Raw genomic sequence first — 55,832 nt, 5'->3', positions numbered from 1 at the left:
GCTGGGCTAGCAAGGGGCTGAGGGTTGGGAGTGAGGGGCACTGGCCGAGCTAGGGGGGAACCCCAGGCGAGGAAACAGGGGGCTGCGGGTCCAGAGTGAGTGGTCAGAGCTGTGGGAAGCCGCTCAGTCTCCAGGAGAGCCCGGGGATGGGGGGCAGTTGGGTGTGGGGGGAGCGTGGAGCTGGGTCAGGCCCTGGAGGAGCCGGAGGAAGGTGGGGCAGGGGGGACGTGTCTGGATGTGCTGGAGTGGGGGCATTCCCAGGCTGATGGGATATGTGGGTCAATCCAGTGCTGGGGCGGAGGGTCTGGTCATCCTCTGAGCCAGGGCAGGGAGACACGCCCCCCCAGGCTGTCCTTGCTGTGAGGTCCCCCAGGCCTGGGGCAGGGCACGTTCAGCTCTTGGCTGCTCTGCTGGGCTAGTGGCAAAGGGGCCAGTGCGCACTGAGGCTGATCCCTGCTGGGAACAGGGCTGAGACCTGGCAAACTCCATTCAGGAGGTGAGTGAGCTGCTCTGTGGGAGAAGGGCTGCAGGTGCAATCTGTGGGTGTGGAAAGTGTGTACTGTGTGTCAGGTGCGCACAGTGTGGGCTGTGTGTGTTTGAGGATTTCACCTCCTTGCAGGTGTCCGGGAGCATGTGTGCAAAGTGCGAGTGTGATTGGGGGTGCATACAGGTAGGGAGGTGCAAGGGATGCAAGGTGTGTTTGAATGTGCAGGGCATGCACAGGGGGCGGGGCGTGCAAGGTTATGTGGTTGCAGGTAAAGGGGGTGAGTGTGCAAGGCCAGGTGTGCAGAGGGGAACAGGTGAGCGAGTCCCAGGGCGTCTCTGCAACTTGATCCAGCCCTTGCTGGGGGGCAGAGAGGGGTCGGTGCCCAGGGGATCCCTCCCCCAGGTGGTGGGGCTGGGCGTAGGAGATACAAGAAAGTGTGTGTTCCCCAGCGTGCGTGTGGTTGTGTCACAGGGTCTCTGCTGGGCCCTGGGAGCCCCGCCGTGCAGGAATGGTGTATGTCTGCATCTGGCTGCGTGGGGGGGCAGTGAGGGAAAGGGTTGCACAGCTGTTGTGGCGCGTGTCCATTCATCTAGACATAGTGTGTGATGTTGTGTCTCTCCATGTCCAGGTGTGAGTGTAGTGGCCGTGTGTGTGTGTGTGCCTGTGTGTGTGTCCATATTTGTGTGTCTATACACTCTGTTGTTGCTTGTGGCTCCATGTCTGTGTTGCGTGTCTGTGTGTAGCATGTCCACGTGCACATGTGTGTAGTCTGGCCATGTGTCACAGAATCAGAGACCTGGAGAAGTCACTGCATCCAGGCCCCTGATCTATGGCGGGACCAAGTAACCCTAGACCTGTCCGTCCATGCATTGCGTGTCTGTCCATGTGTCCATGTCCGTGTGTGTCTCGTGTGTCCTTCCATGTGTGTGTCCGTGTCTCTGTGTGTGTGTGTGTACAGTGTTTCCATGTGTCCATCTGTGTGTCCTTCCATGGGTCTGTCTGTGTCCGTGTATCCATATCTGTGTGTACAGTGTTTCCGTATGTCTGTCCATCCATGTGTGTGTGACCATGTCTGTGTGTGTGGTGTTTCTTTTTGTTTATGTCCATCTGTGTGTCTGTCTGTGTATGTGTCGTGTGTCCATCCACATGCGTTCGTGTGTCTGTCCATGTCTGTGTAGTGTTGCTTTGTGTCTGTCTGTCTGTGTGCACCGTGTGTGTCATGTGTGTCCACCTGTGTAAGTCATGTTTCCATGTTTCTGTCTGTGTGTGTGCATCATGTGTGTCCATGTGTCCATCCGTGTGTGTGTCACGTGACCATGTCTGTGTGTGTGTCTCCCCTGGGCCCCTCCCCCCAGCTCTGGGCCACGTGTGGCCCGGGGGTGTAATTATAAAGGTGTTTGTTTTCGATTGCCTCATTTAGACACAAGTGGCTTTTGTTTGGTGTGTGCACGTGTGTGTGTGTCTGATGCAACCACGCACCACATGGAGAGCAGGAAACTTTCCCCTTTGCATGGGGGGGGCACAGCCCTGACCCCACAGCCAGGCGTCGGGGGGTCAGGGGGCTCAGGCCCTCCATAGGGGCCCTCATGCTGCAGGGAGTGGAGGGGGGCAGATTCAGGTCTGTAAATCAGGTGCTGGGTGGGAGGGGGGGCGGAGGGGGCGGGGAGAGAACCTGCTCTGAGTCCTAATGAAGAGACACAATCACAGTTAATTGGGCCGTTACCCAGGCCTGAGCCAGCTGCCATGGGAATTTCTACATGTGCGTGCAAGCTACAGAGGAGCGTGCGAAAGCAGAGGGGGTACATGAGCAGGTGTGCGAGAGAAGGGGGATCCATGTGAGTGGGTATGCAAAGAGGGTGAGTGTGCATCCGAGGGGGGATCTGTGTGTGTGCGTGTGAAAGGAGGGGTCTGTATGAGTGGGCGTGAAAAGGGGGTGAGCGTATGCGAGGGGATGTGTGGGTGGGTGTGCAAAGGGGGGGTGAGTGGGCGTGCGACGGGAGAGAGGGTGTGGGACCAGCCGTGGAATGTGCATGTGCAATGAGGTGTGATGGCCTGAGTGTGTTGCCCCCCGTTGCACGCTTGGGTGTGCCCCAAAGCCCCCCCCCTTACCTTGCCTTCTCCAGGCCGCTCCATCGTGTCGGCTCTGCAGGGAGGGGCACCTGCAGTACATGCGTCAGCCGGGCGGGAGGGGTACTGGCGGGACAGGAGGGGGCAGTTACAACATGCAGGAGACCCGGGGGCAACTCTCCCCCAGAAGATCCCTCTGCTGCCCTCCCCCCCAAAAATCCCCCCGGCAACGACGCTAACCCAGCTCGTACCCCGCCCCCCACTGCGCCCCCTGCTGGGAGAGGCTGGAAGAGCCGGGGGACCCCTGTGTTGCCAGCGCTCCAGGGGAGCGCCCCCTACCAGGCAGACGCTCCCACCCTGGGCTGCCCTTGTGCCTGGCGGGGGGAGGGGCGTGGCGCGGCGCAGCGGGCCAGGGCTGGTGCCGCCGGTTCTGGCCCCGGGTAGATAGAAATAGCTCCCTTTATAAATAATGCAGCGTTAGTCTCGCTATAATTATCGGCTGGGAAGCTTGTGGCCAGGCGGATGCATTAGGCGCAGTGCCCCTCCCCTCCCCCCATGCCCCGAACACCCCCTGCGGCCTCCCCCCAGCAAAAGGAGCTGGCAAATTGGCAAACCAGAGCCCTGGTACCTGGTAACCACACCGCCCCCCAGCCTCCAAAACTGCACAGGCACTGCTGAGGGGAAGCTCGCAGCACTGGATCGCCGGCGAGGCATGGCCACGAGAAGGCTCCAGAGTCCCTTTTTCTTTCTAAGATTAGACTGCATGTGATTTGCTAATTGTTACTGCCCCCCACCCCCACGCGGGCAGCGCAGGGCATTTCACAGCCTGAGGAACGTCAGTGCCTTGTCCGCATTTGATAGGTGGGGAAACTAAGGCATGGGGTGGCGAATAGACTTGCCTTATCTGATGCACTGAGTCAGTATCAAAGAACCCAGGAGTCCGGGCTCTCAGTCCTCCAGCTCTAACCGCTAGACCCCGCTCCGCTCCCAGAGCTGGGGACAGAACCCAGGAGTCCTAGCTCCCAGCCCCCCCAAATGCCCAATAGCAGGAAAGTCACTTACAGAGCGAACGAGGAAGAGGATGAATGTGGCAGGCATGTGAAGGAGGGACCGGAGAGGGTGGCGCTTTCGATGCCGCCCTGTCCCGCAGGGAGGAACAACGCCTGGCCGGGTGCAGCAGGGGTTATTCGGCTCCAGGAGGGGTTTCCTAGGAGGGAGGGAATGACAGCGTGGTAAGGGGGAGGGCGGGGCAGGGGGCACATGAGGTGGGGAGGGTGCGGCTGGCGCTGGAGGGTGGGCGGCTGGGGTGGGCGCCGGCGGCAGAAATAGCTGTGGGAGGCAAAAGGAAAAGTTTGTTCCTGCCGCTGAATTCGCAAGGGCTAAAAACAACTACTGTGAAATGTGGGCCCGTCCCCAGCCCTGGGTGGCTGCCAGCTGGCACGGCCCTGGCCCAGCCCTGCCCTGCCCCAGCTGCCAGGCTGTGGGCAAGGCAGAGTCCTCGCACGGGCTCGCACCAGCCTTCTCACGCACAAGGGAGAGGCACGCGTTTCCAGGGTCTCACACGGGCCCAGGGTTTGCCTGGCATCCGGTGCTCTGGTGACCTCTTGCACAAGCAGAGGCATGCATTGGTGTCCTTTTGCACACTCACCCACACAAGCAAGTATGTGCAGTGAGTGTCCTGTTGCACACTCAGCTGTGCAAGTAGGTGTATGCACAGGTTTCCTCCTGCATACTGGCTGGCACAAGGAGGTGCCCCACAGGTATCTTGTTGCACACTCACTGACACAATCAGACAGTCTCTCACGCTCATTCGAACAAGCAGACATGCAGACAGGCATCCTCTCGCACACTCGCTCGTACACACTGCTACTCAGACAGTCAGGCTCACCTAACCAGAAACAAACTTGTCTTCTGTTTAGTGAGATGGGCACTAGCAGGGCACTGCTGTGGGAAAGTTCACAGCGCAAGGGGCCCCATCTTGGGCTGCAGGGGTAGGAGAAGAGAACTAGGGGTAGGGATGGAAGAGGGCGGGGCTCAGAGGAAACGAAATTGGGGGCAGCAGAGGAGAGGAAGGAGGGGGAAGGGCACCCAGGGAGGTTGGGCCAGACATGGGACCCCCACCCTTTGGAATGCACTAGCTTCAGTTTCAACTCATCCATCCCCCACCTGGGCTGATAAGAGAGCAGTCAGGACAGGTTCTTAAAGGGCCAGCCAGCACACTCATGGAGTCCAGCCCTATACGGTAGCCACCCCAAGGGGCAGAATGCATCCTGGGTACTACAGCGCCCTCTCCTGGGGGAGGCGGGGCCTGTTTTTCATCCCTCAGTGAGGCTGGGAATGTGAAGTGAACGGCCCCACTACCGGTACTGGGGGAGGCGGCGTTATCAGGACATGGGGGGGGGGGCTGCATTGCATTCTATTGGTTGCCCCAGAATGGGTGGGTTGATGTGCATTGCATTGCTTGCACTAACTGGTGTATGTACACGTGTGTGCATGCATGTGTGTGGCAGGTTGCATTGTATTAACTGTGGTGTGGTGAAGCTGCACATGCTAATATGAGGCAGGAGGAGATTTTGTAGTTGACATTGCATTTGTCATTGTGTGTGTATGTGTGTGTGGGGGAATGTAACTTGCATTGCAGCATGGGAAAGGAGTTACATTGCAACCAGCCATGCCCTATGGATGAGCAATTGCATCCACTCTGGAGTGGAGAGTCGCCTCACATTCATCAGTATCTATGTGTGCATGGAGAATTGTGTTGCATTCACTGCGTGGCTGGGGGAAGGTTCCATTTCCTGCACTGTGTGGAGGTGCTTTGCATGCACCAGCATCTCTGTGAGGGGGGCTGCATGGGTGGGTGGGGAGGGGGCTACACTGCATTCAGTCTGCATGGGTGTGCACATGACATATATAATTTTCCCTGTGTTTGGGTGGGGAGCCATTGCATTCATTGGGGCAGGAGGCAGTTGCATTTCATGTGCCGGTTTCTCTGCATACGTGGAGTCACATGTTGTGCACTGGTTTCTGTATGTAGGAGGTTTGCAATTACATGCCCTGGTGGTTGAAGTTTCGTTGCATGAATTGGTGTATATGCATTGGTGGGGGAGGTGCATCCTGTGTAGGGGATATGTAGGAAGTACCCATGTCTGTTGCATTCCATGCATCAGTGTTTCTGTACAAAGGTGGTTGCAGTGCATGAACAAGGGGATGGACACTGCATTGCATGCACTAGTGTTTCTACCTGTGTGTAGGTTACATTGCATGGACTGTAGTTCATGCACCAGTGTCTGTAGGGGGGAAGGCTCCACTGGGTGTGCCTCTGTCAATTCATGCTAGCGTCATTGCATTGCATGCACCAGTGTCTGTGTGGGTGTTTATTTGCATTTCCTGCACTAATGTTTGAGCACAGAAAGTTGCATTGCATGCACCTGTGTCTGTGATGAGGCAGGTTGTATTGCATTCCCAGGTGTCTGTCTGGGGAGGGATTTGCATTGCATGCTACTGTAGCTGTGCAGGGTGGCATGGTTGCATTCTATCCACTGGTGTCTGGGGGGGTTGCATTGTTTGCATGGGCATGTGCAGCATTTTTTGGCAATGCATGGATGGGTGTGTGCATGCAAGCATTGGATTTCATGCACTGTTGGGCATGCAAAGGATTGCACTGTAAGCACTGGCTTGTGTGAGTTGCATCACACGCACCAGTGTGTGAGCGCAGGGGTTACATTGCAGGCACCACTGTATGCCTGGGACTGCATCACATACACTGGTGTTTGAAGGGGTTACACTGCATGCACTAGTGTGTGTGCACAACAGGAATTGCAAAGCACAGACCAGTGTTCGCAGGCGGGTTGCATCGCATGCGCTACTTTACACACACCGGTGTGTGTGTGTGTGTGTGTGGGGGGGGGGGGGGTTATATTGCAGGCACAGGCACGTGCGCGGGGGTGGTGTGGTGCTTGCACAGTTACACTGCATGCACTGGTGTGTGCGGGGTGTGGGGACTGCATGCACTCCACCTCCGGACGCCCGGGGGTGGGGGATACCACCGGCGCTGGCTCCCAGGCTCCCTCACACACACCCGTCCGCGCGCGGCCTGGCCGCTCCCCGCCCCTCTTCCTGGCCCAGTCAGAGCGGCCGGCCGTAGGCGGCTCCTGATTGGATAAGGGGTCTGCCGCCCCTAGCCAATGGGAGTGCAGTGTGGTTACCTCATCCCTCGGCCGCCCCAGGCACGGATTTGCTGTACTCGGCCACGCCCCCCGAACCCCACGTGGGGCGTGTGTGTGTGTGTGTGTGTGTGTGTGTGTGGGGGCGGGGGGGGGGGTTCCCGGTCCGGGCGCTGATTGGCCGCGGTGCTGTCGGCGGCGGCTCCGCTGTTGCTGAGGGAAAGCGCGAGGGGCCCGGACGGGGTACGACGGGACCGGGAGCGGCCGCCGGGTGAGCACATGAATATGCTAATGAGATGCAAATAAAATGCAAATTAGCCTCCCAGGAGGGCGCCCGGAGGGGGCGCCTATCCCCCACCCCTCAGAGTTTCGCTCCCCGGGTTTGCGGGGGCCGGCCGGGATGAGGCGGAACCGCCGCGGCGAATGATGGGAGTTGTAGTCTTTCCGCGGGGGAGGGGGGGCGCCCAGGCAACCCAATGGGGCGAGCCAATACGCGGACTACAGCTCCCAGCAGGCCCCGCGAAGCGGGAAGCGGCCTTTGTGCATGCCGGGAGCCGTAGTGGTGCCGCCGGTGCTCGTGCCGGGTTGCGGACTGCAACTCCCGTGAGGCGCCGCGTGGCCTCGCGCTTCCTCCTCGCTCAGCGGCAGGTAAACAAGTTTGGGCCTGGCTCCGCCCCGCCCCGTCACTGCTATTGGCTACTGTACCTCTCTCCCCGCCCTCTTCTGCCCGGTATCGGCCTGTCATTGGCTACTGTAAATGTCTCTCGCAAGGAAGGGGCGGAATGAGCCGGGGATAGTACCCGCCTCTCTTCAGCTCTGATTGGCCACTGACAATGCTACTCTTGGGGGGCGGGCCGGGCGTAGGTCATGCTTCATGCCCGTTGGTCGCCGCAGCTGCCAGTCAGGAGGTTGTGAGCGTTCATTGGCCGGTGGCTCCAGCTGGTTCAGATTCATTCACCATTTTGTCTGTTGGAGTAAAAGGGGCTCGGAGGAGCTGAGAGGGGCTCGGGCTGGACCATCCCGTGGGGCGGGGGGAGCCGGGCTGTACCAACCCCTGGACAGGGGTCCTGGATGTACCAGGATCCCCCCACGGACAGGGGGGCACACAGGTAAGGGCCCCCCCGGGCGGTGCCAACCGGCCCCCCCCCTCGGGAAATGGGGGAGCCCCCGGGCGATACCAACCAGCCCCCCCCTCGGGAAATGGGGGAGCCCCCGGGTGGTACCAACCTGCCCCCCCCTTGAAACGTGGGCAGCCCCCCCGGCCGTATCAGCCGACAACCCCTGGAAATGGGGAGCCCCATGGCGGTGCCAGCCCCCCAGTAATGTGGTGGTAAAGGGCTGCTCTGTGTTTTGGGGGGTGGGCAAGGGAGTTGCTGCTATTATGGGATGGGGACTCCCAGGTGACCCCCCCCCCGGTAGTATTATGGGCTGGAGAGTGGCAAGCTGCGTGGGGGGGCGAAGGGGGCACTCTGGGCCTGACAGAAAATAGGGGCGAGGGGCGTGGGCGTTGGCCTTGGGGAGGCCCAGGGTGTGAGGGGGCCTGGAGGTGTGGGTGGATCGGGGTGTCTTGGGGGGCTGGGCCAAGGCTAGGCAGTCAGTGCTGGGGGCGGGGAGAAGGCTGGAGCTGGGGGGAGACAAGCCTGGGGCGGGGGGGCGGGGAAGGCAGAGGGGCCTGGGGCGGGGGGGTGGGGGGCTGGCGTCAGGACTGGAGTTCCCTGGGGTTGGCCGTGGTGGCTCTGGCCCCGTTTCCTCGTGGGGGGCCGTGGCCCTGCTGGGCCGAGCGGTCCAGGACTCCAGAACCAGGCAGGCGGGGAGGGGTGGCGATGCCTGGGGCTCTGCCTGAGTCAGGGCCTGCCCAGTCCTGGGGGTGTCTCAGCAGCTGGGAGTTCCCCCCATGTAGAGAACTGCCCCCACCACCTGGGTTAACCCCTTCCTGCTTGAGGCGGGCTGGGCCAGGCCAGGAGTCAGGGCAAACGGGGATGTCGGGGCAAATATAGCTGTATGCCCAGGGCAGGGGGCATAAGGGGACGTCCCTCTTCCACACAGGGACCTGCCAGCCCCCCTTTAGGATCTGGCTCCCCTCTATTCCCCAGGCATGGTGGGCATGAGCTCCCAGTACTCCCTCTGCCCCGGGACCAGCCGTGTGTGTAAGCTCCTCTGCGTGTCGGGTTGTGGGGGGAGCCCAGGGTTGGGCTAGCAGGGGGCTGCGGGTTGTGGTTGAAGGGCATTGGCGGAGCTGGTGGGAGAGCCCAGGCCTCACCCCTTGACCTGGTCTCCCTTCTGCACCCCCAGGTCCTGTGTCTCTGCCTGCCCTGGAGGCTACAAGATGAAACCTGCGAGGAAGGCTGCCAGTGCCAGCTCCTCCTCTTCCTCCTCATCCAGCAGCAGCAGCAGCAGCAGCAGCCGCTCTCCCCCGTCCACCCGGGCCAAGACCCAGAAGCGCAGGACGGTTGAGGGGGGGCCCAAGCCAGCAGGGGAAGAAGAGGGGGGTGGGGAGGAAAGCCCCACCCAGCCCCTGTCCTTGGTGGGCCCCCGTCTCATGCCAGTGAAGATGAACTCCGGCTCACGGGAGCTTCCCGGGCAGCAGAGCAACCCCTACGAGCCGCCTGAGGGAGAGCTGGGGTGTGAGCACCCCCCGGGGGAGCCCCCCCTGAGCCGTAAGACAGCCACCTTCAAATCCCGAGCACCCCGCAAGAACCCGGCGGCTGGGGAGGAGTGGAGTGGGTCCGAGGCCTCGGGGGCGCCGGGCGAGGAGGGCACCGGGCACTGCCCCTCCTCCAGCACTGACACAGCCAGCGAGCACTCGGCCGACGAGGAGGCCAAGGGAGTCGTGGGGGGGGTGTGGGGCCCGGCCCCCGGCTCCAGCGAGTATGACCTGCGCCAGCTGCGCTCACAGCGGGTCCTGGCCCGGCGCCAGGGCATCTTCCAGCCAGCCGTGGTCAAGCATGTCCGGCGCGGCCAGGACCTGGGAGTTCAGTTCGCTGGCGACCGAGCTGTCACCTACTACGAGGGGGCTCTGGGTTCGGGGGCGTTGGATGTGGTCCTGGATGCCACGCCCCCTGCGGGCGCCGTGGCAGTAGGGGCCCGCGTCTGCGTCTGCGTGGCCCCAGAGGAGACGGCGTACCACGAGGCCACGGTGCTGGAGGTGAGCCTCAAGCCGGCGTCCTACAAGGTGCGTTTCGCTGGCCCCAGCCCCGCCCCCCGCAAGGACATGGTGTGGGTGCCCCGCTCTGGCCTCCGGCTCCTGCGCCCGCCCTGGAGCTGTGCCGCCATGCCCCAGAAACCAGAGGAGGAGGGGCAGGGGGTCGAAGAGCCCCCTTGTCCAGAGCCCAAGCAGCCGGAGGATGCTGAGGTATCCAACATCAGCGCCGGGGCACGGGGGGCTGGGGAGGAGAAGCCCCTGGCTGCCCCCCCGCAGCTGCTGTCGCCCCCCAAGTCCCCGGCCTTCGCCCGCCTGCCGGAGCAGGCCTCCCCGCTGCTGAGCGCAGAGGCGGGGGGCAGCCGCAGCAGCAGCGTGGCGTCGGTGGAGAAGTGCAGCACGCCGGGCTCGGCGCGCTCCCGCACGCCCCTGACGGCCGCCCAGCAGAAGTACAAGAAGGGGGACGTGGTCTGCACCCCCAACGGCATCCGCAAGAAGTTCAACGGCAAGCAGTGGCGCCGGCTGTGCTCCCGTGAGGGCTGCATGAAGGAGTCGCAGCGGCGCGGCTACTGCTCCCGCCACCTCTCCATGCGCACCAAGGAGCTGGAGAGCCTGTCGGAGGGGCGGGCCAGCGGGCTGCGGGAGGGCAGCGCCGAGTTTGACTGGGATGAGACGTCCCGTGACAGCGAGGCCAGCAGCGCCCGCGGCGACTCCCGCCCCCGCCTGGTGGCGCCGGCCGACCTGTCCCGCTTCGAGTTCGACGAGTGCGAGGCGGCCGTCATGCTGGTGTCGCTGGGCAGCTCGCGGTCGGGCACCCCCTCCTTCTCGCCCGTCTCCACCCAGTCGCCCTTCTCGCCCGCCCCCTCCCCGTCCCCCTCGCCTCTCTTTGGTTTCCGGCCCGCCAACTTCAGCCCCATCAACGCCTCGCCCGTCATCCAGCGGGCGGCCGCCCGCAGCCGCCACGTCAGCGCCAGCACGCCCAAGGGGGCGGGGGGCACGGTGCTGAGCCCGGAGATGCTGCACCACGCCCCACACCGGGAGCGGCACTCCTCGGGCATCCCGCCCACCTTCCAGACCAGCCTGACCTTCACGGTGCCCATGAGCCCCAGCAAGCGCAAGGCCGAGGCGCCCCACGGCGGGCTGGGCGGGGGGGCCGACTTCCACAAGAGTGACAGCCTGGACTCGGGAGTGGAGTCGGTCTCCCACACCCCCACCCCCTCCACGCCCGCTGGCTTCCGGGCCGTCTCACCCGCTGGCCCCGGGCCCTTCTCCCGCTCCCAGCAGGCCTCGCCCCTGCTGCTGCTCTCCCCCCCTGCCGGGCTGACCTCCGACCCCAGCCCCACGGTGCGCCGGGTGCCAGCCGTTCAGCGCGACTCCCCCGTCATCGTCCGCAACCCCGACGTGCCACTGCCCTCCAAGTTCACGGAGAAGCCGCTGGAGGGGCGGGTGGGCAGCCCCCAGCTGGGCAAAGCGGGCACCAAAGAACAGCTGCAGGTGCCGGTGCCCATCAACGTGGGGCGGGCGCTGCCCTCCAGCCAGCCCAGCTCCGTCCCCACCCTGGAGCAGGCGCCCCCCATCTTCAGCGTCTCCTCACCCTTCCAGCCGGTTGCCTTCCACCCCTCCCCGGCCGCCCTGCTGCCCGTCATCGTGCCCAGTGATTATCCCGGGCCTCCGGCTCCCAAGAAGGAGATCATCATGGGCCGGCCAGGCACAGGTAAGGGAGGTTTATGCTCTGGGGGGCGAGGCGGGGGCTCTCCCTGGGCTGTCAGGGCTGGCCGCAGCGTGGTGCTGTGCTGCAGGGAGCAGGGTGTGGGCTCAATAGGGGGCGTTTTCTCCTTTGATATGCCTTGCTCCTGAACTGCGGCCGCATCTGTCCCCATATAAACGGCTCCGCCCCAGAGGTGGCTGCATCTCAGCGCTGGGCGAGGGGTCCCCGTATAAACAGCCCCCACGCCCTGTCCCAGAGGTGGCTTCGTGTCTGTGCCGGGCAAGGGGCGCTAGGATGTGGTTGTGTCTTTGTTGTTGGGTTTGAATACTAGTTTGTGGGCCAGATTCACCACTCAACATCCGTCTCGCTTGGGGGGGGGGGGGGACTGAAGTTCAAGCTAAAAGGCGCCCCCTCCAGCTGAAGTGAGGGTGTCAGGCCTCCCCCAGCAGCTGCAGCTCAGTGGGTGTCTGAGGACGGTGGGTAGGTGGGATGGGAGTATGGCAGCTGCGTGTGACACTGTGTGTGCACGGCATAGTGTATGTGTGCGAGAGACACGAGTGCCATGAAGGGGATGCTGTGCGCATCACTGCTTTTGAGTGTGCGCGTGTGTGTCTGACACTGACTGGCCCCGGCGGTTCGGTCTCTCCCCTCCAGTGCCCCACATGCTTGTCACCAAATCCATAAGTGTGAGTCCTGCCAGCGCCGCCCACATTGCCTGGTGTGTGGTGCTGGCTGCTCACACTCGTCTGTGCCCGGCTGAGTGTGGGGCACTTGACGATTCTGCGTGGGGCTTTTTTTTTTTGCACATTTGTTCTCCCCCAGGCCTGGGATCTCTGGCACCGGGCTTGCACATTGGACTCGCATGCTCAGTTTTGCACCTTCTGGGGCTCTTGGTGTAGCATTTGCACATGGGTTTGTGCACACGCCTTTCACTACATGCTTGCTTTTGCATGGTCTGGGGTTCCTAGTGCAGGGTTTGCATGGGACTTGGACACTCACCCTCTTTCGCATGCTCATTGTGCACAGGTCTGGGGTTTCCAGTGCAGGGTTTACACATTCTTGTCGCACGGAGCTGGCTGGGGAATCCCTGGGGCATGGGGCCCAGCTCCCTGCCCCGGGATGTGGACGTGAGTGGGCGACCCCTGCATGCTCCTCTCCTGTCCCCATCCTGCAGCATCGGGAATGTAGTTTGCCGTCTCCTGGCAACCCGTAACCAGAGCAACCGTTTTTCTGTGCTCCCAGCTCCATCTCTATTTATATTGGAGCGGGGCGGGTGTGTGCGCGTGTGGGTGTGTGACAGGGTTGAACGAGGTCAGGGGGCATGACAGAGCTGGCCTCTCCACACCTCCATTGTGGGTAATGTGCATACTCCTGCAGTGCGTGTGTGGCTGGCACGTGTTGTGTGCAAATGAAGTTGCACACATGACACACTTACATGGAACACATGCACAAACACAAGCATGTTACGCCTGGTTCACGTGTCACTTGTACACACAGTGTGTGCCACGGGCCCTCCCCACCTTAGTTACAGCCACACAGTGCACACCTGGCTCTCACACACCTAATGCCCCCCAGACTTGGCACAAAATACTCAGACCTCGCCTGCTGCCCTTGCACACTTGTGCACACCCCTGCTCTGGCAGCTTCGCCCCACGCGGTCACACATGCACAGCACATACATGCCTTCCCACTCCACCCCCAGACACGAGTATGTTACACACCGATGCTGGGTGTGGGTAGAGCACCCAGACACACCAGCGTGTTAGACACATCTAGGTCCCCCCAGCGGCGGGGCTGGGGTTTCGCCTGGAAATCTGGCCCTGGGAGAGTGGGGTGCAGGCTCGGACCAGCCGTCAGCTGCAGTGCCACACTTGCTGGGCCGGAGCAGCACGCCAATTCGCACGCACAGGGCCAGCGGGGCCGGGTCTCTCTGGTGCAGACAGGCCAGGGCAGATTTCACATGTGTGGTTTCCTGACGCGGGTGTTGCACGCTCATCTGCCATCTTGCAGTCAGTCTCTTGCATCCCTTTGCAAACCCTCTGTCCTTCCCTTGCACTCTTGTCTGCCTCTCGCACATGCACGCTTGCCCCCCTGGGCCTATCGCACACTCATGCTGGCGTTGCGGGGTTGGTACTTGGGCTCTGGATCTCCCTGGAGATCCTGAGGAGACCTTGACAACAGCTGCTGCTTCCTGGAGGGTGGGAGGGTCCTGTCTGAAAGTTGTCATGCAGAACGTATCCTTCCTGGGTGGGGTGGGATTAATTGCCCCAGGGTGGAGGAGGGGGTGAGGCTGCCCCAGAGCTCCTTTCATGCTCTCATGGTTGCCAGTATTGGGGTGCCCAGCTGAGACATGGGGTGAGGCCCCCCCGACATGGCCTGGCTGGGTGATGCCTCCCCCCCACCAGAACACCCCATGGCCATCCCCTATCACTGACCTCCAGAATTGCAGTTGAAAGGGGAGCAGGACCCCAAACCTGTTGGGGGGGGGAGAGATCATAAGGTTGCTGGCCCCTAAGCCTCTGTGTGTCCCTGCGTCCCCTGCTGGAAGGGCTGATCCCTGCTCTGTGTGTGTGTGTGTGTGTGTGTGTGTGTGTGTTTCTCGCTTTGTCTCCTTTCTGTTGTTGTGTGTAGTGTCTCTTGTTGGCTGTGTGGTGTGTGTTTTCTGTGGGGTTTTTCTTACTCTCTGGGTGTGTTGCTGTGTTGGTAACTGTGTCTTGCTTGCCTTGTGTCTCTTGCTCTGTGTGTCCCAGTGAGTGTGTTATGCTGTGTGCATCTGCAGCTGTGCATAATGTGATGTTACACTGTGTTGGGATGCGTGTCTCATACTTGGTGTGTGTGTCTCCTGCAGTATGTGCATGTGTCTCTCACTGTGTTTATCTCCTGCTGTGTGCGTGCTGTGGGAGGTTGTGTCTCTCTCACGGTGTGTGTGCATCTCTTGCTCTGTGTGTGCTTTGAGGGGGTGTTTGGGCGGGTGTGTCTGTGTCTCTGGCTTGCAGCATGTCTCTTGCTGTGTGTGTTTGGGGGTGGGGCAGTGTGTGGGGGGACATGTTGTGTGCTCGCCCCCCCATGGGTCCAGAGTGGGGGAGTGCGGGGTGGGTTTGCTGGGGCCCCTGCCCCATTGGCCTGACAGGTGGAACCACTTGCCTCTTGGCCGTGGGCAGAGGCCTCCTTGATTCAGGCTGCTGGGGCTGGTATGGGGCGGGGAGCAGGACTCTCAGGCCCAGGGGGGGCAGGTCCCCGGGCCTCCCTAGACACAGTTGGTTCCTCCCCCGTCCCTAGGGCTGGGCGTGAGGAGAGATTATCCCAGGAATGCAGCTGTGCCATAAACCCTGCAATCCAGGCCTGCCGGAGGGGCAGCCAGCACGGAGCCAGCCCCTCAGCAGCTTGGGGTGGGTGTGGGAGCTGGAGTCAGGGTGTATGGGATAGTGTGTGTGTGTGTGTGTGTGTGTGTGTGTGTGTGTGTGTGTGTGTGTGTCAGTGTCAGCATGTGTGTGAGCACGTGTCTCAGTGAGTCCGGGTGTGAGCATGTCAGCATGGCTGGGAGTATGTCAGAGGGGTCAAAGCAAGCGTATGTCTCAGCATGCCCTAGGGCATGTTTGTGAATCTGTGTGTGAGTGTATCTGCATGCCCAACTGTGTGTGTGGATTATGACTGGAGAGCGTGTGTGTGTGTGTGTGAGTGTGTGTGTGTGTGTGTGTGTGTGTGTGTGTGTACAGTTCTGTGGGAGGGAGTGTGCACCACTGTCTGTGTGAAAACATGCTAGTATACACCTTTCTGTGCATGCGTTAGTGTCTGTGTGTAGAAGCACGTAAACACAGTATTTGTGTGAACACGTGAGTGTTTCATGTTCACAAGTGGCCCTGAGTGGGCTGCCTGGGTGTAAACTTGTTCAAAGCGTGTGGAAGCCGGTTAGTGTGTGCAAGCCAAGCGTGACCGTGTTAGTGCGTGTGTCGTTTGTATGAACGTATTTGAAGCATGGGCGAGTGTGGCTGTGGGCGTGCATGTGGCTGCTGTGAGCGTGTCAGCCTGTGTGTGTTTGGAATGTGTGCAGGCATGTTAGCTGAACAGGACAGAGTTGACGTGTGTGTGTGTGTGTGTTAGAAGTGCACACAAGCCCGAATCCGGCGTGTGTGCAGATGTGTTTGCTGGGGTGGAGGGTGTCCGCAGGTGCATGCGCAGGCATGTTAGAAGCATGCATGAGCGTGTGGCTGGTGCGCAAGCGTGTCCAAAGTGGAATCAGGCCTGTTAGAAGTGCCCACGAGCGTGTGGGTGCAGTGTGTGTGGGCGTGTTAGAAGTGCACAGTAGTGTGGTGCTGGCGGCAGCACGTACGTGCAGATGGATGGAGTGCATTCGGGCCTGTTGAAGGAGCGCACAAGCAGGTGGCTGGCGTGTGTTACGTGCACGAATGCGTGGCCGGGGCGTGTGCGGGCATATTAGTTGTACGAATGGGTGGCCAGGGCACGCGCAAGTATGCGTCCTGATTGTGCACGGGTGTGCTAGTTGCACGAGGGGGTAGCCGGGGCGTGCACAAGCGGGTGTCCTGGTTGTGCACGGGTGTGCTAGTCGCACGAGCGGGTGGCCGAGCCGGAACTGCTCCGTGACCCGCGGGACCCCGCCCAAGGCGCCCCGATGCCCGGGTGAGGGGCGCGGCGCAGGCAGCAGGGAGGGGCGGAGCGGAGCCCCCTCCTCCGGGGCCCCGGCCCCCCCGCCCTGGCTGGCGGTGTCTGTGAGGGGGCAGCCAATGGCGGCTCCGCCGCCCCCCGCCTGGCCCAGCCAATGGGAAGCCGAGGCGCCCCTTCGCCTGGGAGTGACGCGGGGGCGGCGGCCAATTGGCGGGCGGTGTGTGTGACCGCTCCTCATTTGCATGTCAATGACGCGAGGCGCCGGCAGCCAATGGGGTGGCGGGGCCGAGGGAGCATGCGTGACGCGGGGAGCGCGCGGGGGGGCCTCGTTCGCAGGCCGGGCGGGCCGCGAATGGGGTCGGCGACACCCCGCGGCAGCGCCCGGCAAGCGGCGCCCGGCGGCCCCGGGCTTGGCACAGGCGGGCCCACCGCGCGCGCCCCCGCCGCGCGCCCGCGCGCCCTCCTCGGCCCCGCGCGCGCCCCCGTGGCCCGGCCTCGCATGGGGGCGCCCCCGAGCGCCCGGGGGTGACGTGCCCCCAGGGGAGCCCCGCCCCCGTCTCCCTCCCCCCGGCGGGCAGGGGGCGGGAAGGCGCCGGGGTCCCCGGCCCCGCCATGTTCTCCACGGAGCGACCGCCGGCGGCGCTGCCCCCCCCCGCGCCGCGTCGGGGGCTCGGCATGTTCGGTCAGTGCGGGGGGCGGGGGGGCGGCGGTGACCTTTGACCCCTGGCACGGCGGGACCCCGGGCGGAGCCGCCTTAGCCCGCGCGGGAGTCACGGGGCAGGGGCGGGAGGTGGGGCCTGCCCCGCTAGGGGGCGCCAGCCCCTGTCCGGGTCCGTGGGGGGCACTGGCTGGCTCGGGCAATGGGGCGGGGGCGGGGAGTGGGGCCTGGCCCCGCTGGGGGGGGGGTCAGCTACCATCCGGCTCTGTGGGGGGACCGGCTGGCTTGGGGGTATGGGGCCAAGCCCCCCTGTGGAGCACCAGCTCCTGCTTGGGTCCGTGGGGGGGTCCGACTGGCTTTAGGGGGGCAGGGATGGAGTGTGGGGCCAGGCCCCTTTCGGGGATGCTGTTGGCCCCAGTCTGGCTCCGTGGCAGTGACTGAATGTTTGGGTCGCAGCCCCACAGAATGACTGAGGACTGCACGGGCTGGGCCGCTCCCTCTTTCCCTCCACGCACGGGATCTATTGACAATGGGGCGCGCTGGGCTCCCCATGGAAGTCGGGCTGTGGGGGCAGCTGAGCCGGTGCTGTTCCCAGTCTGTGAATTAACTGCCTGTCTCTGGCCAGGTGCAACGCCGGTCGCCTGGGTTCTATCTCCAGCACTGGGAGGGGAGTGGGCCCTAGTGGGATAGAGTAGGGGGGCTGGGAGACAGGACTCCTGGGTTCTCTGCCTGGCTTTGGGAGGGGAGTGAGATTAGTGGGTGAGAGTTGGGGGGCTGGGTGCCAGGACTCCTGGGTTCTCTGTCCAGCTCAGGGAAGGGCACGGAGTCTAGTGGGTCAGAGGGGGGAGGGGGGCTTGGAGCCAGGACTCCTGGGTTCTTTCACTGGCTTGCTGTGTGACCTTGGCCAGTTCCTTCCCATCTCTGCACCTCAGGTTTGTTGCCTGCCCCTGCTGCGCAGCACTGCGTGGCCCTGACGCGTTTTGGGGGTGTGCGTCTGTGCCCCTCTCAGCCCTGCAGACCCCGTCTGTGGGCTGAGTTCAGCCTCGTTGGGGAAGGGGCGTAGTGATATGACCCTTGGGGCTGGGGGCTGCGGCGACACCCCACCCGCTGCAATCTTCTCCCATCCTGTCTCCCCCCGCGGGGGATGTGGTCACCGGCCAGAGAACAGGAAGGCAGAGTCGGCTTCCTGGCAGCGCCTGCCGCCAGCCACTTAAGGGCTTTAATAATTGAGTTAGCCGCGCACACGCCCCGCTCCCAGGGTGGGGCGCACGACCTGCAGGCACGGGGGCTGGGCAGATCCACGGGCGCGGACAGAAGGGTTGCTGAGGGAGTCGGGGGACCCCCAGAGGCCACCAGGGGTCTGGCAGAGGGCAGGTCACGTTCGGGGCAGGGGTTGGAGGTTAGTTTGGTGCCGTGGCAGGTGGCTGGGGCTATGATGCCGCTCCTCAGCGTCCCTGGCGTTGCGGGCTGGCACTCACGGGGTCGTGGCTGTGGCACGCAGCCCCGTTGCCTCTGGGGTAGCTCCCTGCCATGGCACATGCAGCCGTGGGTTGGGCCCTGGTTGCTGGGTTGCCCTGCTGTCATCGCACTCGGCGCCCCCACGGCTGGCTGTGGGTGCTGCGCTGGGGCTGACGGGGGCCGTGCTCTCGTGAGGTGGGTGGGCCAGGGTCTCCCTGGTGGGGCGCAGAGATTGTTGTGTTGGGGTGTCTGTTGGCACTTTGAGTGATGTGGGTTGTGCAGGAATTGTGTTGCCGTGCTCTATTACAGGGTGTCGGGTATATTTGTGTTTATAGCACAGGGTTGCAGTGCAGGATGGTGTGTATGTAGTGTTGTGTGATGTTGCCTGGCTGTCTAGTGTTGCTCTGTGTATGTGTGTGTGGAATGTGTTGTGTTGTGCGTGACAGGATGTTATGTTGCATTGTATTGGCTGTTGTATGACTGTTGTGTTGCTGTGTGTGTATGTTGCATGATATTTTATAGCTGGGTTTATTGGATGGCCCGGTTGCATTGTGTTGGTGTGCATGTGTATGTGTGAAGGCTGTGTTGCATGGCTTTGGGGTGTTGCTGTGTGTATTGCATGGCCAAGTTGCATTGTGCTGGAATTTGTGTGTCAGGACCGCACTGTGTAGCTGGGTGTGTGTTGCAGAGCTGCAGGTGCTGTGTGTGGGGTTGTGTCCTTGGCTCCCCTCCAGCCTGAGAGCAGGAAGGGGGGAGGGGATCAGCTGGGGCTGCTGGGAGAGGTGGGGGATGGACCTGGGGGAGGAGATGGGGGGGGGGGGGGAACCAATGGCAGCGGGTCCTGCAGGGCCTCGGGGAGACTCCGTGCTCCAGGTTTCCTGTGCCCTGGGTGGGCTCCCCACTCTAGAGGATGGTTCCCTTGCCCCCAGGTCAGTGCTGGGGGGGCTCCTTCCCCCGCTTCCACCCCGCTGAGAGCGAGGGCTGGGCGGAAGCCTGGTGTGAAGGAAAGCTCCAGAGTCCTTCCCCATTGCGGGGGGCATGGGGGCTGTCTGAGCATGGGGGAAGGCCAGGGTATGGTACAGGGGAGAGAACCCAGGAGTCCTGGCTCCCAGCCCCCCCACTCAGACCCATGAAACCCCACTTCCCTCCCAGAGTGGGGAGAGAACCCAGATGTCTTGGCTGCATCTTTAACCCTTTGCCTGCCCTCTCCCTTCCAGTCTGGACCAATGTGGAGCCGCGCTCTGTGGCCGTGTTCCCGTGGCACTCCCTCGTGCCCTTCCTGGCCCCCAGCCAGCCGGACTCCTCCGTCCAGCCCAGCGAGGGCCAGCAGCCTGTCAATCACCCTGTGGTGTCCAGTCAGAACAAAGGTGAGGGCGGGGCAGCCCAGTGTGGGGGCTGATGTTGGGGAGGGCAAGGAATCGGTGAGCCTAGCTGCTGGCTTTTGTGTGTGACCCACCAAAATGGTGCCCGCGCAGTAAGCAAAGAGTGCAGCCAGCAGGGGGAGCCCGTGCACTTGCATTTTGGTGTGACCCTCAGAAATGTTCTCCACTTTGCTGATGGCAGTGGGGGATGGGCAGCTTGTGCGTTTCAGTGTGACACACAAAAATGGCTTCTCTCTGCTTGGACATTCTCATGGGTTGCCGCCCTTGATCTTTGCCCTTGTCAGAGCCTCCGGAATCAGCGGCTGTTGCCCATGACCTCCCGGGAGCATCGTCGGGGGCTGAGCCAGGGAAGCTGGGGGCTTCCCGCCCTGAGAGCCCAGCTTCAGCCACCCAGGCCACGAGGGCAGCCTCTGGAGGGGGAGGGGGCCCCTCCCAGCTCGAGGACGAGGCCCCGGGGCCCCCCCGGCTGGACAGTGAGACGGAGAGCGACCACGATGACGCGTGAGTGGGGGATGTGGGGCTGTTTGGGGCACATGGAGATGTTGTGGGGACGGGGTCATGGGCAGGGGCAGAGGGAGCACAGCGGGTGGAAGGGGCAGGGATCCAGGTTGGGGAGGCGGGGGATTGAGGGGCAGCCGGGTTACAGGAGTGACGTCTGCCCCATCCCGTGCAGGTTCCTGTCGATCGTGTCCCCTGAGATCCAGCTCCCGCTGCAGCCCGGGAAGCGCCGGACCCAGTCGCTGAGCGCCTTGCCGAAGGAGCGGGACTCCTCCTCTGAGAAGGACGGGCGCAGCCCCAACAAGGTGAGAGAGCCTGTCCCCCCCCATGCTGTGTGCATGGAATGGTCCAGAGACCCCCCCATACCATGTGAATGGAATAGTCCAGAGAAATCAGCTCCACCCCCCACGCCCATGCATGGAATGGTCCAGAGAGACCACCCCCGCCCCTGCACTGTGTGCATGGAACAAGTCAGTGAGACCAGCTATCCCCCCCAGCACTGCGCATAGAACGGTCCAGAGACAAGCCCCCTCCGCCCTGCAGTGTTGGGTGCATAGAACATTCATGCAGCCTCCTCCCCAAGGCCAAGTGTGTTATCCCCTACATGGTACGCTCCCAGAGAATTCACCCCCCCTTTATCTCCCACATGGAACGCTCCATGACAACTCACCATCTCCCCTTATCCCCGAAATGGAATGCTCCATGAGACCCCCTCATGGACCCTCTGGGGAAGTGATGTGATTGGCTATGGCTGTGTTGCTAGTTTGCATACTGACCCCTCCCCTTTCTTCAGGGACCCTTCATCACCCTGGGGGAGGGATTTGATTGGGTGCGGGCCATTGTTCATTTGCATACTGACCCCTCCCCCCTGCAGCGGGAGAAGGACCACATCCGGCGGCCCATGAACGCCTTTATGATCTTCAGCAAGCGGCACCGGGCCCTGGTGCACCAGCGCCACCCCAACCAGGACAACCGCACCGTCAGCAAGATCCTGGGCGAGTGGTGGTACGCGCTGGGGCCCAAGGAGAAGCAGAAGTACCACGACCTGGCCTTCCAGGTGCGGCCCCTGGGGGCGCTTTGCCGGGCAGCCCGCCCTGCTCCGCGGTGCAGGGAGCCTGGGCTGCACGGAGCGGGGCAGGGGCATTGCTGGGGGGCCCAGCAGGGAGTGCCATGCTGCAGGGGGATTGGTGGGGGATTTGGAGGGCGCTAACGGGGGGCCCAGCAGGGGGTGCTGTGCTGTGCTTCAAGGGGGCTGATGTGGGGCCGGGGGGGCCAGAAATGGGTGCCATTCTGCAGGGGTCAGGCAGGGGCTTGGCGGGGGACGGGGGGTATCAGCGGGGGCGCTGGGCTGTGGGTCAGCGGCGGGCCCCTAACCCACTCTGCGCAGGTGAAGGAGGCCCATTTCAAGGCGCACCCCGACTGGAAGTGGTGTAACAAGGACCGGAAGAAGTCCAGCTCAGATGCCAGGCCCTTGGCGCCGGGGCCCGGCGGGGGACCCAAGGAAGCGCGGGAGCGCAGCATGTCGGAGACGGGCATGGCTGCCGTGCCAGGAGGTGAGCCCCCCCATCACTGCTTCCCCCCTCCCACGGGGCTCCCCCCCGCCTCTGCCCCACTCAGCCCCTCTTTTCTCCCCCCGCAGCCTCCTCAGAGATGGCGGCACTGGCCGGACCGGAGGGCAAGGTGGGGAGTGCAGGCCACACGCCCAGCGAGCGGCTGGTCCATGTGACAGCGCCTGGGGTGCAGCACCCGCGGCCCCGGGCCTTCTCCCACAGTGGGGTGCATGGGCTGGAGGTTGGGGAGCATGACAGCCAGGCGCTGCAGGAGCTCACGCAGGTACCAGGGCCGGGGAGGAGGTGTGGGGGGCTGGAGGGTGGCTTTGGGAGGACGGTGGGGGTGTGGGGGGGGTCCCCCATGGGGAGGAGGTCTGGGTGGGCTGTGTCTGGGTTGGAGGGCCCTGCTGGGGGAGTTGTGGGTCCCTCATGGGAGGGGGTCTGGGTCTGAGTTGGAGAGAGTTTTGGGGGGCTGTCTGGGTTGGGGGGTTCTGCTGTAGGGGGTGCAGGGGTCCCAGCCTCCAATCGCTCACCGCTCTGTTTCAGATGTGCTCCAGTCCGTCACCCTACCCTGGCGGGAAGGGGCAGTTTGGGGGGCCGGGCCCCTCGGGGTCCCCCTTCACGGCCCCAGGCGAGGGGCCCCGGCCCCCCCTGCTGCCGCCAGCCTCCCGTGCCGCCCGCTCGCAGCGCGTGGCCAGCGAGGACATGACGAGCGACGAGGAGCGCATGGTCATCTGCGAGGAGGAGGGGGACGATGATGTCATTGGTGAGCCCTTCCGAGCCCTTCAGAGCCCCCCCCCCCCCCCCCGAGCCCCCACTGCCCCCAGACCTCCCATGGCTTCCCGGAGCCCCCCTCAGCCTCCGCCGCCAGCCCCGCTCTGCAGGGAAAGGGGGATCCGGGGAGGGTATCGGGGCATCACTGACTCTGCTCCCCGCCCCCAGCGGACGACGGCTTCAACCCGGCCGACATCGACCTGAAGTGCAAGGAGAGGGTGACAGACAGCGACAGCGACGCCTCCTCGGGCGAGGAGCCCCACGGCAAGGTGGGGCGGGGGGCAGGGAGGAGGCTGGGCGGGCTGATGGGGGGGTCATGCACGGTGGGGGGCAAGGAGGGGGCTGATGAAGCTGTGGGGGGTTGTGCGCGGTGGGGGGCAGGGAGGGGGCAGAGGGGCTTTTGGGGGCAGTACCTAACCCTCCTCCCATGTGTCTCCCCCCCAGGGTTTTGGGCGAAAGCTCTTCTCGCCAGTGATCCGCTCCCCACCGCTGCCCCCATCCTCGGGCGCCTTCACCCCCTGCCGCCCACTGCCGCCTCCGGAGCTGGACCCACCTCACGGCCCCGACCAGCCGTCCCCGGCCAAGCCCTACGGCTCCTTCCCGCTGGCGCCTGGCCCCTTCAAGGCCCAGGACTCGCGGGGGGTGCGGCTCCCCGCCCCCCCAGTGGCCAAGCGCCCCGAGCCAGCCCCCCCCTACCGCCGGAAGCGGGCGGACAGCATCGGGGCGGCCGAGCCGGGCCCCGCTGGGCCCTCTGTGATCTCCCCCCCCGGGGGGGTGCTGCAGGCCCTGGTGGTGCCCGAGCCGGGGCGCCTGTCGTCGGGCACGGTGCTGGTGACGGCCCCCTCGCTCAGCGGGCTGGCGCGCACCGCCTCCACCGTGGTCACCAACGTGGTCAAGCCGGTCAGCAGCACCCCGGTGCCCATCGCCAGCAAGCCCTTCCCCCGGGGGGCGGGCGAGGGGGGGCCCCTGCTCAGCCCCCCGCTCTCTGAGCCGGCCCTGGCCGTGCCCATGGGCCGCCTCGGCCTGCTCTACGCTGACAAGAAGCCCCCTGCCCCCGCCAGCCAGGCCCCCTCCCCGCACCTGGTGGCCGGGTCCCTGCTGGGGTCCATGGGCAAGGCCCCGGCGGCTCCGGGCAACGTGGTGACCAACCTGGTGGTGGGGCCGGGCTATGGGCCGGCGGGGGGCGCGGCGGCAGCGGGGCCGGCCCCCATGACTGTTCTGCCGCCCGGCACCGCCCTCGCCTCGCAGCCCTCCGTGCAGTTCATTACCCAGAACCCCTCGGGGGCCGGGCCCAATGGGCCGGTGCCCCTGGGCATCCTGCAGCCCCAGGGCATCCTGTCGGGGGCTCCGGGCAAGGCGGGCGGCATCACCCAGGTGCAGTACATCCTGCCCACCCTGCCCCAGCAGCTGCAGGTGGCTGGGGGCAAGGGGCCGGCGGCAGGCGCCGGAGCGGCCAGCATCCACTTCACCCTGCCCCCCGCCAGCAGCAAGGTCCTCGCCGCGCCCCACGGCCTCCCCATCCTGCAGCCCGGGCCCGGCAGCGCCAGCAGCGCCGTCACCGTCGTGTCCCCTGCGCCCAAAGGTGAGTGGGAGAGGCCGGGGCCCTGCGGGGGGGAGGGGCTGGGACACGGGGCCTTCTCCTTTTGGGGGGGCAGTGCAACATGGGTCCTGGGGTGATGGCCCTGGGGAAAGGGGAGGGGCTGGCTTGTTTAGGGGTGGGGCTTAGGCCACGGGGTCTGTCCCCTTTAGGGGGCGTTTGCCCCATGGCAGGGGGTGGGGCCTGGCTGGCTCAGGGGTGGGGCTCAGGTCTCTGTGACTCCCTTAACCCTCCGACCCACCCCTCTCTCCCCCCAGCCCAGTCGCTGTCCCCGGTGCAGGCCCCGGGCCCCGGCGGCTCGGCTCACTTGGTGCAGGGCAAGGTGCTGGTGCCCGTGGCAGCCCCCCAGATGACGGTGCGGCCCGGCGGCGCCGGCCCCATGCCCCAGGTGGCGCCGTCCTTCCCGGTGCCCATGCAGAACGGAGCCCAGGCCAGCAGCAAGGTCAGTGCGTGTCTGGGCGCGTCTGTGCCGCGGGCGCCTGCGGGTCACTCGCTAACCCCCCGTCTGTGCCCCCAGATCATCCAGCTGACCCCGCTGCCGGTGGTGCCCCCCCCTCCAAACAGCGCCGCCTTGGCGCCCCCCCTGAGCCCTGTCACGGCCGTCGTGGGACCCCCCAGCCAGGCCCAGAAGGTGCTGCTGCCCTCCACCAGGTAGGGACCGGGGGCTGGAGATGGTGGGGGGCAGGGCCCTGTGTCGTCCCCCCCCCGCCTGCCCGTAACGCTGCCCCCTCTCTCTGGCCAGGATCACCTACGTGCAGTCCACGGCCGGGCACCCACTGACCCTGGGCACCTCGGCCTCTGCCTCCCAGCCCGGTGCTGCCCCCGCCGCCACCTATGTGCAGGCCCCCGTGGGGCCGGCCCCCATGGCCCTGGGCTTTACGGCCATCGGGCCCAGCGGGCCGGCCATCGTGCAGCCGCTGCTCTCAGGTAAGGGGCGGCTGATATCACTCCCTCCAGACCTCTTCTGCCCCTGCATGCTGGGGGCTGGCACTGGTGGGCGGGCACCCAACGGGCCGGGTTGGGGGCACTGCAGGGCTGGAACCACACGTGGGGTATGGGGAGGTTGGATGGGGGGCTGGGTTCGGGGCCAGGTCCGTCCGTCCGTCTAACGCTCAGCGTTTCTCTCCCCAGGGCAGAGCCCCCTGCTGGCACCAGGGCAGGTGGGGGTCTCCCCACTGCCCAGCCCCCAGCTGCCCCCCTCCTGCAACGGTCAGGTGATCACGGCCATCTACCCCGGCCCCCCGAGTGCTGCGCCCGCCCCACCGCCTGCCCACAGCCTGGTCTACAGCGTGGCCAGCCCCGCCCCCATCCTGCCCAAGGGGGGCGCCGCCGGCAGCCAGGGCACAGCAGGTAGGAATGGGGCGGGGCGGGGCTGGGCAGGGTCACCCACAGGGCTACTGAATGGGGGCGGGGCTATGGAAGGGGGCGGAGCTTGGCAGGGCCCTGCCCTCAAGGGATGAATGGGGGTGGGGCTCTGGGACAGGGCAGGGCTCTGGGGCTGGATTGGTATGGGGTAGGGGCAGAGGTATGGGGTGGGAGGTCCGAGGGTTCTCAGACCCAGTTTCCAGGGGGTGCAATTGGGGGGGTCCCCGTGGCCCCCTTGACAGCCCCCCACGACTCTTTCTTTCTCCCCACCACAGGCTCTCTCGCCTTCCCCCCGGCGCCTGCCCGGCCCCCGCGCCCCCCACCGAAGCCCCCCCAGAAGGTGAAGGCCGCCATCGCCAGCATCCCAGTGGGCTCCTACGAGTCGGCCCCCTCGCCAGGCCCTGCTCGGCCCCTAGGGGGGCAGCAGCCGGAGCCCGGGGGCCCCCCCCACGTTCCCCGGGAGCTGGAGAGTCCCCAAGAGCCTCTGGAGCCACCCTCCCCCCCACCCCAGCCCGCTCGGCCCTGTCCGGCCCCGGAGCCGGAGAGCTGGGACAGGCACCCGCCCTCACCCGCGTCCCCCCAGCACCCGGCGCCCCAGCCCGCCAGCGGGGAGGGCTGGAGCCAGCGGGAGGCAGCGCCGGGGCCCAGCGAGGAACGAACGTCCCGAGAGCCGGCAAGCGCCCCCGGAGCTGCCCCGGGGGGCAAGGGCATGGAAACGGTGAGTCGCCCTCTGCCCCTGCCCCACCATACGCCCCCGCCCCACACATTACTTCCCGGGGGGCAAGGACACCCAGATGGTGAGTCCTCCCCGCCCCATCATACCCCACCCCACACTCTGCACCTGCGAGTTACGTGTGCTGGGATGGGAAGATTGTTCCCCAAATACCCCCTGCCCTCACTGCCCAGCCCTGAGCTCTGTCTCCCCCCTAATTCCTTTCTTGCCCCCCCCCCCCCCGGTGCTAACGCTTCTCCCCCCACAGGCCTCCCGGGTGCCCGTCTCTCCTGACTGGAGGGTCCCAGGGCCCGAGAGCCGCCCTGAAGCCCCGGCTCCCCCTGCCGGCCCCTCGTCTTCCTCCACGCTCAGCCCCGCCCCTGCTGGCTCCGGGGAGGGACCCCGGGGGGCAGGCCCTACCCCCACCCCCAGCGCGCCCGAGGGCCCCGAGCGCAAGGAGGGGGGGGCTGGCAAGAAGGTGAAGGTCCGGCCCCCCCCACTGAAGAAAACCTTCGACTCAGTGGACAAGTGAGTGATGGGGGGCAGGGCATGTGGGGGCGGGGCAGAGGTTGGGTGCCCCTGCTGGCTGTGGGGGTGGGGAGGGGACCCAGGCGCCCGGGAGAGCCGGTGCGTGACGCGCCCTGCCCCCCAGCAGGGTTCTGTCCGAGGTGGATTTCGAGGAGCGCTTCGCTGAGCTGCCCGAGTTCAAGCCCGAGGAGGTGCTGCCCTCGCCCACGCTGCAGTCGCTGGCCACCTCGCCCCGCGCCATCCTGGGCAGCTACCGCAAGAAACGCAAGAACTCCACTGGTGAGCGGGGCCGGCGGGTTAGCCATGTGGGGGGGCTGGCGGGGTGGGAGTGAGGGGCAGTGGGAGGGCTGGGGGCAGCGGGTTGGCCATGCGGGAGGGCTGGGGGCCGGCGGGGCAGCAGTGAGGGGCAGTGGGAGGGCTGGTGGGCAGCAGGCTGGCCATGTGGTAGGGTTGGGGACCGGCAGGATGGCAGTGAGGGGTGCTGGGGGGGTGGGTGAGGGGCGCCGGGAGGGCTGGGGGGGCGTGGCAGGACTGGAGTGAGAGGTGCTGGGGGGCAGCAGGTTGGCCATGCAGGAGGGCACGGGGGGACTCATTAACCCTTCGGCCTCCCCCAGACCTGGACTCCTCCACCGAGGACCCCATCTCGCCCAAGCGGAAGATGCGGCGCCGCTCGAGCTGCAGCTCGGAGCCCAACACGCCCAAGAGCGCCAAGTGCGAGGGCGACATCTTCACCTTCGACAAGACGGGTGAGCCCTGGGGGCGGGGCTTGGCGAGGGGGCGGAGCTGGGATTGACTGTGGCTTGGATGGAGAGGGTGTAGGGTGCTCTGTGGGCGGGGCCTGGAGGGGTGGGGCCTGAGGGGTGGGCTCCCTGGGGCTGTGGCCTGGCGGAAGGGCAGGGCAGGTTCTCATGGCCCCTCCCCCCAGGCGCGGAGGCGGAGGACGTGCTGGGGGAGCTGGAGTACGAGAAGGTGCCGTACTCCTCTCTGCGCCGCACCCTGGACCAGAGGCGGGCGCTCGTCATGCAGCTCTTCCAGGACCACGGCTTCTTCCCCTCAGGTCAGTGCAGGGGGCGGGGGCTAAGTAGGGGGTGCCGTGGGGCGGGGGTGTGCTGTCCTAGTGCGATGTGGGGACAGTTATCAGGCCCCTTCCTGCACCTACTGCCGACGAGGGCAGGACCCCAGGTCCTGTCCAGTCCCCAGCATCTCCTTCGTGTCCCGTCCCAAACTGCTGTGCAGCTCTCCCACCCCCCGCCCATCCCCGAGGGGCTGTGTCCCGGCGCCAGGGGAGGGGTCCCTGCATCACCAGCCCCTGCACCCACCCCCGAGGGGCCGTGTCCCGGGTCCGGGCGAGGGTCCCGTGTTGCTCACAGGGTGTCTTGTCTCCCCAGCCCAGGCCACGGCCGCGTTCCAGGCCCGCTACTCGGACATTTTCCCCACCAAGGTCTGCCTGCAGCTGAAGATCCGCGAGGTGCGGCAAAAGATCATGCAGGCGGCTACCCCCACAGAGCCCAGCACGCCTGAGCCGGGGGGCCCGGGCAGCAGCAGTGCCATGGAGGGGCAGCCACCGGAGCCTGCGCCCCCCAGGACTCAACGGCAGGGCCAGAGGCCGCCAGTGGTGCCAGCTGGGACAATAGCCAGCCGTCTCCCCCGGGGGGCGCTGCAGGCAGCAGCAGATGAAGGGCTATGAGCGGCATGGCTGGAAGCAAAGCATTCTGGGAGCTTCACCCGCCTTTCTGCTACACCCCCTCCTGATGAGGAAAAGGGGGGCCCTGGCAAAGCCACCTTGCTCCCCTCGGAGTGGTCTGCTCTGCCACAGACGCCAGCGCACCTCTGCCACCCCCCAGCCAGAATGGTCCACTCTGACGTGGACATCTGCCCCCCCACCAGGATGGTCTGCTCCACCATAGATGTTTGCGTCCCCCGCTGCCCCCCGCAAGGATGGTCTGCTCCGCCATGGACACCAGCACCCTACCCCAGGGATGGTCCGCTCTGTCAAGGACGCCAGCACACCCCCCCCAGCCGGGATGTTCTGCTCCGCCACAGATGCCAGCACACCCCCCTCCCCAGCCGGGATGGTCTGCTCTGCCACGGACACCAGTGGGTCCCTGCTCCCGCGTGGCCCCCACAACCACCCATTCCAGGCTGCTGGCCCTGCCCCTGTTGCTATGGGGACTGTGGGGGGGACACACGGAGGCCTGTAAAGTGATGACTTCTAATAATGTTAAATATTTTGAGACTCGGCACACACTCATTGCTTGTGTCAGCCCCTCCAGCCCTGCCAGGGGCGGGGACAGGGCCGGGCTCCACCGCCTGATCCCTAGGCCGTGCTGGGCTCTGCCCCTTCTTAGCCACACCAGGCATGGGGCCAGTGGGGCTGTGGCTTGGCCCCGCTGGTTGCCCTGATCCGAGGGAGCTGGCCCCCTATGGCTGTGGCTGGCTGGGTACTGGGCCTGGCCCCGTGGCACAGTGGAGGAACCATAGGCCTGAGCCCCACGTCTCTGGTGCTGGATCCTTCCCCAGTGCTTGGCGCTGAGGCTGGGCTGGGACAGGCCCGGCCTGGCCAACTGCACCCAGCCCTGGCAGCCCCACGTGGATCGGGTGGGGTCCTGGCCCCCCTAGCGCTATGAAAGCTCTGTCATAAGCCAGCAGGTCCTGGGTCTGTCACCCCCTCTCTGGGCCCTGCTCCCTGCCCCATTCCCTGCTGTCTACTGCCCCCCAGCCCTGTTCATGGCAGTGACCCCCCCCCCCCCCCCCGGTGGCTACTCCCCCAGCCTCATGTCTCCAGACCTCTGCCCCGTCCCATGGGCCACAAACCTCCCACAGACCGGGGCCAGGCAAAGAAGGGGTCTCTGGCTGGTGGTGGAGAATCAGCGTTTAATGCCCATGCAGGGACAAGGGGCCAGGATGGTTGTGTCCAGGCAGAAGGGGGGTGTATGCAGGGTGGGGGGGGGGTGGTCCAATGCCTGGGCAGAGGACGGGGGCTCAGGGCCCCAGGTGCTGGTAGGGGGGCAGCTTGGGGCCCAGCACAGTAGAACCCCCTGGCAGTGGGGGGCAGGTCCCGCCGGCTCAGGGCCCCGCGCGCTGGCAGTCGCTCAGCAGGCGCAGCAGCAGTGCGTGCAGGCGGGGGCAGAGGCGGGCGTAGCCGTGCCGGCTCAGGTGCAGGTAATCATACATGTCGTGGTGGCTGATGGCGCCGTCCGAGTGCACGAAGCCGGGGTCGGCGTCCAGGAAGCAGACGTGGGGCAGCTGGGCCAGCCGGGCCTCCAGCAGCTCGTTCACCCGCCAGTTCCTCTCCCGCAGCGGGTTGGGGTGCTGGCCCCGGGGCAGCAGGCCCTGGGGGGAGACGTGGCACAGTCAGGCCTGGTGGAGGGGCCCCAGCCCTCCCTCCCCCTCCCCGTGGACAGCTCCCAGCACCCCGTACTCACCAGCACCACCACGCGCGCCTGTGGCTGCTGCTGCTGGAGGAGCTGGACGATGGCTTCGATGCCGCCTGCCACCTGCTCGGCCGTGTGCCCATGGTTATTGGTGCCCACCCAGATGACCACAATCTGCGGGGGAGGCTGGGCATGAGGGGCTGAAAGGAGCCTCCACCTGAGCTCCCAGCCCCCACTCCCAGTCCGTGCCCTCTACACACACACACACACACCCCATTCACCTGCTGGTGCCTGATATAACCCTTGGCGCCAGTGTCCTGGTACCCCCAGGCCTCACCCCATCAACACCCACCTGGTACCCCCAGGCCTCACCCCATCAACACCCACCTAGCCCCCCCCCCCATTCACCTTTCCCGCACCCACTATGGCCCCAGGGCCCCACCGTGCCGTACCTTGGGCCGGATGTGCTGCAGCTCGCCGTGGTGCAGCCGCCACAGCACGTGCTGCGTCTCGTCGCCCCCGATGCCGAAATTGAGGGCGTGCAGCGGGGAGAAGAGTTCACGCCAGATCTGGGGGGCACAGAGAGTCAGGGTTGGGCCAGGGCAGGGGTAAGGGGAGGTGGCGGCTGTGCGGTGCCTGCAGGCAGGGCTAGGATGGGGGGAGGGGCTCACCTCAAACTGATGGAGCAGCTGCACCAGGGCGTCCCCAATGAACACGACCTCGGGCTCCTTGTCCTTGCTGTCGGCGATGAAGCGATGGTGCTGGGGGGCAGAACGGAGGGTCAAGCAGGGCTGGGACCCCGAGCCTACGTGGTAGGCAGAGACCCTCCCTCAAAGGCTGACAGGCCGTGCTGAGATGTGACCCCTCTGGGGTGGGGTGTGGGGGGCTGGGTCCATGGTGACTCCTGGGCCAGCAACAATGCAGCCCCCTTGGGGTGGGGAGGTGTTTATATGGAGACTCCTTGCCTGGTGTTGGGACGCAGCCACCTCAGGGGTGGAGCAGGGTGGAGGTGCCCAGGCAGTGCGCCCTTTGGGGTGGGGGTGTCTGTACATTGTCCCCCTGTCCAGGGCAAGGGGGTCTGTCCAGTGCCCCTTTGGGGCAGGCAGGGGTGTCCAGGCAGCCACCCAGTGTGGGGCAGGCAGGGGGGTCTGGGCAGCCCCCATCTGTCCAGGCAGCGCCGACACCTGTGCCCCTCACCAGCGCTAGCCAGCGCCCGTCCCCCTGCAGGTCAGCCACGGGCGTCGGGGTGCTGGCCGGGTTCTTGTCCCCATCACTCATGGTCCTGGAAGCTCCTAGGAGGCAAAGCCAGCAGATCAGTGGGTAGCGCAGCACCCCCCTGTGATAATGGTTCCCGCCAGCCCCGCCCCCCGTGGACCCCAGGGGAGAGCCTGAGACAGTACCATTGCCAGGACCTTGGGTGATCCTCCCCCATGGAGAACAATGGTAGGGTCTGCACCCTCATGCCCCATGCAGGGTGGATGATACCAAGCCCTGAGATGGGGGGACAAGCGTTGATCCCATTATCATCCCCTAGGAAGGATAATGGTTGGATCCACTCAGCGGACCTGAACGGTACCATTTTTCAAGGAAGGGTAACAACTCCGTACGAGCTAAAGGTTGGATTCCCTCAGCCCTCCCCGCCCCCACGCAGAGTGGGAGGTACCATTCTTCTGGCGAGGGGGTTGATTCTTTTAACCACCCTTCTCTCCACGGTGTATATTGACTGATCCGTTCCTTTTCAGGTCCATGCGGGTGGTAATTGGGGGGCAGTTCCCAGGGTAGAGTATGAGGAAGGGCGCTGATAGCCTCCCCATGAAAGATAATGGTTTGGCCCGCCCCTCGAGCCTCCCCACGCAGAATAGGCGGAACCATTAGCAGGGAGGGGGAGAAAAGGGGCTGGTTCTCCTTACCCCTATGGGTAGAATGGTCAGAACCACGCTGAGCCCCCTCCCCCCATGCATGCGGGCGGTACCATTCCCCTGGGCCCGGGGGGCTCACCTACGAGCTGGAGGGGGAGGGGCGAAGAATGGTCCCGGAGCCGCCGCAGGAACCCTACAACCTCCCGCACGGTCACTCTGCGTCGGCTCCGGGCGGGGAGCGGCGGTCGGCCTGGGCTGAACCATGTCACAGGGGCGGGCTGGGAGGAAGGTGCAGGACCCCCCTAGAGATGGTATGAGCCAGTCCGGCTATTCCCAGCCCTCCCCCGAGTGTAGCTCTTCCCTTTACCCTCCCCACCAGAATCCGGCTGTTTCCGGCACCCCCCACCCTGAACGCAGCTTTTTGTCTGCCTCTGGCTGTTCTCGCCACCCTCCGCACGCCCCCGTCTAGCTGTTCTGTTAACCGCCCCCTCTGGACTTCAGCTTTTCCAGTCCCCCACCCCCAAGTCTGGCTGTTCCTTTATCCCTCCCCAAAAATACAGCTGTTCCATTCACTAGCACTGCCCCTTAGCTGGCTCTGGTTGTTCCCAGCCCCCACCCCAGCCCCCCTGGCTTCCACAGCCCGCCTCACTCCCCCTCCAAGCGCTGAGCGACTCCCCAGCCAGCCTCTGCAGGGCCCACAGCCCTGCCCCACACTGTGCGGGGTCTGGCCTGCTCCGTCTCTGCGCGGGAGACCTAGGCCCAGCGCTGGGCGAGGGAGGGGCTGGTCCGTTACAGACGGGCCCTGGCCCCTGCCCAGCTAAACCCCTTCAGCCTCCTTAGTCCCCTTGCCTGTGGTTTGGGCAGATGAAGAGACCCCCCAGCTCCCTATCCCAAAGTGCTGTGGGGTGTTGCCATTATCCAGCAGCCCTGTCTTCCCCAGACGTGGCTGCATCTCAGCGGTGGGCTAAAGATCCCCATATAAACAGCTGCTCCTTCCCAGAAATGGCTGCATCTCAGCACTGAGTGAAGGAACAGCCAGTGTGAGAGCCTGGTTCCCACGACAGACTTCTCTGGCGGAGCTGGGGGGGGCCTATGGACACGCCTGGAAAACGGATCAAACTCTCTGCGCTTTGCCCCATGCACAGCACAGATCAGGGCCATTAGCACATATGGCTCCAGCTCCTCCTGCCCCCCGCAGGGTCCCACCATGCTGTCTGCCCCACGGCCTGCTGCATGCTGGCGGGCAAACAGGCCCCATGCTGATGGGTTGCACTGTCCACTGCTGGGAGCAGGGCTCTCAGGACAGGGTCACTATTGGGTCCCCCAGCATTGCTGAGGGCTTTGAGCAATCCCCCACTGTGCACAGGGGCAGCAGCCATCTTCCCCAGTGGGAAACCTCGGGTTTTGTACTTTCAGTTCTTCGGCTGCCACTTTCCTGAGTTCAGCTCGCAGGGCTGCCCTTTGAAGGTCGACGGAAGGCTGGCTGTCCCCACTTCAGGCCAGTTTCTAGACACTAATGGTGGAAGGGTGCTTCTATTTCACGTGGCATTTGAGAGCTGAAAGCTGGCTTGCGGCTGGGGCACAGCTGTGTGCCTTTGGCCCACGCACTCTTTCAAAGGAGGGAAATTCAGAAATGCAGAGAATAAATAATAACGGTCCTCCACAGAGTCGCTCACCATGTAATGGATTCAGGCTGCCAGCGATGCTATCAGATTCACTCCATTTATCTGGTTTCGAGCAGCGAGCGCACCACATTCTTACCATCAAACCCTCCCTCTCTCCTGCCAGGTGCAGAATTAAGACACTACAGATTTTCCTGGAGAACCAAGTAAATTTTGCTCTCACACCCTGGAGGGCAGCACATCCATCTCCCTTGTAATCGCTGCATGACCATGAAGCTGGTCTCAGGGGAAGGGGGATGAAACCACATGAGAAGTGTAGGTAGTGTACCCCACTTTGAGGTTATGGTGGGGGTGCTGGACAGCTCTGTGCCTCTCAAGCTGACCAGGGAGGAAGGGATTGTGTGTGGTCTGACTGGGCTGTTACACAGATTTCTCCTTCACCAAAAGGGGACTCACCCCTCTTAATGCTGCTCCTCAGACAGGTTGCAGGGGAGCTTCCAGCCTAGATCAAACTGCTGTGAACTGCTGAAAAGCGAATGCAGCCCAGGGCTCACTGAGGCATCTGCGGGGATGCGGTGGCATGTACAGGAAGAATTGGCATCTGCCGACTCCTTCAGCCTGGCACTGGCTTTCTGCTCTCTCCATTGTGAACTCAACGTGCTGTCGGGCCCATTTATGTCTCAAACCAGCCCCCTGGGCAGAGCAACAGCAGCAGACATACAAGGTACGTCCATCCCTGCAGTGCCAGGACCTTTAGAAATAAATTGGCAGTGACATCTGCAGTGGTGGCACTTGCAGTGGTGGCACTTGCAGAAATATGAGCCATGCTGGGGCTCCTAAACGCTGGCAGATGAATCAACACAGCAGCCACAGGAGCAAGCACCAAGGAGACTTTCTGATTGTAACTGAGTCAAGGAGATGTCGTCCCTTTACCTCTGAGTCCAGATGAGCGCCACAAGGAGTTAAGGAGCCTGGTTCGGACTCATTCAGGTCAGCTCCGGTGCCTCTGCCATGTGGGAAAGCAGGCCCTGCGAATGGTCAGTCTGCCCTGCCAGGTGGAGCCTGGGGCCTGGTTTCTCACTCCTGGAGTCCACAGGTTGTACACGAATCTTTGAGTGGGGGATTCACTCAGGATTCCTGCAGCCAATTATGCATCAGCACTGACAGGGATTTTAGGACTTGCTGGGGGCGAGGGGTGCTGGCAAGCGAGCGGGGCCTCAGAGCTCTGCCAGGGTCACCGAGGACACAGTAACAAGAAAGCTGTGAGGCTTGACGACAGTGATAAACAGGCAGTGCAATTCCCATGTAGGCCAGTCAGGTGTGAAAGGAGCCTCGCAGCCCCAGCTCTGGAACACAATGCTGTCTATTAACATGCTGGGCCTGGGCCCTCCCAGGCCCCACTAGCTGGAGAGCTGCTGTGGACAGGGATCTCTGGGAGAGGAGAGGTGGCAGGGACGTAGCTACCCTCCTCCCCAGTTTCTCAGTCACACTGTGGGGGCCATGTTCAGTGATGCCATGGAGTCTACGGGGATTGCAGGCACCGCTTCCTACCTGCCGTAGAAATCACTGGGCTCCCCAGACTGGTGTGCTGACTGCAACTTAAGGCTATTAAAACTCAAACCACTTTCTAGAGACAGGCTGCAATTTGGGGAAACTAGCAGCATGAGGATCAGACAGCTAGGTGAACGCAGGGGCTCAGGGCAGAGGCATTTACAGGTTCCCAGATCATATTAAATCAAGCACCAGGACAAGGTCAGAAATTTGGGACTGAAGGGAAGAGGGTCCCTAAACTCCCTTGGCCTCTTTTGAAACCTTTCACCTCAGCTCCCGATCGCCAGTTGGTGCCTTCAGGTGGGTGGTCCCTTGGTGTCCGTGTTCCCAGGAGGTGCAAATCTCGCTGTATAGTGGCTGTAAAAGATGGGGGCACATCCTGTCTCTTGTCTTGCAGACAGCAGGTCAGCTTAAAGACCTGTAGTTTATTTTAAGCTCTCCCAGCTGATGGTACTGTTGTAATAAGCTTGCTGCCCAGCAGGCAGCAAAGCAATCTGTGTCTCCCTGATCCCCACCACAGCTGTGACTGGCATCAGCGCCAAGGAAACCTCCAAACCCCAGCAGAAGGTGCCAGCGATGAGTCTTAACCTGCTGAGATCTCTCATTCTGGCCAGCCAGGAACAGACGGATAGCTGATAAGGCTGGAAGGGCCCCTGTGATCGTCTCGCCTGCCCCGCTGTGTCGCACAGGCCCAGGAGCGCCTTGCATGGATTCCTGTTGGCGCTAGAGCTGGTCCTGTCAAAAAACAGCCAGGGAAAAGCGTAAAATTGCTCTCGTCTCCATTCTGCCCCCTGAGGAGCCAGGTCCTCTGGCCCTGCCGCCTCATGGTCCCTGAGCCCTGCCCTGCCCCACCGGGGCCTTCTTCTCCCTGGCCGCAGCCCGTGTGGGGCTCCCCTGACCCTAGCTTCAGCTTGGCATGGTGGGGGAGGTCTTGCCCTAACTCCCCGCCCATGGGGCCAGCCTAGCGTGGGATCATCTCAGTCCTGGCCCTGGCGGCAGCAGGCTGGCAGGAGAGGAGGTGTCCGCACCCCACAACCTCTTCCCCCCACTCCTTCCAGAGGGCAGCCCGTGCAGGACTCTTGCTGAGGGGTGGGGAGCATCGTGGGCTCTGCTCGGGGTGGGGGGGTCACACTCCCTCCTGGGTCTGCCATGCTCCCCCCAGCTGGGTCAGCCCCACGGGTGAGGGGTCACACTCGCTCCTGGGGTCTTTCAGCCCCCCTGGGGGTCACACTGCCCAGCGGCCGTTCCCAACACGCCCCTCTTCCCTCAGAGTCCGGGCTCACCCCCGCAACCGGCCAGCCAATCAGGAGGCGGATCCCGGAGCTGTGCGACCAATCACCGTGTGGCGGGGGGGGGAGCGGGGCACAGTGAGCCTGGAGCGGCGGTTTCTGGGCACGCGGCACCTTCAGTAAGGGAGGGGGAGGGAGCGGCGCGAGGCACAGTTGGCGGTTGCACGGCACGTGACAGCCCGTCCTCTGCACGTGGCCCGGCTGGGGGAGGGGGGGAGCACTGAGGGGCTGGCCGCTTCTAGAATCGTCCAGCGGGCCCTGGAGTGGCGGGGGGAAGGGCGGATAATGCTGCCCATCCACCACTGCTGCCCCCACGTGGCTGTGGCAGACATGTCCCGTCATCTGACTGCCCCGTGTAACCCCCACGTACCCTGCTCCCCCCCAGCACAGGGACCCCCATGCCTGACTGTCCCCCCATGTAACCCCCATGCACCCCACTCCCCCCAGCACAGGGACCCCCTGATGGCTGACTATGCCCAGTGTAACCCACACATACCCCACTGCCTCCAGAACAGAGACCCCTCCCCCATGCCTGACTGCCCCCTGTGTACCCTGCCCCCCACCAGCACAGAGAGGTCCCCCCAAGCCTGACTGCCCCCATGCCTAATGTCCCCCCGGCCTGTTCCCTCATAGAATCATAGACTAGGAGTGGAAGGGACCCAGGAGGTGTCTAGTCCAACCCCCTGCTCCAAGCAGGACCAACCCCGACTAAACCATCCCAGCCAGGGGTTTGGCAAGCCAGGCCTTAAAACCCCCAAGGATGGCGATTCCACCACCTCCCTAGTAACCCACCCCAGTGCTTTACCCCCCCCGCCCAATATCCACCCTAGACCTGCCCCGCTGCAGCTTGAGACCATTGCTCCTTGTTCTGTCGTCTGCCACCATGAGACCAGCCTAGCTCCAGCCTCCCTGGAAGTAGTTGAAGGCTGCTATCAAATCCCCCCTCACTCTTTGCTTCTGCAGCCTAAACAAGCCCGGTGCCCTCAGCGTCTCCTGGTAAGTTGTGTCTCAGCCCTCTCATCATTTTCATTGCCCTCCGCTGGACTCTCAATTTGTCCACATCCTCTTCGCATAAAGCAGGCTGCAAGGGAGCAACGTCTGCAGTCACCAATGCCTCCCACTGCCCCCCAAATCACCGTGGGGCATGGAGGGGGCTGAGTCACCCCACGGGCAGCACTGCTTGCTTCCGAAGCGTAAATGACCATTAACAGATACAGGAGCCCTCCGGAAGGAAGCACCTTGGATTAAGGCTGGGACTCAGTATCCCCCGCTCCACTCTTGGCAGCATGACGCCCCCCCTGCACCATGCTGGGGTAGTGGGGTCGGTGACGGAGGAGCTCTTCCCACTGCTCAGCTGTCCCTTGGCAGACAGTGATCAAACCCAGCCCCTGCTTAGCTGCCAACGTCACGGCCAGACAGCTGTGGCTGGGCTTCAGTCGGCCAGAACAGGTCAGAGAGGAACCCAAAGCCTGCACCCACCTCAGCGATGCTGAAATATCCAACCCAGCCCTAGCCTGGGTGAGGCAAGGAAGGCCGGAGGCAGCCACCTAGGGCCACATATTTACAGGAATTTCAGCACGTAAAGTGCAGATAGGAGCCTAAATGGGATTTTCAAACGTGCCAAATGCTTTTAAAAATCTGGCCTAATCCCTCGGTCTGGGGACAATAACACTCACAACTAGTGACGTTTGCAAACTGGTTCACAACATTTTATTGGCAACAAACAGCAGGACCCGCTCATGGAGTGACACTGACGTCCGCTCATCCCCGAGAGAATAAACCCCACAAATTCCCTGGCAACTTGGACGTGCCAGAAGGGGGATAAATCCTTTAATGCAGCTCGAAAGTGGCTTTTAAATAAACATGCTGGTTTTTAAAACCAGCAGGAATTCATTTCAATTCTTGTTAATTTACAGAGGACCTCAAACTACTCACTACGATATTGTTAAAAACCCATGCCCCGAGGCCTTTAAAAACACACTGCTTTAACATTCCTGTGACAAACACAGCCACGGGCCGTCTTCACTAGGGAGAAAGTTTGTTCGTGATTCATGTAAACTAGCACACGGTAATGAAGGTGAGGTGAAATCCTAGGCTAGACAAGACAGACCCCCAGGCTTCCCCATGGTTCTTACCTCAACCTGCTAAGGTGTGAAAAGTTCAACCTGCCTGGTCGTCGCTCGGATTTTACCTTGCACTAGCTAACTTGAGTTAAGGGCACAACTCTCTTCCTAGTGAAGACGCACCTGGAGAATCCCTGCACATCCCACAGTGCAGTCTGTGTGCTCCAGCACGGTGCTGTCCCCCTGGCTTTTTACATTTCTCCACAGAAAGCAGGATGGGCAGTTTAAAAACCAAGTGGCCCCTTTCCCCCAAGCCCCTTAAAAACAAATACCAGCCAGGAGGTAGGATGAAATTCCCTCCTGCTCCCCATGATCATCCATCTTGGTCCCCATAGCCTTCCTCCCACTGCACTTTTCCTAAGGGCAGGGCCTGCTGCGTCTCCAGTCCTCAAGGAAGTGGGGGAGCAGCTGGAGCCCAACTGGCTGATGCTCAATGTGGTGGGTGCAGAGGTGCCGGGCTGGAGGAGCGGGTGAGGTTGGGCAAGGCTCCCTGGATGGAGAAGCTGCATGGTTGTTTGAGGACAAGGAAGCCAGTCCCTGCTCTGGCAGGATCTAAACAAAACACACAAGTCAGTGTTACAGTCCAGGACCGGATTGCACGCTCCCCCTTCCATGTTCCACGTCCCAGTCTGGGCCAAGGCCAAGCTCTCCCCCAACAGGCCAGTGATGATCCTGGACAGAACTCTCCTCCAGTGCTGCCCAGGGATGAGGTGTTGGGATTTCAGTGGCTGCACCTCCCAGCACAGGAGGCGAGCTGATACCAAGCAAGCAACAGAGGCCCCCTGACATGGGGCATGCATATGGCCACTTGCTACCTGGCACGTGGGCAGGTCTGTTTGATAACAGGGGAGTGAGGGTATGTCTACAGTGTGCACTCAGTCCAGGCTCTGCTTCAGGTTTGAGCCCAAGCCCCCCTTCCATACACACACATATAAGGATGACTTGGGTCACTGAGCACTCAGGACACAAGTCCTAGGACTCTGCTGGGGGTGTGCATCAAAGCCTGAGTCCTGCTGTGAATAAAGGTCCAAGCCCTGTCATTTTGCAATATGGATGCAGCTGAAGCCACAGATCTATGTCAGAAGGCTTTTGTAGTATAGTACGGACGCATTAGCATGGCTGTGAGACCCAGATCCAGCAACTGTAAACTCAGGTTTACTGTGCAGTGTGGCTGCTGGAACATGGGCTTGGAAACACTGAGTCCACTAGCCTGGATCCCACAGACCTGGGTTTATGAGGCCGTGTGGACACTAGAACGCAGGCTTGGAAACACCACGTCCAGTTGCATGAGTTCCCTAGACCCGGATTTACAATACAGTGTGGACAAACCCTGAGCTGTTCAGGGAAATGGGATACAGGCACCTGTTCCAATCCAGTCCCAGGGGAGGCTCATGCTGGCTGGCTTGAGGGGGGTCAGGAAATGGAAGATGGGGGTCTTTCCCTTCTAGGGAGTGCTGGCTCCAATCCAGACTCAGTCAGGGGGACTAGCTAGCTCGGGGGGGGAGAAAGGGATCTGGAGCCTTTTCCCTCTGGGGGGCACCAGTTTCAGTCCTGCCCCTGATGAGGTCAAGTGTGAACAAACACTGTTTTCATCTTACGGCCGTTGAATGAGAGGTGCGTGTGCTGGGTCTCTGTGCCTGAGCAGGCTGGACTCCTGGTGGGAATGGTCAGTAATCTGCAGTGTCCTTTGTGGGAGGCTCTTTCTAAACCACCTAACCACGCATGCCCTTAGTGATGGGAGCAGCGGAGCAGCTCACACTGTACCTGCCAGGCCCCGGGTCCCAGGTGCCCTGCTCCCACTGCTCTCCTCTGCTGCCTGCCTCCTGCTGCCGCTGCCCTGGCTCACAAGACCCTGCTGTGACTTCTGCCCCGGGGGAAGCACAGCATCTGCGAGGGGCTGGTGGGTAACGAGGTATGGGCTGGGAGTCAATAAGGACAGCTTGGGGAGCACATGCACCTCCACCATGACAGGGGGGCTTTGTGTGGGCAGAGGGGAGATGGACCTTTCTGTGGGAGGGGGACATGAGGGCAGGGGCCTAGTGCTGCTGAGGGCAGAGTCAGCATGAGCTGGATCCGGGGCGGATGCAGTCAGCTCTGGAGTCCCACCGGCATCCACAGCCTGTGCCAGGCAGAGAGTCTGTGCGGCGGAGCTCAGGGAGCCAGGAGGGGCGGGATAGTGGTTGGGAACCCCCCTGGGGCTGGAACTAGGTTTGAAGACTGGCATGTTGGAAGCCATCAGGGCAGTGGCTGTCCGGGGACTCCAGGGTGGTGCCATCGAGACCAGGTGGAAGTTCTTGCATGGCTGGGGAAGAGCACTGCAGCGCAGTGAGGGGAGGAGCACACGTCCCGAGCCCTGCTGCCCACCAGTGCTAGCCTGTTCTGCTGGCAAAGCCCTGTCCCTAGGGGCCTGTGAGGCCTGCTGCTGGGTGGGATCTGATGCCGCCATGTTACCAGAGTCTCCAGTAGGAGGGGTGAAAGCAGGGAAGGTCAGCAAGGGGGGTGCAGTGCCAGTGAGGGGCAGGAAGTCTGGCATGGCAGCAGAGGGGGCCAGCTGGGGGGAATTTCTCAGCACCATCAAGGCCTCAGCGGCCTCCTTCTGCAGCTGTTCTTCGGAGACAGGAGAGAAGACAAGCCCCCTGGTGCACCTGAGCGGGAGGTGAGCTGAGGAGAAAGGAGGCTGAAAGAGAGTGAGGAGACGATTCCCACATCAGGGGAGGGACAGATACATGGATCCACCTGAGATCAGGACAGAACCACAGACCAAGGCCAGGACTTACACACCCCAGCCCAATATTATCTTCCCATTACACAGCTGAGGGTGGAGCTAGCTGGCTAGCGGGAGGATGGGATATGATACAGGGCCTTTCACACCACTTCTAAGGCAGTGGTTCCAATCCAGCCCTGCTTCAGGGCGACTGGCTGCCTCTTGGGAAATGAGCTCTGGGCCTTTCCGCATGGGAGGCTGCAGTTCCAGTCCAGCCCCAGGTTGGTGCTAAATGAAAGATGCCCAGTAGTCTCTCTATCTGATCCATCTGTGTTGGGGCTCCTGCAGGGACCAGTTGAGGCCCTGGGGTGCCATGGACACATGCTGGAAAGGAAGAAGAGAGCCAGCCAAGTCCGGGATGGATACCTGAGCTTTGTAACTGTCCTCTAAGACTAGGAGCAGTGGGGGAACATGTGTCAGCATATGGGGGAAACAAAAGGGGTTCTCTCAGCTGCCACAGCTAGGCCCTCTGAGGAGGCAAGATCTCAGAACTACGCACTTGGGTTCCTGGCGGTGTCGACTCCAGGTGGCCACTCAAATCCATGCTCCCATCCAAGGGGCTCAGCGCCAGGCGGCTGGAACAGCAAGAGACAGAGCATTATAAAATGCTGTGCTTGGTAGCTTGTTTCCCACTCCAAGTCTGCTGAACCACAAGCCACTGGCTGGGGAGAGTCATTTCAGTGTCTATGGCCCATCTCCCATCTTGACTCTCTAGTAGGCGCCCAGCACTGCTTGTCCTGGGATCCAACCCTCGTCCCACCATTGGCTTTCCAATGACATTCAAAAATAAACAGTCATGGTGGGAGCCACCAGATGGCTCTGGCTGGGAAGCACATACATAGAGTCTTACAGGTTATTTTTTTCTTAGCATGTGAGCAAGTTTTCAGTCTTTGGATAAATAACATGGTGTTGGTTTTGTCTGTGCAGATGTCTGTGATAAGCTCTGTTCCAGGACTGGGTACACACAGTGTAAATAAAAGAAGTTACCCATAGAAAATACCCAGACTCCTTGTCAGTCATTTCTCCTCCATGAGGAAGGTGACCTGCAAAGCCTCAGGATTTTGCTCCTGCTAGGCAGAGAGATAATGCTTGTGTTGGCAGCAACACAGCAGCGTTGGGAGAACGGGCAACAGCACTCTATGGAAATCTTTCCAGATGATCCACATTAGCTTCTGTCCCTTTAAGGGGAGATGAGTCCAGGCATGTGTGACTCCCTTAGCTCTCTTCCCCAGGGTGAGAATATTAGCAAAGTCACATGACAGGTAGGTCACTGAGGTCATGTGACTAGATCAGGCCTCTGGCATATAGAGTGCGTCTGACAGAAGCCTGTGGAGAAAGAGATGGGAGGCTCTAGGGAGCATTGGGGTGGGAGCCCAGAAGAGAGAGGCCAGACCCTCAGGAAGGAGTGCTGTGTCTAGCATGAGCAGGGGCGGGGAAGATTTTTATTTTGAATGCCTGGAAGGAGTAGGTTTCTTGTTTCTTTTATGACTTAGCTGCAGGGTGAAGTGCCTGCAGCAGCAGAAGCAGGCTGTGTGGTAGGGAGATCCAATCTGAGTGAGGGGGAATTGAGGCAGCAGCTAGCCTGAAACCACACCAGGGTGGTGGCACGGCTACACCTACTCTGAGGGTTTACAGTTGATGGAGGCCCCCTGTCTCCACCCTGGGGATCAATAGGTTGATTGCCTTGGCCCCTGGCTAGCCTCCATGCCCACCCCATGTGTGATCAACCAGCAGTGTGGCTATCCGTGTGTGTAAACATGGCAGCTCTCTCTCCATACGACTCCGCTCCAGGGTGCAGCTGTTGAGCTTGCTGCTTACACAGTAGGACTGGCCTAGGCTGGCCTTTAGTCAAACCAAGAAGGAAAGGGGGGTGTTTTATTTTAGGGGGCAGCCTCCAGCCCACAGAAATTGAAATACTCCAATTCAGAAGTCACTCCCCATCCAATTTCAGGTTGTTTCTTGTACATGCCGTGAGTGTGCTTCACTGAGGGCTGCTGGCTGTGCAGAAATACCCACCCAAGGAGTTCAGTGGACACAGAGGCTGAAGGTGGGAACCAGAGGGGGCCTGGTGTCTGCTGGAGCAGTTGTCCTGGGACTGCCATGAGACCACCTGGGGCACGTGTCACCTTGCCGCCATCACAACCTGTCAGACAAATACGAGCCAATGTCAGTCAGAGCTCGGCAGCTGAGGAGTCAGCAACAGAGGCAGCTGGGGCTATGTGGCACTATTGGCAAGGTGATGCCTTCGCGTTCCTGCTACGGGAGAGTGTTGCACAGCCGCAGCCTGGCTGTGCCCAGCTTTAGAGAGGAGCTGTCACACTGAAGGAGTTCACAGAGTTATCCCTTGCACCAGAGCAGGGCAGTAGGCCTATCTAGCCAGGTATCACTCCCTTTTCTTGCTGTGGCTGGCCAGACCCATGGCCTGGTATTCTCCTGTCATCCTTGCCTCTTCAGTATCCCCAGCACCCACGTATGCCTGCCACCCCAGACCAGACCAGCGAGCCCATCTAGCCCAATCCTCCCTGCCCTGTCTGTAACCTTTCATCCTGCATCTTAAAGAGACAAGGAAACACCAAGAGACAAGGAAGCACTTAGACCCTTTGGCTTGTATGCTTGTCATCATGGATATGGGGCTCCTCACCTGGGAGAGCTGTGAGGCGAAGGGAAGACTCCTGAGGCAACACCTGGCAGAGGATGGGTGGTGGCAGGGGAAGAGCTTGAAGGAACCAAGGTGCGTGTGGTGGCTGGCATTCTCCAAGGGGCCAGGGCAGCTCAGTCACCTCAGCACAGTCGGGATGAGGCAGCCAAGCATTTTCCTAGAAAGCAATGCAAAGGACATATGCACACGAATCAGGAAACAGGCAGCTGCTAGGAAACAGCAAACACGAGGATTCAGCTGTCTCATCACACAGAAGAGTTCAAACCCCTTTATGAGGGGATTTCGCCACGTCAGGGGACTGGCAGTGTCAAAGGGAGTGGAGAAGCAGGATACGAGCCTTTTCCCCTTCACAGGGGGCACCTCGGTTAGCGGGGCTAGAGGCTCTGGGGCATGTGGAATGGATTAAGGGTCCATTTGCCTCTAGGGGGCACCGGTTCCAGTCCAGACTGGGGTGAGGCTGACGGGATGAGTTGGGGGGTGGGTGGGATGTGTTATGGCAGTGCTTCCCAACCTTTTTGGCTCAAGGGCCACAAATACAATTTTTACAACCCTGAAGGGCCACTAGTCTCTGCCAGCATTCCCCTCCCCCCACTGCAGCCAGAGGGAAGGAGTTCAGCGAGGAGGTTCTCCTGTCCCCCTGACTGTAGCAGGGAAACCGTGCACTGCGCCTGGTACTTAGGCAGCAGCTCCCTTCTGCAGCCAGAGGGACGGGAGATTAGTGCTCCCCTCCCTCTGGCTCCTGCAGGGACCCAGTGCCTAGAGACCCAGACAGAGCACTTTGCCGTGCTCCCTGCTACAGCCAAGAGGGGAGTGCTGATCTCCCATCCCCTTGGCTGCAGCAAGGAGCCTGCACCAGCAACGCTCTCTGCCTGGGTTCTTAGGCAGCAGCTCCCTTCTGCAGCCAGTGAGAGGGAAGCCGTGGGCCATTCTGAAAGAGCCCCAGTGGGCCATGGGTTGGGAACCATTGGGTTATGGGGCCTTTCCCCCCTTGGGTCGCCAGTTCCAATCCAGACTGGGGTGAGGGTGATTGGATGAGTTGGGGGGTGTGGAATGGGTTATGGGGCCTTTCCCTTCCAGGGGTGCCAGTTCCAACTCTATTGTGCCCAGTCCCTTGGGGCCATGTGCAATATTCTTCCCCTCATCACCCTTCTGGCAGGTTGATGCCTCTGGCGGCTGGCGGGTCCTGCAGTCCCCTGATGGGTGTGTCCATATGTGGAGCCCGGCTCCGCGTTTTCCTTCTCAGCTGTGGAAGGAGGAGGGCATGTGAGTTTCCCCAGCACCAGAGATGCTGATGTGAGCTGTGATGTTGTCCTGAAGCAAACAGGGGGCCATTAACTTGTCTGCAGATGATGGCGTTAGATACACACCTGCAGCTGCTTGCATTTTTGGCTTGGTCCCTTCGCAGGGATTGGCCAACCCCAGAGAGGCTGCAGTGCAGCCATCCCTGAGCCACAGCAAACCTCTGGCCAGCTGCCTCCTAAGTTCTGTCTCCTGCTGCCTTCGCAGGGCCACCTGGGCGGCCATGACGTGCCGGCGCTGCCTGTAGGGAAGCAGAGGAGGAGAGAGAAGGCAATGCAAACCCAGACTCCCCCCACCCCCCACCATAGGTGTCCCCTAGAATTGGGGCACTGGGGCCAGACTGACTGCCGGGGAGAGCACCCCCACCCTGCTCCTGCGGGGCCAGCTCTGACTGCCAGGGGAGGTGCCCCCCACTGAGCCCCCAGCCTGCTCCCTGTAGCACAGTGCCCCTAGTATTGGGGTCAGCACTGACTCCGTGGGGAGAACCCCTGCCATGTGTCGCAGCCTGGCACATACAGAATGAGGATGCACTTGTTGCACTGGCAGCCCTGGAACTGGCAGCCTTTCTTGTGGCCCTTGAGCAGGACCCGGATGCCGTGGTTGCGGCAGCGGGCGCAGGTCGGGGAGCGGGCGGGGGCAGGCGGGGTGCAGTCGTCCTGGGCGCTGCCGTCATCTGTGGTGGAGTCCGAGGGGCAGCACTGAATGCGTAGCCTTGCCGAGGCACTGGGATCGCCACTCTCCTCCATGGTCTGTGAGCCTGCAGGGGAGCAGTGAGTGAGCACAAAGGCCATTCCTGCCCCCTGGGAACAGAGCCCAGGCGGCAGGCATCTCCATAGCTGCTCAGCCCAGACAAAACAGGGGGGGCTGGGGCTCTGCCTCAGGATCTGTCCCCCAACCCCGCTGCCATTTTGTGGGCCAAGGTTATAGCTGCATCAGGGTCTTGATCACATAAGGGCCACGCATCCTGCCCCCTGCTCACCTCGCTTTCACTCTCACTCTGAACACGCTACCCCCCCACCTCCCATGCTTCTGTGGCAAAGGGGTGGGACTGTCAGGAGTGGGGGACGGGGGGCAATAGTTGTTACAGGGTGGCCTTGTCGGCTGTGTGGGAGTTGATGTCCCCGTGTGGTGGGGAGAGCAATTGTGGGGGGATTGTCTTCCCTGGGAAGAATGCCTTGTAGGGCAGCTGTGGAGTGGTTGATGTCAGGATGGGGTGACTGTTGGGGTGGGGGTCTCCTGTCAGGTAACTGTGGGGGTGTTGATGTCTGGATGGGGTGACCGTTGGGGCAAGGGTCTCCTGTTGAGTAGCTGTGGGGGGCTGATGTCAGGATGGGGTGACTGTTGATGTGGGGATCTCTTCTCAAGTAGCTGTGGGGGCTTGATGTCAGGAAGGGGTGACTGGGGGCAGGGGTTTCCTGTCCAGTAGCTGTGGTGAGGTTGATGTCAGGACGGGGTGACTGTTGGGACGGGGATCTCCTGTGAGCAGCGGTGGAGGGGTTGACGGTTGACACTGACATGGTCGGTGCAGGATATTTTCCAGGGAATGGTGTTGATGTCGCTGTGGCAGGTTGACATCCCCTGGGGGGGATGGCTGTGGAGAGGTTGAAGTTGCCATGGGCACCTGTGGGGTGGGGACCATCTGGCAGGGAATGGTGTTGACATCGGCATGGGCGGTTGATGCCCTCTCGTGGGGGTGGCTGTGGAAGGGTAGGGGTTGACGTCACTGCTGGAGGTTGATGTCATGGGGGGGGAGGGGAGGATGGCTGCAGCGCACCTGACATTGCCAGGGCAGTTGTGTGTGAGGACAGGGGATGTCTCCCAGGGAACAATGTTGCTGTTGCCATGGGGGGTTGATATCCTTTAGGGCGGGGTAGCTGTGGAGGGCTGACGTTGCCATAGGGTGGCTGTGTGGGGCGGGGACGTCACCCAGGGGACGGTGTTGCCATGGGGAGTTGATATCCCCAGGGGGTGGCTATTGCCAGGAGCGGGCTGTGCGCTGGGTTGACATCACCGCCCTGAGGGAGAAGAGCCTGGCTGGGGACGGGCAGCCCTTGTTACCTCAGGGGTCATTAATTTGCAGGAGGCTCTATGCACAGTCCCTCAGCCCTCACACCCTCGGCTGACTCAACCTAACCAAACCCTGCCTGGCCGAACCCAGGAGCCAATCACAGCACCTTTTTCAACCGCCTTTCACCAGTGGACCAATCGCCGCTCTGCTTTCATTCCACTTTCTTGCGGGTACCCAATCAGAAGCGGCGACCCTTTTCCCGCCTTCCGGCAGCTAATCAGGCTCGCGTTCCCCTCAGGAACAAGAGTGGCTCCAGCGGCCGTTGCATTCCCGCGCTTTCTGGAAGCCAGCCAATCAGCGGCGGATTCCCTAAGACGGATAATGGGGGAGGAGGAACTTCCTGCACTCGTGACGGAACCAAACCATCTGGGAGAAAGAAAGGGGGAGCCTCTGAGCTGAACCATTGTAAACATAGGGGGAGCTACTTCATTGTGTACAGGGGGGTTAATAAGGACTGAACCGTTGGGAAAATGGGAGGTTGAAATGTTGCCCCAGGCCCACACAGGTGCCATCTCCCAGGATTCACTTGTCTGGAGAGAGGCCCACCAAGGAGGCAACTCCCAGCATGCAATGCGCCAGAGCGGCTGAGGGAGGCGGAGTAGTTCCCAGCATGCAATGTGCCAGAGCGGCCAAGTGAGGCGGAGTAGTTCCCAGCATGCAATGTGCCAGAGCGGCCAAGGGAGGCGGAGTAGTTCCCAGCATGCAATGCGCCACAGCGGCCAAGGGAGGTGGAGTAGTTCCCAGCATGCAATGCGCCACAGCGGCCAAGTGAGGCGGAGTAGTTCCCAGCATGCAATGTGCCAGAGTGGCCAAGGGAGGTGAGGGCTCCCAGAGGCAATAGCTCCCATCATGCAATGTTGCAATGTAGCCTGTGTGGATGACAGCTCCCAGAATGCACGGCTTCATCTGAGGTTTGGCCTTTGAAAGTGTCCTACTCTGTTGGAGCCCATGGAGGTAAAGCGCTCTCAGAATGACCTAGGGAGCTGACAGTTCCCAGCAGGCATTGCTTCTGTGTGGCTCACAAAGGCAACAGCTCCCAGCATGCACCATGTCAGAGCAGCCCATGGGGATGGCACCTTCTGGAGTGCTGTGCTGCAGTGTGGCCCGTGCAATTTCCTGTCTCAGCGGAAACGGCAGAGTCATCATAGCCCTCAGGACAGGCCCGTTTCCTCAGGGTGGGGGGGTTTAACCTCAGTTCTCCACCAAATCCCCACTCGGGGAGTCAGCTCAGCCTCTGAACCCCCCTTGCAGGGTCAGCGGGATAAGAAATTGCCCTTAACTTCCTGTCCCAAACTGCTATTGGTGGTGGTGTTAAGTTGCTGCCTTGCCAATCTCACAGGATCGGGGCTCTGGAACCACTCGGGGTGAAGGCAGGCAGGACTCTAGTGGACAGGGTCTCCCCTCGGGTCCCCTCACACCAGTGCAGTCGTCTCCTGAATCTGGCCTTGGAGCGTTCAGCCCCCCCTGTGAGTCCCCGTGGATGGGACTCTGGGGAGCTCCTAAACGCCCCAAAGAGACCATTCACCCGCCTTGCATTCAGAGGTGATTCACAGCCTGCGTGGGTCAGAGGGTTTATTAGTTCTCAGGATCACAGCGTGGAAAGACTTTGTTAGCAGGGAATCAAAAGTTACAGCAGCAACCAACTGGGGCGCTCCAGAGCCCCCATTCTTTGGCTGTGCCCCGTGCGATCCCCCACAGCAGAACTGCTGCTGGCCTTCCCAGCCCGCCACCCCCAGACTCACCCCCTGGCCTCTCCCTAGTCCTTTGTCTTTTTCCCAGCAAGGTGTCCACTCCTTGTTTCCACCTGCCGCAACCTCTTACAACCTTTTACAGCTGGTTGACCCAGGGCAGAGGTAACCTGGCTATTGTCAGAGTACGTGTGGCTGGAGGAGGCCTATCCGCCCTTGATTGGTCTCTGCAAAGATCACCTTCTCTGGTCCCATCACCGAAATACATGAGTAACACCTGGGGGAAACTGAGGCACGCACACACCACTCAGAGAAAACCCCAAGAATATCTCCACTTCGTCACACTGCCATGCCCCACCCCAGAGGTGGTTGCATCTCAATACCGGGCGAGGGGTCCCTGTATAAACAGTCCCTAGCCCCAGCCCAGAGGTGCTGCGTCTCAGCGCCAGGCAAGGGGTCTCCGTATAACCAGCCCCTGCATCTCACCCCAAGAGGCCGTGTCCCAGCGCTGGGTCTGCACCTGGGACAGCCTAGCCTTGTTCAGCAGGTGCGGAAGGGGAATCTTTTCTTGTTCTCATTTAGTTGCTCAAGGGGGCAGCAGTGACATGAGCAATAACAGTTCAGTGCTGAACTCAGAGCTTAAAACTCCCCTCCCAGAGTGCGGAGAGAACCCAGGAGTCCTGGCTCCAAGCGCCCGCTCTAACCACTGCATCCCCCTGCCCTGCCCTGCTCTGCCCTGCCCTGCCAGAGCTGCAAATAGAACCCAGGAGTCCTGGCTCCCCTCCTCCCGTAGGATTTAATTTTAATCCGCAGCAGTGAAAGTGAAACTAAAAGCCGTGCTGCTCATCGCCGGCCTCGCTTCCTCGCTCGGGGACAACACTTGAGACTTTGCTGCAGCTGTCACCCCTGCTCTGCCCCAGCCTGGGGCTCCTCGGCCACAGCTCCAGCCAGGTTTGAGCCAGGACTCCTGGGTTCTCTCCCGTGCCCTGGGAAGGGAGTGGGGTCTAGTAGGTTAGACTGGAGGCCAAGACTCCTGGGTTCTATCTCTGCTTTGGGAGGAGAGTGCGGGGGCTGGGACCCAGGGTTTTTTTTCTCCGGTCAGATTGACAGACCCTGCGGGTTTTTCACCTTCCTCCGCAATGCGCGGCTCAGGGCACTTGCAGGTTTAAACTAGTGTAAATGGGGGATTCTCTGTCACTTGAAGTCTTTAAATCCAGATTGGAGGCTGGCAGTGACTCAGGCAGAGGTGGTGGGTCTGTTATGGGCGGGGCTGGGCGAGGGGCTCTGGCCTGGGTTGTGCAGGAAGTCAGACTGGATGATCACCATGGTCCCTACTGGCTTTAAAATCTCTGAGTCTGATTTCTATCCCAGCTCTGCGAGGGGAGTGGGGCTTAGGGGTTAGAGCAGAGGGGGCTGGGATCTGTCCCCAGCCCTGCCACTGGCTCATTGTGTGACTTTGGCCCAGTCTCTGCTTTCTACCTCAGTTTCCCCCTCTTTAAAGCAGGGCCAGTCAGCTCCTTGTGGAGGGGCTGTGTGGCTGGAAAGCGGGTCCCTTGTGCAGCTCGGGTACCCCGACGGGGGACTGGCTCTGGTGGATACCAGTGGCCAAACATCCTTGCAGCGTGAGAGCTGCCAAGCCAGGAGTCCCCCCTTCTCCAGCACAGGTCCAGGGACGGGGCCCTGGGTCGGTCCCATTCCCAGGCAACGGATGGGCCCCAAATGCTGGCCAGGCCCCTTGGCTCCCAGATGTGGGCCAGGCTCCATGGACCCTCCTGAAGCCAACGGGCGTTCCCGCTGCACCGCCTCTCGTATAACACTGACTTCTCTCCTCAGCCCTGTGCGCCAGGCCCCCCGCACCGAGACCATGGAGCCCGTCTGCCTGGTAGAGCTGGTGTCAAACTCTGGCACCCTGCAGGTGAACCCGGCCGCCCTGGACCTGCTCCGGCACCTCGCACAGCCCCTCCACGTCCTCGCCATCTTTGGGCCCTGTGGCACCGGGAAATCCTTCCTCATGGATCGGCTGGCAGGGCAGGACAAAGGTGAAGGGTCCCCATTGCTCTGCTTTCCCTCTGCTTGTGCCTCCACCTCTGCCATCTCCCTGTACCCCGTCCTCCTGCCTGCGCCTCCCCCCATTCCTCTAGCCCTGGACAGAGAGCTGAAAGCTGGGAAATTGCAACAGGGTCCCCGGAGAGACTGGCGGGACCAGCCCACCGAATGTCTCCCATCTCTGTGCCCTGAGTGGGGAACGCAGAGGGGAAGTGGGTGTCCTGGCATGCAAGCCAAGCTGTGACTGAACCAGTCGGTTCAGATCCAGGGCGCAGCTGGGGTGTTGGCCCAGGGGTCTGGCCCGCTTTGGAGGGCGGGTGAGAGGAAGGGAGTGAGGGGCAGCCATGCGGGGCATCGCTGGGGGAGGATAAAAGGGGAGAAGGGTAGGGATTCCCCGTTCAGCTCGGGGAGGCGTCGGTCAGGTGTAGGGGGGTCAGGGCAGAGCCCCAAGGACGAGTCCCGCCCTGGGTTAGAAAAGATGCCGCAGAGCGAGCGACGCCAGGCGTACTCCGTCCGTCCAGCCGGACACAAAGCGGGTTCAGGGGAGCTGGATCCCCGGCCACAAGTGTCCACGCGCGCAGCAAAGGTTCGCTCAGGGCTCCTCGTTGTAGCAGAGGAAGGAAGCGGGGACACGAGCCACGACTGGAAGGAGAAGCCGGACATACCGGATGGAGTACGGGTCAGTTCTGGGCGGTGAGGGGGCTGGCCAGCACAGCAGTGTACTGAGGGCATGGGGCATCCTCCAGCGCTCACAGGATGGTTCTCTGGAAGACCTGCTCTGGGATGGTTTGGGGGCTGCTCCCTGGGCTGGGATCCCAGGGGTCAGGTTAGACGGTCACAGGGGCCCTGCCGGCCCAGGAATCGCAGCATCGGGGGGTTAGACAAACCCCTGCCAGGGCTGGTCTCGCTTTCCTGGGTCCTGCCTCAACGCTGGGGTCTGCACGCGATGGCCTCGCCTGAGCCCTTCCAGCCCTGCATTGCTACATTTCTATCCCACTGCCTGCACCTCCCCGGCCCCCCCCACCCCACAGCCCCCACTCAGCACCCCTCTCTCCCCACAGGCTTCCCCCGCTCCTCGGGGATCTGGATGTGGTGCCTGCCCCACCCGGCTCAGCCCGACCAGGCCTTGGTGCTGCTGGACACGGAGGGATTCCCTGAGCAAGAGGTAGTGGGGAGAGCTGGGGGGCCCATCTGCTGTCCTCAGCTCTGGGAGGGGGGTGGAGTCTAGTGGATCAGAACAAGGGCTGCTGGGAGCCAGGACTCCTGGGTTCTCTCCCCAGTTCTGGGTGGGGAGTGATGTCTAGTGGTTAGAGTGAGGGAGGGGGGAGCTGGGAGCCAGGACTCCTGAATTCTATCCCCAGCTCTGGGAGGGGAGGGCAGGAAAGGAGGGGGTCTAGTGGTTGGGGGGGGGGGGGGGGGGGCTGGGAGCCAGGACTCTTGGGTTCTATCCCCAGCTCGGGGGGGGGGGAGTGGGGTCTAGTGGTTAGAAGGGGGAGCTGGGAGCCAGGACTCTTGGGTTCTATCCCCAGCTCGGGGGGGGGGTGGGGTCTAGTGGTTAGAAGGGGGGAGCTGGGAGCCAGGACTCTTGGGTTCTATCCCCAGCTCGGGGAGGGGAGTGGGGTGCAGTAGTTAGGCCCGTTGCTCATGTGCCTCTCGGTGCCGTTGCAGGGCGATGAGACAAAACTCTCCCGGCTCTTCCTCCTCAATGTGCTGCTCAGCAGCGTCTTCATCTATAACACCAGGGGTGAGGGCGACCCTCAGAGGCAGCTCGAGCGCCTGACGTATCCTTCCCAGCACGGCCCCCACCCCTCCCTGGGGCTGGATCGGGGCCAGTGCCCCTGGAGGGGAAAGGCCCCATGTCCTGTTCCCCCCACCAAGTTTGACCAGATGGCAGGTGTGAAAAATCAGGATGGGGGTGGGGAGCAATAGACGCCTGAATAAGAAAATGCCTCGAATAGCGGGATTGTACCTGTAAAATCGGGACATCTGGTCACCCCACCGCAGCCTGGCTCGGTTCCCGCCGCACGGCACTGTCTTTTCCTTCACGGCACCTGCTGCAGGTTCGTGCGGGATCTGCCCCGGGTGGTGAGAGTGCTGGACGAGTACACCTGGGAGAATAGCTTCCTCCTCAGCAGCGTGCTGCCCGACTTCGCGTGGTGCCTGCGGGACGTGGTGCCCGACCCCTCCCTGGACGAGGTGCTGGAAGCCATGGGCCACGATCTGGACTCGGCTCTCAGCTCCCCGCAAGGTGCGTGGCCATCGAGGCCCTTCCTGCAGGGGAGGGGAATCCCAGTGTCCGGGCCGGTCCCCAGCCCGACTCGGGTTCCATCCTAACTCCCCAACTCGCCCCTGCGGTCTCAGTGGGGTACAGGAGCCCGCTTCACTTCCTGTCCTAAATCAGCGCTGGTGTGCAACAGCCTCCGCGCCCCACCCCAGAGGGGCTGCATCTCCACACCGGGTCAGGTGGCCACAACTCAGCCCTCAGCATCCCTGCTGCTCTGTGACCTCAGGGTTCACCTCACGCACCCCTTTCTCCTGTAGATTCGGAGGACTCCCTGGCCAGTTGCATACAGAGGTTCTTCCCCTGCCAGAAGCTCTTCCGTTTCTGCTCCCCGCGAGCGGATGGAGGGCACGGCGAGCCACCGTCTCCTGCAGACCAGCTGCACCCCACTTTCCAGGAGCAGATGAGGCGCTTTAAGGACTACGTCTTCAGCCGGAGCCCTAAGACCATGGCGGGGAACAGAGAGGTCGATGGGGAGTGTAAGTGTGTGGCTGGGGGTGGGCGAGCAGTGTCTGTACAGCACCTAACACAATGGTGTCGGGGGCCAGGACGCTGGTGCCTGGCTGCTACCATAATACACCTAATAAAGAGCAATTATAATGCTAGTTGAAAACTCAGGCATCTTGGTACTGCTGGGCAAAAGGTTTGGTGAAAAATGCATATCCGGCAGCAGAGAGACATTTCCCAAATTCCTGTTGGTTTCTCAAATTGTTGGTGTAGGGGAAAAAAAACCACACTCCCCAAAACGGCGAAAGTCCATTTCTTTCAGTTCAAGACGACTTTCTGTTTTGCAATCTCCTGTTTTTTTAACCCCCACCCCCACCCTCTCCAAAGCCCTGGGCCTGTGAGGTGCCGGTGGAAACGGCAGATTTTTGGCTTTTCGATTGGCTGGAAGTTTGGAACGGTTTCACTCTTTGGTTCGACCCGAAGGCATTTTACTTTTTTGGAATTGCCTGGACCCGAAGCCCTGTCGGTCGCCCAGTTCTGGCCCCGTCCTTGGGATGGGAAATCACCAGTCTCGAATGCTGGGAGCTGCCTGTAACGATAACAATCCCTGGCCCTTCTCCAGTGCCTCTCATCCATCCATTTCCAAGGGGTCAGTTCCAGTGTCCCCTTGCACAGCTGGGGACACTGAGGCACAAGGAGGGGGTGTGACTTGCCCAAGCTCCTTCAGCAGGCCACTGGCAGAGCCGGGGCAAGAGACCAGGAGTCCGAGCCACGAGGCCCCACCCTATAGCAGCAGCACAAAGCTCAGTGCATGGCACTAGGCCGCGCCGGGGGCGACTGAACAGGAGCCCCCGGCCACTGACCCCTGCTCTGTCCTCTCTCGCCCAGTCCTGGCTGCTTTCCTGGAGCGCGTTGTGGACCTGCTGTCCCGGGACGAGCCCATTCTCTTGAGTGAGATCTGCAGTGGCCTCCAGGTGAGGGAGGGTCTAGGGGGAGGGGGCCGGGGGATGCAAAGGGGCTCACACAGGGGCGGGGCGGGGGTCCCGTGGGATCCATGTGGTGGGTGGGGGCACGGGGGCAGGTGCCAGGTAACAGAGGGGTGTTTTCTCCCAGCAGGAAGGCAGCGATTGTTCCATGAGGTGCCGGACGGACCCCGTGGGGAGAGCCCCACACAAGAAAGCAGCAGCCAGCGCTGCCCAGCCCTCGGTGCCGGAGCCCAAGGTCAGCGAGGGGCAGCCCCAGGGATTGGGGGAAGGGCTGCAGGGAGACACAGGCTGTTCCTGCTTCCAGCTCGGCTCAGAGACAGCTGGGGGTCGAGGGGTGTATGGGGGGGCAGGCCTTGCTGCTGGGAACTGGGCTGAGACCCAACAACTCATGTCACAGAGGGAACGACTTATGCAGTAGCCATTGCGTGTTGTGGCTGGGTGGGAGCTGGCGTCCCCTAGAGAGGACAGGCCCCGTGCCCCATTCCCTGCCCCCTGAGCCAGCCAGTCCCCCGCTGGGGCTGGATCTGGGCCGGTGCCCCCTAGAGGGGACAGGCCCTGCGTGGCTCTGTGGCCGGTGATGGGTGCATCAGCTCTTTGCGGGGCAGTGGATCCGGCCATGCTCTCTCACTCTGTGTCTGAGCCCCGCTGTCTCTCCCGCACAGAGGGAGTGCGTCGTCCCGCTGCAGGGCTCTCGTCCCGTCCCGCCAGTCCTGACCCAGGTGAGTGGCCCCCGTGGGCCCAGCCCCAACACCCTCCTGGATGCATTTGGGGGAGTGGCGGAAACGGCTCCCTCCGTGCCCCCTGCTCCTAGCCTCACTCAGCCCTGCTGCCCCCCAGGCTGCCCCTGGCACGGCACAGCCAGGTGCCATGGAAGAGCCGATGTGTCTGATCGAGAACCGGCCAGGCAGGGAGCTGCAGCTGAACCAGGGAGCCCTGGCCCTGCTCCAGAGTGTCCGCCAGCCCGTGGTGGTGGTGGCCATTGTGGGGCTGTACCGCACTGGCAAATCCTACCTCCTGAACAGACTGGCTGGCAAGGACCGGGGAGGTGAGCGCTGGGGGGCGCTCGG

General features: G+C 62.5%; 3 protein-coding genes across 9 annotated transcripts in view; 2 read left to right on the top strand and 1 right to left on the bottom strand.

Moving 5' to 3' along the window:
• Positions 1–6,866: 6,866 nt before the first annotated feature.
• On the top strand, positions 6,867–29,385 carry CIC (capicua transcriptional repressor). Of its 6 annotated transcripts, none has more exons than XM_067563748.1 (21): positions 6,867–6,988; positions 9,010–11,570; positions 19,521–19,670; positions 19,970–20,186; positions 20,359–20,488; positions 20,977–21,240; positions 21,571–21,736; positions 21,823–22,016; positions 22,280–22,499; positions 22,676–22,776; positions 22,952–24,089; positions 24,362–24,546; positions 24,622–24,755; positions 24,847–25,031; positions 25,236–25,454; positions 25,745–26,187; positions 26,450–26,709; positions 26,834–26,988; positions 27,324–27,455; positions 27,635–27,766; positions 28,098–29,385. In XM_067563748.1, the coding sequence occupies exons 2-21, from the start codon at positions 9,044–9,046 to the stop codon at positions 28,394–28,396; spliced, it is 7,251 nt and encodes a 2,416-aa protein (XP_067419849.1). In that variant the 5' UTR covers positions 6,867–6,988; positions 9,010–9,043; the 3' UTR covers positions 28,397–29,385. The 6 variants fall into 6 exon arrangements, with proteins under 6 accessions (XP_067419849.1, XP_067419851.1, XP_067419850.1 ...); XM_067563750.1 differs by lacking the exon at positions 6,867–6,988 and adding an exon at positions 7,181–7,826 and having other exon boundaries at positions 21,058–21,240; positions 26,837–26,988; XM_067563749.1 differs by lacking the exon at positions 6,867–6,988 and adding an exon at positions 7,181–7,826 and having other exon boundaries at positions 21,058–21,240.
• Positions 29,386–29,566: 181 nt separating this feature from the next.
• On the bottom strand, positions 29,567–35,884 carry PAFAH1B3 (platelet activating factor acetylhydrolase 1b catalytic subunit 3). Of its 2 annotated transcripts, none has more exons than XM_067563752.1 (6): positions 35,384–35,884; positions 31,281–31,375; positions 30,755–30,844; positions 30,536–30,652; positions 30,135–30,257; positions 29,567–30,042 (listed from the first exon to the last, which is right to left on the bottom strand). In XM_067563752.1, exons 2-6 carry the CDS (start codon positions 31,359–31,361, stop codon positions 29,776–29,778), a joined length of 678 nt encoding a protein of 225 aa, XP_067419853.1. In that variant the 5' UTR covers positions 31,362–31,375; positions 35,384–35,884; the 3' UTR covers positions 29,567–29,775. The 2 variants fall into 2 exon arrangements, with proteins under 2 accessions (XP_067419853.1, XP_067419852.1); XM_067563751.1 differs by lacking the exon at positions 35,384–35,884 and adding an exon at positions 32,082–32,380.
• Positions 35,885–49,890: 14,006 nt separating this feature from the next.
• The window catches only part of LOC137163490 (guanylate-binding protein 1-like), a 10,409-nt gene continuing 4,467 nt past the window's right edge, over positions 49,891–55,832 (top strand). Inside the window, exons 1-9 of the mRNA XM_067563742.1 lie at positions 49,891–49,956; positions 50,839–51,044; positions 52,113–52,216; positions 52,720–52,832; positions 53,112–53,299; positions 53,593–53,811; positions 54,668–54,753; positions 55,428–55,484; positions 55,603–55,810. Coding sequence (XP_067419843.1) covers positions 50,870–51,044; positions 52,113–52,216; positions 52,720–52,832; positions 53,112–53,299; positions 53,593–53,811; positions 54,668–54,753; positions 55,428–55,484; positions 55,603–55,810 — 1,150 coding nt within the window. The 5' untranslated portion in view covers positions 49,891–49,956; positions 50,839–50,869. The remainder of the gene's footprint in view (positions 49,957–50,838; positions 51,045–52,112; positions 52,217–52,719; positions 52,833–53,111; positions 53,300–53,592; positions 53,812–54,667; positions 54,754–55,427; positions 55,485–55,602; positions 55,811–55,832) is intronic.

This window comes from Emydura macquarii, unplaced genomic scaffold (assembly GCF_026122565.2).
Source record: "Emydura macquarii macquarii isolate MOO-44397 ecotype Brisbane River unplaced genomic scaffold, CSIRO-AGI_Emac_v2 contig_2594, whole genome shotgun sequence".
NCBI classification, from domain to species: Eukaryota; Metazoa; Chordata; order Testudines; family Chelidae; genus Emydura; species Emydura macquarii.
Note: the sequence above shows the minus strand (reverse complement) of the source record. Positions and strands in the feature narration are given on the sequence as shown.

Excerpts from the sequence above, each read along its gene's own strand:
- CIC (XM_067563745.1), top strand. The coding sequence starts at position 7,789 with ATGTACCAGGATCCCCCCACGGACAGGGGGGCACACAG. Across the intron at positions 25,032-25,235 it reads CGTGCAGCCGCTGCTCTCAG|GGCAGAGCCCCCTGCTGGCA; the intron begins GTAAGGGGCGGC and ends TTCTCTCCCCAG. Across the intron at positions 26,710-26,833 it reads ACCTTCGACTCAGTGGACAA|CAGGGTTCTGTCCGAGGTGG; the intron begins GTGAGTGATGGG and ends CCTGCCCCCCAG.
- PAFAH1B3 (XM_067563752.1), bottom strand. The coding sequence starts at position 31,361 with ATGAGTGATGGGGACAAGAACCCGGCCAGCACCCCGACGCCCGTGGCT. Across the intron at positions 30,845-31,280 it reads ACGGGCGCTGGCTAGCGCTG|CACCATCGCTTCATCGCCGA; the intron begins GTGAGGGGCACA and ends TCTGCCCCCCAG. Across the intron at positions 30,258-30,535 it reads TGCAGCACATCCGGCCCAAG|ATTGTGGTCATCTGGGTGGG; the intron begins GTACGGCACGGT and ends CCTCCCCCGCAG.